The following is a 71,419-nucleotide window of genomic DNA, read 5'->3' as shown; positions in this document are numbered from 1 at the left end:
CCATTTCTATTCTAAGCATCTGGAGGTGTTCCAGGCTGAGAAACAGAGCTGAATTTGGCTACTTAACTGTTCCTGGATGTCACGGTCTGTTGTGTAATCATAGCACCTGTAGAAAACGACTTTGCCAAGATTCTTCATCTCCTTCAGGTAAGAAGGACGCTTTCTTATCAGACGCGGCCAGCACAGGTCTTAAATTTCCAGCTCCTGAATGCTACTCAGGGGTATTACTTTCAATGACTTCCTGAGATATTTAATCTGTGTTAGATGATTCACCAACTTACTACAGCAAAGCGGAATCTCAGGCATTCATCCTGGAGTAGTTCCTCGATACAGACGTCTATGACCACCTTCCAGGGCTGGTGCTCTGCCGTCCTTGGACAGTCCTGTCGTCGGCCTCTTACTCACGGCCTCTGGGGAGCAGGACAGGACGCTGGTCCAGAAATTCTCATCAACATCCTGCAAATCCAGCACTTGAAGTTTCCACCTCCTGTGGGTAAAATAAGGGTGGGGCTCGGCATTTAGAAGGACCCCTCCCCGCCCTTTGCTTCATTCGCAGCCCATAAATCAGCTGCTCCTGTCCTCGGTGCTCCCTGGTTTGTCTTTTCTGGATCCCTCTCTCCCTTTCCATTCTGACTGGTCCCCACTCCGAGTCCCTTTACTCTCCACTGGGAAAAGGCAGGTTTGTTCCTGTTCCCACAGGGGGCCCTGTGTGGCGAGCAGTCATTTCCCTGAGGATCTGGGCAATGGCCAAGGCCTCCCTGAGCTTCCTCACCTGCACCAGCAGGAGACTCTGGGCCATTCCTGGGCTACTTCTCCGCCTGATGCTGCTGTTCTTTCCCTGGACACCTGACCCCTGTCTACCAGCCCTCCTGGGTCACCTCACCTGGGATGAACCTTCTGTGTCAGCAGCATATGGAGCCCCTCCAGCAATGCTTTTAAGGTCTCCAGATGAAGGCTCTTCATCAGCGATCCCAGTGGGAGGCGGGTGAAGGGCCAGGCCTGCACCATCAGCGGCAGAGTCTGGAAGTGTCTCCTGCTGACGGCCTCCATGAACAGTGCGGGGAAGAGCTCCCTGGGCAGCTCCTCCACGGCAGAGATGGCCAAGGCCTGGTCTCTCAGCAGGCTCTGCCCTGCCAGGTCCAGGAGTCCGGGTGGGGCCTGGATGCTCATCCTGATGAATCTGCGAGGAAAGCCCTAGAGGACACATCCGGGGAGAAGGTGTCAGTCTCAGAGCAAACACAGTTACCTCGTCTTCTCCTAGGGCATCATTGCAGAAAAGTCATGAGTTTACCCCAATTTCACTCTGTACTTGGTGGCCACAAATCTTTCTGCTTCTGCTGCTACCAGGAAGAATGTCCTCAAAACACCAAGGAGGAGTCAAGGAGACACTGGCCCCTTAATTTTCATCCATTGCTCCTCTGAACCCCAGTACCACCCGAAAGTGTCACTGAGGATCCTGAAAGCTAAGCTCCACCTCTTTGAGGAAACATTTCTTGTCCCTTACCACCCTAAAGCCATGAGGATGAGAGTGTCACACATCCCCAGACAGTCTACATTCTCAGTTTACACCATCAATATGCTTGCGGAGGACTAAAGGGGCTCCCTTAAATAGATGCCATGATTTATTATGAAAAATTTCAAGTAGAAACTGACCAGGTGATGTGGCTCATGTCTGTAATCCCAGTACTGAGGGAGGCCAAGGCAGGCAGATCACTTGAGGTCAGGAGTTAGAGAAGAGCCTGGCCTACGCAATGAAACCCTGTCTCTAATGAATATTTTAAAAATTAAGAATCGTTTGACTCCAGAATGCAGAGCTTGCAGTCAGCTGAGATTGCATCACTATACTGCAGTCTGGGCAATGGAGTTAGACTATGTCACAGAAAAACAATGAATGAATTAAAATATTAGCCAGGCATCATGATGGTGCATGCCTGGAATCCTAGCTACTCTGGAGGCAGAGAAAGGAGAATCACTTGAACTGCAGAGGCAGAGTTTTCAGTGAGCTGAGCTCAGGGCCCTGCACTCCAGCCTGGGTGACAGACTGAGAAGAGAAAAAAAAATTAACCGGAAACTGTACAAGTGGTCAGATGGTTTCCTAGAGCATTTGGAAGATAGGAATAGAAATACTAACTCTAGCCAGGGCATAGTGATTCACACCTGTAATCCCAGCACTTTGAAAGTTTGAGGCAGGTGGATCATCTGAGGTCAGGAGTTTGAGGCCAGCATGGCCAACATGGTAAAACCCCATGTCTACTAGAAATACAAAAATTGGTTGGGCGGGGTAGTGGGCGCCTGCAATCCCAGCTGCTCAGGAGGCTGAGGCAGGAACTGAACCATGTTGGTGAACATGACAAGGCACAAAGCAGGAAGCCCCGCAGCTGCTGCTCTGGACCTAAAGATGCACCTGGGACTTCTGGGTGGTGACGCCGCCCGGCTGGCAGAGAGAGATCTGACTCCTGTGGTTCTCCCAAGGGTGCCAGGATGATGGCAGAGCCTGGGACAGGACCCGGTGCAGGAGCCATCCCTTCCCAGGCTCTTCTGGCCCAACCTTAAAACTGACAAGGCTGCACCTGGAATGCAGTCCGTCTGTTTCTGCCGGAGTCAGGTCTCTTCTTAGCCTGAGGTGTCTCCCTCTGCAGGTTTCTAAGTCAAGGTCTGTTTTCTGGCCCTGCTGGCCTCCTCGAGTCCTCGACACAGTCTGATTTCAGGTCAGATTCATAAACATCTTGGTCTAAACCAGGGGCTGCCCTTCTTTCTTCCTCCAACAAACAACTGAGCACAAAGTCACCCTGAGAGCAGTTGATGCTGAGGGAAGTGTTTGGAGCATCCCAGGGGTTGGGGAGCTCTGGGGACTCATCCAGGCTGGATAAAGCAATTGTGGTGAAGAAAAAGAACAAAGCCCAGAGAGGGAGTGGCCAGGAGGAGCTGCTAGGGCCCAAATAAAGAGGGAGGAGGGAGGTGGCGTCGGGGCCGCGGACCAGGTTCTCTGGCTCTCACAGAGCTCTTTCCCTCAAAGGTTCTGTGTCTGAGATCCCAGGGAAAGCAGGGCTTGGGCATAGGGCTGTTAAGTTCATAAGGCCCTCGGTTTGCCCTGGTCTGCATGAGGTCCCAGGGGCTGCCCCACCTCACCACAGGGGCAGAGATCAGGCCAGTGAGAAGTGCTGAGGAGGAAGAGTGGGTGGCAAGTGTCCATCCCTAATGCCAAGACGAGGGACAGGAAAGAGAAAAGCAGCCTTGGCATGAGGCCAGGGGAAGGGACGCTCTTTGGAAAGTATGAAGCTCTGTGTCTTCTCCTTACCTGTCAGAGCCTTATGGGACCATAATGATTGGGCTTTACAGGAGAGGATAAAGCAGAATGGGTTCCGGCTCAGAGTCCCTGTGTTCAACTGACCCCGAATCTCTTCCTACAAGCCAAGGAAATGCCATGAGGGATGAAAGTCTAGCCAGCGCCCATCGGGCTGTTCCTCCACTTTCCAGTGAATCCAGAAGAGGCACCATGATCCTCAGAAAAATTCTGCAATTTTCAGTTCTGAGGCTCAACAGGAGGCCCCAGAGGGAAGACTCCAGGAAAAGTCCAAACTGAAGATTCTGGAACATGTAACCCGGCCCCAAAATACACAGCTTCCCCATTTCTCCTTTCCGCTTAATTCATTCAAAATTTTTTACTGTGTCTAGAATATTCCACCCGCTATTCCGGGTGCAACTGAGGGAGACAAAGTAAAAGTGAGGAAGCTGCAGAATGGACTCAACAGAGCAGACCCGGCTTGGCGCTGATGCACAGGTCAGAACAAATGGCTGGTGACGGTGAAGTGTGCAGAGCGATCCTAATAATCCATGGAAAAAATGAGTTTTCCCGTGTCCACAGTTTAGCAGAGCCAAGAAGAGAAACAATAGGATCTTTTCAATCGATGCTGAAAAAGCACTCAATCAAACTCAACATCTATTTCTTTTTTTTTTTTTTTTTGAGGCAGATATTTGCTCTTGTTATCCAGGCTGGTGTGCAATGGTGAGATCTCACCTCACTGCAACTTCCACCTCCTGGGATCAAGTAATTCTCCTGCCTCAGCCTCCCAAGTAGCTGGAATTAAAGGTGCTCGTCACCACGCCCAGCTAATTTTTGTATTTTTAGTAGAGACTGGCTATCACCATGTTGGTCAGGCTGGTCTCGAACTCCTGACCTCAAGTGATCCACCCACCTCAGCCTCCAAAAGTGCTGGGATTACAGGCATGAGCCATTGTGCCTGGCCAACATCTCTCTACGTTAAAACTCCCCACAAGCTGGGTAGAGAAAAACATGCCTCAAAATAATCGAGGCTATTTTTGACAAACCCACAACCAACATCATACTGAATAGGGGAAAACGGAAAGCCTTTTTTTTTTTTTTTTTTTTTTTTTTTGAGATCTGGAACAAGACTAAGATGTCCACTTTAACCACTTTTAAAAAATATAATATTGAAAGTCCTGAGCAGAGCAATAAGGCAAGAGAAAGAAAGAAAGGACATCCAAGTTGGAAAGGAAGAAGTCAAATTAGCCTTGTATGGAGATGACATATTTATTTAGAAAAGCCTAAAGACTTCAACAAAAAGTTTTAGTAAAATCATAGGATGCAAAGTCAACATACAAAATCAGTAGCATTTATGTATGCCAACAGCAAACAGTCTTAAAAACTGTTACATGAAGAAATCAATTCCATTTTCAATAGCTACAGAGAATATAAAATACCTTTTCTGGTGTGTTTGACATTCCATCCGTTATCAAAAGCTTGTTCTACCTGCAGCCCAGGGGCCACATGCTGCCCAGGAGCTCCTTGAAGGTGTGTAAATAGTTCCAGGGGGGAGCCCTACCTGTTCTGGGGGTCTACATTTGCAACGCGCTAGTCTAACTGCCCCATGAAAATGTAGTTGAGCAAAGGGAGCTGCAATCTTAGGGTAAGAGGATGGCTGAACACATCAGTTAATAGATTTGGATTAATTAGGTGAGGAGGATGATGGGAAAAAATGGTTGATGTCAAATCAGTCACCATAATTCTTTTTACTTTCCTCAATTATTTCAATTATTTCTTCAGCAATTTATTCCTTCTTTGTCTTTAGTATTTTACAGAAGCTCCTTTGGAATGAGTGAGTCTTTTAGAATCCTCCAAAAATCAATTCCTAAAAATGCATTTGTTTCAGAATTTCTTCTTTTTCAATGAGTCCTATTATTCTCTTGGTAAACACTTTTTTTTTTTTTTTTAGTTTGTGGCTGTTACCAAAAAGTGCTTTATATGTCTAACCTTTGCCTTTCTACCCAAATAGGTGGACATTACCAGAGACACTAAGTTTGTAGTGACCAAAAAGAGGAAAGTTTAATCTGGAAAAGTTGCTCATTTACAGGACAGTGATTATGGACAGACCAAAGTGTGGTCTGTCCATACAGTAGAACACCGCACAGTAATAAAGAAGGAAGAAACTACCTATGCACACGACAATGTAGACAATTCTCAAAATCACCAGTCAGAACAAAAGAAACCAGACACAAAGACAGCATCCTGTATGCTGCCATTTCTATGACATTCCAGAAAATGGTTTAAACAGACCAATCCAACTGGGCTCAGTGGCTGATGCTTATAATCCCAACACTCTGCGAGTACAAGGCAGGTAGATGACTTGAGGTCAGGAGTTTGAGACCAACCTGACCAACAGTAAAACCCCGTCTCTACCAAAAATACAAATTAGCCGTGTGTGGTACTACACGCCTGTAACAGCAGCTACTTGGGAGGCAGAGGCAAGAGAATCACTTGAACCCAGAAGGCAGAGGTTGCAGCGAGTCAAGATCGTGCCATTGCACTTCAGCCTGAGCAACAGAGCTAAAATACGTCTCAAAACAGCACCACCACCACCAGCAATTGCTCTCACAAACTAAACATGGGTGATGAAACGCAAAGGATACAATATCTCCTGGGAGTGATGAAAACAGACTGTGTCAGAAGGCTGGCGACTCCAAGTGAAAACACGTCACAACTCATCAAACTGCACTCTTGAAATGCGCATTATTTTGTCAATAGATTATAATGATTTTTAAGATCTAAATGAATCTACATCTATCTGAAAACTAACATCTTGTTCATTAATAAACACTGAAGATAGATATCTGAAGGATGGCACTTACCTAATTTTTTTTTTTTTGAGACGGAGTTTTGCTCTTGTCCAGGCTGGAGTTCAGTGGCATGATCTTGGCTCACTGCAACCTCTGCCTCCCAGGTAGCTGTGATCACAGGTATGCACTACCACATCCGCCTAATTTTTGTAGTTTTAGTAGAGATAGGGTGTCTCCATGTTGGTCAGGCTGGTCTTGAACTCCCGATCTCAGGTCACCGGCCTGCCTTGCACAGTGCTGGGATTACAGGCATGAGCCATGGTGCCCGGCCACTTAACATAAATTCTATCAGCATCAAATGTAATATCTTTTAGAGACAAACGTATGAAGAATATCTTTAAAACATGCATGGCAACAACGTCCTAAACTCAAGAAAGTGGTTACCTCTGTGCAGGAAGGAAGAGACAGGGCTTCCGCAATAGGGGAGTGTTACCCACGAAGAGTCATCTGTATCTGTCAAGTTATAATAGATTTAAAAATATCCAGAACAAGAGGAAAATGTTAATATTGTAAATACAATAATGAGTGTGAGTATCTGTTTTTGATATTAGTCAGTATACTTTAATGTGGCTTTGCATTCGTTTTGAAGATAAGCTCTCATTTTACTCAGTCGCCCGGGCTGGAGTGCAGGGATGCAATCATGGTTCATTGCATGCTCAACCTCTTAGACTCAAGCCATTCTCCCATCTCAGCTTCCTGAGTAGCTAAGAGTACAGGCGTGCCACGTCAAGCCTGGCTATTTTTTGTAGAGATTGGTCTTGCTTTTTGGCCAGGCGGGTCTTGAAATCCTAGGCTCAAGCAGTCTTCCTGCCTCAGTCTCTAAAAGTGCTGGGATGACAGGCGTGAGCCTCAACACCTGGCTTCTGCATTTTTGTGTTTCATTTTGTGTCAAAAATGAGAGAGACATTATACGAGAGATAAGGACAGCGTGATAGGGAATGACGAGAGCTCTTTAGAGAAGTTCGCTATGAAGAAAACAATAAATGACAGCTAGAGAATGATACGGAGGCAAGCAAACTTTCTCTTTCCTTTTGTTTCATTCTCCAGCAAGACTGTGGAGCGCCTTTTTAAAAGTTGACCAAATGAATCCGAGAGGATGAAATGGACGATTCCAAAGAGATGGGACTGATGTGGGGAGACAACACTGAGAAGCTGAAGAGCGGCGCTGGTGTGTGCAACGACATTTATTACCTTACGGTTGGCCATTGCAACAAATCAGAACATAGGCATAGAAAAACCGACCAAGGGTTAAGCTGTGGACCATATACTGTATGGAATTCCACATGGAAGTCAGTAAGAATAAGGGCGAAACTTTAAGATCTACACCTAAATCAGTAACAGCAAAATGATCATCAATACCACAGGAAGACGCCTTTTCCACAAGGTAAGATAGAATCAGATGTTTCTGTGTGCCTATATAGTCAGGTAGGAAGTCTTCCAGAAACATCTGGAAGGTGCTCTGAACTGAGCCCTCTGGATAGGAGCCTGGGATAAGTCAGGGGAGATGTTTGCTCTATCATCTGTGCTATTAGAAGGTTTTTCACCGAGAATGCTGTACTGTATAACTTGAGGAAAAGAGGTGTTAACAGATGGGGTTTGAGAAATGAAAATAAAACCTTAAGCACCCTCGCCAACAGAAGAGACTCCCTCTTGGTCAAGGAAACCCCAGAGAAATTTAAATGAGGTCCTGGTCATGAGGGCACAGGAGGCCAGAAAGACTTGCCCCATGCCGATTTCAACCAACCACCTGATGCTACAGCCAGGCTCCCCTCCCTTTTGGGATCTAGCCACAACAGCTAAGCAGCATTCATGCTAACACAGAGGTCATAGGACCGACTGAACAGACTGTGTAGCAAAAAGGTACTCAACTACAAACAGGACTATGCCAGGTGAGAGTGAAATCACTCCCCCTTCATGGAAAGATTCAACTATGGTCTGACTGCCACAATGTTCTTTTTCTCCACTGAATAAATCAGCTCCAGCCTCTAGAAAGGCCAGATGGAAACGCCTGCAGTCACCAGCCACCAATTGCAGACCCCTACCCCAGCTCCACAAGCCAGGACTGCAGCTGTGATTCGACGGGGGACTCATTTTCGGCGACTTTCTCCTGATGAGAGATGCTGAACCATGGACTAGTTCTGGCCGATTGACAGAGGCTGGCCACTGAGTGGAAAGATAAAGGGAATTCTCAACAGAATACAGCTTTTTTCCCCAACAGAGACAACTGTGCAGTTCTAATGCAAGACATGGCAAATAAACGTATTTGCAGTTAGAAATCTTTTGATTCCTTATCTGTGATGTGATGCTATGCCAGAGTCAGCCTGGAAAACAAGCCACTTAATATAGGCTTAAACAAAACCTGAGGGGACTTTGATTTGTAGGTGACTCCCCAGGCCACTTAGATAGGAGTTGGGGACCTTTATGTCCCAATTTCACCTTTTGATGTAGAGAACCTAATTATAATGCATTTAAATGTAAATCCTCCACCACAAAGTGAACATGGGAAGTACGTCACATGCATGTTGGCTTACTATACATGCATGTATCCTGCATCCTGTGAATTTGCATAGCTGCTCCAATAACCTGGTGAATATGCCCACTTGGCCAACATGTTCAGCAGATTCCTGGGTCCCTTTCCCTCCCTCCAAGTGCTTGCCTCGGGACCTGACTGGGGGGCCCATTTCCCAGCATGCAGGTTGTAAACCTTTAGAAGACACTGCACTCCCTTTTTCTAAGTCTATAGACCCCATGATTTTTAGTGGACCCCATTGGTGTTAGAAGTGCGATTCCAAGGGGACCTCTGATCTCTTTCTGACGCCTCCTGAACCAACACATCCTGCATTGGCAAGAGCTACTACGACTGTATTTCTAGCTACTTTCTCCATTATTTATCTGGAAATAGGCTGAGGCTTGTGGCTCCCGCTTCGGCTATTACGGGGTCTTTTCACTACACACAGAAGGCACAGAGCTGGAGTCAGTGATGCACGTTGTCAAGGAGGAGGCTGACAGCTGTGACTACCTGCAGGGTTTCCAGCTGACCCACCTCCTGGGTGGGGAGAAGGTTATCATCCCAAACCCAGTCTAATGGATAAGATGTGGGAGGATGGGAGGAGCAGCCAGACAGGATTATAAACACATTCAACGTCCTGCCCTCAACTGAGGTGTGACACCATGGGGGAGCCCTACAATGCCACCTTCTCAGGCCGCCACCTCAGAAACTGCAAATGAGACCTTCTGCATCGATCATGAAGCTCTCCGTAACATCGGCTCCAGAACCTTCAAACCGCGCACAGCCAACTACAATGATCTGAATCACCTGGTGTCTACCATGAGTGGGGTTCACCACGTGCGTGCACTTCCCGGGCCAGCTGAATGCCAACCTGCAGAAGCTGGCTGTGAACATGGTCCCATTTCCCAGGCTGCACTTCATGCCTAGCTTTGCCCCACTGACCAGCCAGGGCAGCCAGCGGTACTGGGTCCTGACCGTGGCCGAGTTCGCCCTGCAGATACTTGATGTAAAAAACATGAGGGCAGCTTCTGAGCCCCACATCCCTCATGGCCGCTAACTAATGGTGGCTGCCATTTTCAGAGGATGCAGTCCATGAGAGAGGTGGATGAGCAAATACCGAACAAATGTTCAATATCCAAAACAAGAGCCGCCTCTACTTTATGAGTGGCTCCCGCACAACGTAAAAACGGCTATCTGTGACATCCCACCCTAGGGGAAAACGTCAGACATTCATCGGTAACAACACGGCCATCCAAGATCCAGGAAGCTCTTCGAGCGTATCTCAGAACGGTTTACAGCTATGGGGGGAAAAAAAAGTGGAAGAGACCATCAAGGAGTCCCTCGGGCTTCTCGCCACCTCTTGTGCCTTTCCACTTCCGCTGGGTCCCGACTGCCCTCTGGTGCCCCAGCCCTTTAAAGCCTCAGCCTGTTCTAGGCAGCAACACTGAGCAGCCCAAAGGCTCTCGCAGTATTGCATTTCCTGAGTGGGGGGTGGTTTTCTAAAAGCCAAGCAAACTCCTAAGAGGGCGCATTTCAGGAGCGCCAGCTTTCCAGTGGCCTGGGAGCTTGTCAAGGAAAAGGCAGAAGAGCCGACCGAGATCCCAGCAGTCCAGGGGTTTTTGCCCCAAGTAGTGGGGAAGTGGGAGAGAGGGTCTCTGGAAATGGAGGCTCCAGCGGGCAATGCTCCTTCGAAGCTCAGCTGCGCCTACTCATAGGTCATCCAGCCGCGCAAAGGACTGGCCTGCCCGTCCACTCTCCGAGGGTCACAGCGCAACCATATGGGTTATAAGACTGTCCCAAGGCCGTCGCCCTGGCCAGCCTGTGGAGCAGCCGCTGCGAGAAAGTCAGGCCACCCCCGAGACTGTGCTGTCGGCGAACCGAGGCTCCCCGAGGCGAAGGATTTCGAGGAGAGAAACACGTCACCGCCCTCAGCCGAGTCGGCTCCTCCAGGTGCCCTGACGTTCCAGGTGCCTGCACCGCGGTCACCGGCTGTTTGGGAGACACAGAAATGGCCCTCGCTGAAGGAAGCGGCCGCACCTCGGAGAGCCCGGAGCAGTCACAGGGCCAGGCCCCAGGAAGACACCCGCACCCCGGGGCTCCCCCGGGCTCTGGCCGCCCCAGGCCTTACCTGGAAGCGCAGCCGCTCCTTGCCCGGATCCGGGCTCCTTGGCGACAGCCTCCCGTCCAGCGCCGCCGTCTGGGTCCCTCCCCGCCTGCGGACTGTCCGGGGCTCCTCGGCGCGCACCCCGAGGCCGCTTCGCCCTCCTCGGCCTCCCGCGGCGGCAGCCCCGGGCCATCGGCCTCCCGTCCCCGGCTCCCCGGGCCTCAGCCTGGGCCTCGCGGTCGTCGTCCTCGGCCTGCGGCAGTCGGGGCACCTTCCTCGCCGACGCCTCTCCCTCCTCTGGGCCTGGAAGCCGCGCGGGCTGCGGCCCCGCTTTCCGTCCGACGCCCCGTCCTCTAGCTCTCCCGCCGCGGCCCCGGGACACTGCAGGAAGACGGTGACGCGGCGCGAAGCCACGGGGGAGTCCAGGGCGAGGGTGCGCGGGGAGCGCGGGGCCGTGGGCGCCGCTCTGGGGGCTGCCCTGCTCGGGTCCCCGACCGGCCGGCGCTGGAGGAAGAGCGGCCGCCGCTTGTGCCTTCCGCGCCGGGGCCTCGGGGTCGCGGGTGGCGCGCTGCAGCCTGGCCGCCCCGAGCTCTGCACCCGCGTGGATGCGCGGGCTCCCTGCACCGCCATGCCCAGCTATCCGCCCCACCTGCCCAGGAGGGCCACGAGCTGCGCCCGCGGGGAGCTGGGGAAGTCCTCGGCGGCCGCCAGCTGCCCGCAGCCCAGGGAGGACGAGGCCGCGCCCGCCGAGAGGGAGAAGGCGGACGAGGCGGCGGGAAGACAGTCCCCGCCGCGCCCCTGCCCTTGGTGGCCGCCAGGTCGGGGTACGGGCGTGAACAGGGAGAGCATTTCGTCCACCAGGCCCGCCATGGCGCACTGCTCTCGGCCGCCGCCGCTCCCTAAATAGGCGATTGGCCCGGACTTCGGAGCGGAGACGGGGCGGGGCCTCCACGACCCCGCGACCCCCACGCCCCTCCACGCCCTTCCAGCCACGGGCTCGGCGCGTCCTTGCCGTGGAGGGGACCCTCAGCGTCCTTCTCCCTGCAGAAACCCTCCACACCCCGATGTTGGCACAATGACCCTTAGATGATCTGGAAAGAGGGCTTTCTTTGCCTGAAAGGGCTGATTGATTTGTAAGGGAACTAAGGCGCCCCGAGGTGAGGAGGATCTCATGGAGAAAAACGCATCACCGCCCGCAGCTGAGTTGGCTCCTCCAGGTGCCCTGATTGTTCCAGGCGCCTGCGCCGCGGGAAGCCGAGGCCAGGCCGGGTGCCTCTGGCTGGTGAGCCAAAGGGCCAAGGTTTGGGAACTGTTCTGGGTCTATTACCTGTTAACTCAGACGACAGCTGATCTCAGAGCTTCTCTGCCAGTGCATGGAGAACCACCCACGGCATCTTCATCTAGGTTTTTTCTCCCCTGGAGGCCTCCCTTTCCCAGCCCCAGTGGTGACCAGGAGTCACCGTTTTGCTCTGCTCCAGAGTGGAAAATTTCCAAACCAAATCATTCCTCCATAAGATAAGATTGATTTCGGGTGTGTTTGCGCAAATGCAGAAGGCCCATTGAAAGGAACATGGCTCGTCCACTAGAATGATGTTCGTTCATTACTAATAAGTAGATACCAGATCCAGTAATCAAACATTAACGTAACTTTTCTCTGATACTGGTTTGACAAATACTGTATTTCCTTATTTAACTGACCTGTTTAGGAATTTTTCTGAATACAAGTCAAAGTTGAACGCTGTCAGGAATTTTAAGTCGAGCAAGCACACATTTTTGTTTTTACAACTACATTAAACTCAGTCATGCTTTACGAACATAGCTTGTTTTTACTCATGGATAGTGCGCCAAAATTCTACATTTCCGAGACTCTATTTTCTGATAGTTTCTGTATTTGCAACAGTCATAAAAACTGGTGATGGTAAAAAGTAAAAAGCACATTTAACTAGTTGAGGCTGCAGGTTAGCCATCCCAGGTGCAAATTATATTACAGCATTGATTTGTCATTTGTGACAACGCTTGGTTAATACACCAACCAACGAACCTTAAAAGATGAGAATTGCTACATGTATGACCGTGTGAACTGGTTGTTATCCTGTATGTTAACCAGGTGCACTACCACAGGCCACACATACGAAGCAATACTTCAGCAAGATAGAAGCGCCTGTGTATCTCCACATTTAGAGAGAGGTCTGAGCGGTTTCCGTCATTATTACATGGTCTGCTTTCACTGTGCCATAGGAAGTGTCTGCCCTTCCTCTTTTTAGTTTTTGATAAGAAATATCTGTATCTTCTTCATCTAGAGGATCTTGCTTGTGCTACATTTCACTTCCATAGATTTGGTAGATCCAAACAAAAATCCCTGCTTCTGCAGACTGGAAAAGAACAGAGAGCAAGGGAAAGGTATGTGCTTCCGAGGAACTGCGGCGGAAAGGCCAGCTTTGGAATGGCTGTGCAGAGCCGCACATTCTACCTGTTTCCAAACCCACAAGTCTCTTGCAGTTGGGTGGAAGATGGAAAAGAGTAGCTAAGCCGTAGGCTGAAGCGTAGCCTGCCAAAGGCATACAAATTGCTACCACGTACGCAGCTGCAGGGATACGTGCCAGCAGTTCAGGTCCTAACATAGTGCCGGTCATTATGAAAAGGAGCACCAGAGTCACTAGCAGAGACCACAGGGAAACCCAGCAATAGAAAATTACAATGGGACGGTTGAAGAGGAATTCAGGCGAGAGAATCCTAAGCTCATGGAAGAAAACACCCATCTAGTATGATCTCCAACACAAAATGGAGACCTTTAAAAATAATAATCCAAATGATCAAATTTGATCCAAGTGATCAAATTCGAAAGAAGGTACTGATTTGTTTGTGACTAATGAGGTTCAGCTCCCAGAAATCAAGGCATCAAAATGGAATTTGATCACTTGGATCAAATTTGATCCGGGAGCTGAACCTCATTAGTCACAAACAAATCAGTACTTTCCTTCTGCCATCAGTAACCGGAGCTTTTTAGATTTAAATTGTTAAGCCAGGTTAAGCAATCATGGAGGACACCAGTTTCCACTCAGTTTCCTTTGATTTCTGACTGTTTCTTTACAAGCATCTGTGCAGGGAAAACTCTCTAATGTGCCTCTCCTACTGATTCTCACTCTAGCAATTCAGTTTCCCATTTCTGATTCTCTGGGACACGGGTCTCTAAAGATCCCATCGACTCCAAGCCAACTTTTCCCCAGCCCCAGCCCTGCTGCATCCCTTTCCCTTTCCCGCTTACACTGAGCAGGCATCTGGAATGACGGGTCTGTGCTCCCTTTACCATGCACTCATGGCCTGGGTTTCAGTTCCCAAATCACCAGAATAAAGCTTGAAATCTATCCACCCTGATGGGCAGGCATTCAACAGAGGCAGTGACTGGGCTCCAGGTCACAAGAGGTCCTGACACCACAGTGAAGGCAGGGGACGGTGCTGAACACAGCGATTTTGGGCTGCCTTAAGTCCCTCAGTGTCTTCCTCAGCTCAGCCCCCGTTGAGCGAATCTCCCCCAGCAGAGAGCACCCCGGGTGTCATAACTCTCCAGAGGGGCAGGATACAGCTCCAGGCTTAGCTTTCTCAGCCCGACGATGTGGCGTAGCAGGTTCTCCAGGGCGGCCATGGACATGAGGTTCCCACAGAAGCTGAAGGTGCTGAGCAGGGAGCAGCGGCTCAGGGCAGGCAGGATGACGCTGAGTTATCCCACAGTCCTCTAAGTCCAGGGTCTGCAGGGTGGCTGCAACTTGGTCTAGCAGAACTGCAAGGGGCTCAGAGCTGAAATGGGTCAGTGTGATGCCCCTCAGGTCCAGCTCCTGTAGCTGACAGATGCTCGGGCACCAAGAGAGATGCTTCAAGTTCGAATCTGACAGCAGGCAGTCAGTCATTAACGACTGTCTCCAAGGGGACCTGGAGTCACCTGGGAGAGAACAAGGAGGAGTTAGAGGAGGTGTTGGGGATGACCTCAGGGTGGAAGACGATCGTGTTTCTAACCCAAGGTTGCTCTGTTCATTTGAGCATAGTCCCCATCCAGGTTTTGTTTGGATGGAGACGCCACTCATTCAGGGCAGTCCAAACTGACGCTCAGTACCTTCGCCCTCCCTGGGGTGACTGGGTCAAGTCCATGAAGTCCAAGGCTCCCTTTCCTCATCTGTCAAGAAGAAAACCACATCTCTGGGCCACAGGAGCACAGTGGAGACACAGGCGTAAAGGGCAAACCCAGGCAGGATCCTGCTATCTCAACTGGGGTGGGCAGGCCGCAGGGGTCCCTGAAATGCCCGTATCGTCGGCAAACCATCTATCGCTTTTACCATTCTTCACTCCTGCTCCTTCACCCTTTCTTTCAACATCATGCATTACCTGTGTATTAATTACCTGAACTGGAGCTCACAACATTTTTTTTTTTTTTTTTTGAGATGGAGTTTTTCTCTTGTTACCCAGGCTGGAGTGCAATGGCGCGACCTCGGCTCACTGCAACCTCCGCCTCCTGGGTTCAGGCAATTCTCCTGCCTCAGCCTCCTGAGTAGCTGGGATTACAGGCACATGCCACCATGCCCAGCTATTTTTTTGTATTTTTAGTAGAGATGGGGTTTCACCTTGTTGACCAGGATGGTCTCGATCTCTTGACCTCGTGATCCACCCACCTCGGCCTCCCAAAGTGCTGGGATTACAGGCTTGAGCCACCGCGCCCGGCCGGAGCTCAAAACATTTTGAGGACAGGGAGGTAGAGACAGGATCACGCGTGTTCACTAAGCTGATGAGGACAGAGCTCGTATTTTGAAATGTGCAGGTTTGATGGGCATTCTCTTTTTTGGGCCCTCTTCACTTCCTTATTTCCCATCATCTTAACTTAGACACATGACCTCAGGAAGAATTCACAATTGCATCCTCACGAGGTCTTAACTTTCTAGTAGCTCGCTTTCTAGAATGGCACCCTCTCTACAGCATGTACCCGAGGGGATTCCTCTGCCTGTATTCGGATGGTTGTGTGATACCCGTTTCAGGACAGAGCCTCCAACAGGACAATGCATGGACGTTCTAGTGTCTCTGTCACTGTTACCTCCCCACAGGCTGGGTCAAGGTAGATGCCGCCTGGCGTTTACTGTAACCTAGAAAGGCTCTGCTGTGACCTGCAGAGAAAGCTCACCATCCTTCCTCACCTGAGCAGCTGGTCCAGCTGGCCTTCGAGGAAGGAGACACAGTGCACATGAAGCTTCCGGAAGTAGTCCAGCTTGAGGCACTGAGAGGTGACCTGGGTGACGTACTGCTCCTTCTTGTCTGGGGGAAGGCAGGCAGAGACATAGATGTTAAAGAGAACAAGTTTACAGAGATTCCTTATCTGGCCCAGGTAAGGGGCAAACCTTACAAGAATGGAGAGTCCCCAGGGGCAGCACACTTCACCTCCTGGAGAAAGTCTAGCCCCACCCTGTTCAGGACCTCCATGACACTGTGGGTGGACCTTCCAAAAAGCTGCCGCTCCTTGCAGTGCACGTGTAGAAAGCCTTGTCTCGGCTTGCCCCACTCTGCAATGCCTCAAAGAGGTGGGTGAGGCATTCATCCAGCGTCCCGTTCTTGAAGCAAAGGTCTCGGAGCATCGTCAAGGGCTGCAGCCTGCCCAGCCTGGACAGTTCTCTGCTGTTTCTCTCTTCCTCAGGGCCTCTGGAGAGGCTGCAGGGGCTCCAGAAGTTCTCGTTTGCATTACATAAGTCTAGAACTTGTAGTTTCCACCAACTGTGGGTAAAAGAGAAGAGACGCTCCAATTTTAGACAGGGATTTGAGCTTTATCCACATCCTGGACATCAGCGACTCCCCTCCTTGCTGCTTCTCCCACTCTCTCTGTTTTCTCCATCCCTTTTTCTCCTGTTGGAAGCTGCCTGGCCCCCACTGCCAGTGTCTTTAATTGCCACTGGGAGGGGCCAGGTTCCTGATCCTTCACTAGAAACTGCATGGTGAGCAGTCCTTTCCCAGAGGAGCTGGGCAATGGCCAGGCCCTTTCTGAGCTTCCTCCCCAACACCATTCAGAAGCCTCTGGGCTACCCTTGGGCCTCCCACTCCTTCTGACCCAGCTAACCCTACCCTGGATGCCTGGGCCTTCCCCTCCTGGCCAGCTGGGTCACCTCACCTGGGCCAAACCTTCTGGGCAAGCAGTGCACCCAGGCCCCCCAGCACCACTCACAGGGTCTCTAAATGAGGCAACTTCATCAGGGACCCTAGAGGGAGGCGGGTGAAAGGCCAGGCCTGCACCAACCTTTTCGGGGTCTCATAGCATCTCCTGGTGAAGGCCTCCGTGAACAGTGGTGGAAAGAGCTCCCTAGGCAGCTCCTCCGGGGTGGGGATGGCCAAGGCCTGGTCCCTCAGCACACTCTGCTCAGCCAGCTCCAGGAGTCTGGATTGGGACTGGAGGCTCATCCTGATGGATATGCAAGGAAAAATTCTAGAGAAAAAGCATCATTCTTACAGCAGATCACATCACTTCATCATCATCTCCTAGTGCCGATGTCACTGCTCGGGCAGAGGCGGAAAAGTAACTAGTGCACCCCAATTCCACTCCGCACTTTCTGGACACAAAGCCCAATGTCCCTGCTGGTATCATGAAGAATATCTTCCAAAGAATGAGGAGGGGCGAGGTGACACGAGCCCATTCATTTCTGACCATTGCTGCAGTACGTCTCAGTAGTCCTGGGAAGCGTTGCTGGGGATCCTGAAAGCTAAGCTTCACCTTTTTGAGAAAATATGTCTTGTCACTTATCACCCTAAAACAATGGGAATGAGGATGTCATGTGGCCCCACAGAGCCTACATTCTCAGTTCCCACAACTAACAAGCCTGTGGAGACTAAAGGGACTCCCTGAAATCAGTGCCATTTTTTTTTATTTTGAAAAATTTTAGCGAGAAGTCGTAAAAGCTCTGTGACAGTATTCTAGAGCCTTTGGAAGTTAGGGATAGAAACACTGACTCTGAGATGGAGGTTCCAGTGCTGATCTCTTACACAGACTCACAAATACGGAGTCTAGGGGAAGAAAAAGAGATCCCATGATCAGAGCAACACTCCACTCCCGAGAAGGGTCGATGGAATCTCTTTAAGGCTTTAGGAAAAATGAAAGCCTAACATGTAAAATCACAGTGCCACCACGTGTATGAACTATAATTTCAGGGCACAAAAACCAACGATTTCAAATGTCACAAAATAAACATTCAACCAGTTGTAAGCTTTTAATAGGTTTTCATTTTAAAAAGCTTTTTTTTTTTTTAAGAATTTTTAAATGACCAAAACCAAGCACAAATCAAATTATGGGGGATGAAGATAAAACTACATTTAGAGGAACAATCAAAGCCTAAATGTGTTCATCTGAAAAACCAGACAACAAAATTCTCTCTGCCACCTTAAGCTGCATGTCACGGTCCCTGACAGGCTGGCTGCTGATCAGATGGGCAGGACCCTAGGGAGGTGGTGACTTCCCAGATGTGAACTCAGTTTGCAGGGCGCTGCCACCTCTCAGGGAACCAAGCAGGAGCTCCAGGCACGAGGTCTTCGGGTCTCTTCTGTGCACCTTCGGGAGCTTTTACTGATCTTTCTAACCACACCCTCCCCTTCTCAACAATCATTCAACGTTCAATGAGAAATGATGTCTGATTAGATTCTGAGGTTCCCCCAGTTAATCCTGATTGAGTTTGAGACTTTCTTCTGATGAACTGATTGAATCAGATATACATTTATGAAAGTGAAAGCATCACTAATAGGGCGAAAGTCCACAACTCATTCGTTTATTTATTCCACACGCAGACGGACTTTGACTGATGTGTGACCTTCATAGTGATTCAGGAAAGGGTTGAATCTGTTCTTGGCATTCGACAGAAAAAAACCAAAACCTAAGGGTATTGTTGTTGGTGATCTTTGGCTGCATCAACATTATGAAAGTGTTTCAGAGTTAAAACAGCTCTAATATGACAGTAATTTCATTCCTAAGAAAGCAGAATAAATATCTCTGTGTATCCAATGGTCACCTGGGATCTATGCTTTCTTTTTCTTTTTTTGAGACAGAGTCTCGCTCTGTCACCAGGCTGGAGTGCAGTGGGGTGATCTTGGCTCACTTCAACCTCTGCCTCCCAGGTTCAAGCGATTGTCCTGCCTCAGCTTCCCAAGTAGCTGAACTACAGGCATGTGCCACCATGCTGGACTAATTTTTGTATTTTTTGTAGAGACAGGGTTTCGCCATGTTGACCAGGGTAGTCTCAATCCTTTAACCTCATGATCCACCTGACTCAGCCTCCCAAAGTACTGGTATTACAGGCATGAGTTACCACGCATGTCCAGGATTTATGCTTTCGAACTGGGTAGATCCTATCCCTCTTCAGGTGGAATAGGGGAACCAGTGAGGGTGTGATTGATCTCAAGACGGAGGTCCAGGCTTCTTCGAAGGAAATTATTCCAAAATTGCAAAGTAAGGTGGGGGCTGGGCAGGATGGAACTGCATGTTCTAATGGGACCCTGAGAAGAACCAAGACGACATAAAACATGGTGGGTATTTTGTGGGGGAGGAGACAGAAGGATCGACAGACTCCATCTAGATTGAATTCAAAAATTACAAAGAAAATAATTACAAAAGAGGAACTGAGTCACTGGAGACTCACAGCACAACACTGTCTTTGAGGGCACGGGACGAGATAGAGTCTCGGTCCCCTCTAGAAGGTAAAGTATGTTTACTCACAAAAGTAATGGGCTCCCATTGGAAAACCAGCTTGGAGTTATTGAATCTGAGAATGTCAGCTGGGACAGAGGCCAGACAGCAGCACAGTGGCCAGCCTGGGAAGGGAGACTTCCCGAAGCTGGAAGCCACAGAGGGTGGAAGCTGTGGGCTCTGTGGGGGGAAAATGAACAAGGGTCCGTGTCTCTCCGTCGTGGCGCTATGGTCTGGAAAGGTTTCATTTAGACTCAGGGACCTTCTCACAGTGGGATATTTCCCAGGCAGCCCTCAGCCCCAGGCATTTCCCAGGGCCCTTTACCCTTATCAATCCCATCGGCCCCTTCCCCAGCGTATTATGATAATTAATGAACAGTAATTATCTCCCCTTTAAAGTCCTCTCGTGTCCCTAATATTAAACAGAGTTTGTGATCAGAGCAATAACATTAGGCGTGTGAAGAAAACTCAGGCCAGGGGCGGTGGCTCATGCCTGTAATCTTGGCACTTTGGGAAGCCAAAGCAGACAGGTCACTTGAGTCCAGGAGTTTGAGACCTGCCTGGGTAACGTGGTGAAACACTGTCTCTATAAATCAAAAAATACAAGAAGTTAGCTGGGCATGTCATGTGCACCTGTATGGCCAGTGACCCGATAAGCTGAGACGGGAGGATCCCCTGAACCCAGGAGGTCAGTACTGCAGTGAGCCATGATCATGCCACTGCACTCCAGCCTGGAGCGAGACCTTGTCTCAAAAGAGGGAAACCCAACAGAGTGAGACCTTGTCTCAAAAAAAAAAAAAAAAAAAAAAAAAAAAAAAAAAAAAAGAGAGAGAGAGCGAGAGAGAGAAACAAGGAAAAGAGAAAACTCTTTCTTTCCTTCTTTCTTTATCTCTCTCTCTTTCTTTCCCTCCCTCCCTTCTTTCCTTCCTTCCTTCCTTTAGTAGTTTGACTTTTGTTGCCCCGGCTGGAATGCAATGGTGCAATCTTGGCTCACTACAATCTCCGCTTCCCAAGGTCAAGCAATTCTCCTGCCTCAGCCTCCCAAGCAACTGGGATTCCAGGCATGCACCACCATGCCCAGTTAATTTTGTATTTTTAGTAGAGACGGGGTTTCACCATGTTGGCCAGGATGGTCTTGATCTTTTGACCTCATGATCTGCCCTCCTTGGCCTCCCAAAGTGCTGGGATCACAGGTGTGAGCCACAGTGTCCAGCCAGTTTTTCTCTCTTCAAGCACAGTGCACACATTCCAATACATTTCTCCCGCAAAACCCAGAGTTCTATATCATGCTGCAAGCTCTGCTAAACTTAGGGATGACCTCCATCCTGGGCGGAATCTCACAATGATTCTTCTGATGTTTTGGGTTACAAAGCATCAAGAACCTCCCCCACCCCAGAGAATACCCCAGGCCTTTCTCTCCCATTTTTTATGACACCCAAACAGCTCTGAGATGCCACTGGCCACCAAAACTGGGGTTATTCGAAGGATGTTCTCCAACTCGAAATCTCTCTGGAAGTGTTTTCTCTTCACGTTTCTGACCTCACTGTCAATGTGTTATGTGTGCAATCGAGTTCAACTGAAACATGCTCAGTGGGGCTTCTACATTGCAGGCCCTTGCTTCGTGAACCTGAGGCTGAGGGTCAGCTCAGCACCAAGGATGGTCATGGGCATCTCTGCTGATTGGGCATCCACGAGGCACAGCAGGGGGCTGGTACCATTCATCCAGGATCTCATCTCTCCCTCACGGAGAATCTAAGGCATGTTGCTATTCTCCGCATTTTAAACCTGGTGACCCTGAGACGTGCGTGGCCAGGGAGATGAACCTGCCCGTGTTCAGGCGCAGACGACTGGCAGATCCCTCAGGCCAGGGGCTCAGAGGATCCCCCAAACGGGTCAACAACCTAAATGTTGGAAAGATCTCATGGACAGGCTTCCCTTTCCTGCCCAATTCAGGGAGTCTTGCACCATCCCCAGGACCCCGGCGAGAATCCTGCCCTTGGGGGACCTTTCTACCATGTCCTAGTCACCTGTTCTTCTCACGGTGCTTGTCTGCTGCCCAGGTCAGAGCAGCCTTCGCAGCTCATCTCAAGGGATGCCCTGACCCCTTCTCCACTCATGGAATCCCCACTGGGATCTCTTGATCTTGTCTTGAACTCCTGACCTCAGGTGATCCACCCACCTCGGCCTCCCAAAGTGCTAGGATTACAGGCATGAGCCACCGTGCCCGGCCCACTGGGATCTCAAAGTTCTCTCCAGGCCCTTGCTCAGGGTCTCCAGAGTCTCTAGAATATTTCTGAGCCTCTGTTTTCTTCCCCAGGTGCGGCCTTGTCATCTCTAAGCCTGGGCCAGGGGAGCCTGGAAAGGGTCAGGCAGCCCACTCTCTCTGCAGCCCAGGAACCTCAGCCCGTCTCTCCGGGATCTTGGAACACGGCCACGATGCTTGGAGACCCTTTCCCTGGAATCAGCAGTGATTACGGAATTCTCCCCAAATTCTACTGAGCTAGTTTGGTGAACGTAGCAAGGCACAGAGCAGGCGGCTCCTCAGCGGCTACTCTGGACCCAAACAGGCACCCGGGACTGCTGCAGGGTGACCTTGCCTGGCTTGCAGAAAAACACCTGACTCCTCTGGGTCTCCTAGGGGTGTCAGGCTGATGGGAATCCTGGGAGAGGTTCTGGGGCAGGGGCCATCCCTTCCCAGGCTCCCCGGGCCCAGCCTGAGAGCTGACAAGGCTGCACGTGGAATGCAGTCAGTCTGTTGTCTGTCCTAGTCGGGTCACTTTTTGTCCTGCCAGGGGCTGCCCCTTTTTTTCCTCCAATAAAATCTGAGGACAGGGTCACCCTCAGAGCAGACAGTTGATGCTGAGGGAGGTGCTTGTAGCACCCTGGGAGTGGGGGGATTTCCTGACACTGGCTGCAGGGGGGACAGAGCCAGAGGAACTCAGGGAAAGAACACAGCCCAGCAGGGAGTGGCCCAGAGGAGCTGATGGGGGCTGGAATAAGGAAGGAGAAGGGAGATGGCAGCAGGCAGGGGCCAGGTTCTCTGGCTGTCACAGAGCTGTGTCCCTGAAAGGTAGGTCTGAGGCCCTGGGGGCACTGGGGCCTGAATGTGACACTGTGATTTCCCAAGGCCGTCTGTGTGGCCTGGTCTGCATGGGGTTCCGGTGGCTGCCCCACCTTTCCCCAGGGGCACAGAGTCAGGCCAGTGGGGAGTCCCAGGGGGTGAGTGCAGGTGGCGAGCGTCCATCCTGAAAGCAAAGACAAGGGACAGGTCAGAGGGAAGTGGCCTTGGCCTGAGGCCAGGGAAGAGATGCTCTCAGAAAATTGTGCGTTTCTGTCTCCTCACACATCACAGCCTCCTGGAACAGGGAGGATTGGGCTTTTCAGGAGGGAATGAGACAGGATGGAGTCTGGCCCAGAGTCCCTGTCACCCAAGTGACCCCAAATCCCCTCCTGCAAGCCAGGGGTGTGTCTTAGAGCATGGAAGTCAAACTAGGGCCCATCAGGCTGCCCCGCACCTTCCTGTGGATGGAGAAGATGAGCAGTGATTCTGCTTCAGAAAAATCCTGCCATGTCCAGCGCTGAGGGGCGTCACGAGGCCCTGGCTGGAGGGGAGGCTCTGGGTCAAGTTTCAGAGAAGATTCTGGCACATGGGACCCCCCCAACATGCAGTGCCTCCCTCTCCCTTCTCTCCCCTTTGATTCATTCAAAAACCTTCACTGACTGCCTGGGATACGCCATCTGCTGTCCTGGGTGCTACTGAGGAAGACAAACGGAGAGCAAAGAATCTGGAAGACGAACCCGACGGAGCACACCTGGCTCGGTGCTGCAGCGCAGCTCAGAAAAAAATGCGTGTGCGGGTGAAATGTGCAGAGTGATCTTAATCCACGGGAAAATGACAGCTGTCCCATGTCCTTTAACCACTTTTTGTTGGAATATTAAGAACTCGCTCTGCTGAATAGAAACGTACAGGTAAATGGAAAACAATAGTAAAACTCAAGTTTGTTAAGTGCAACGCCATTCAACACTGAGAATCCAAGGGCTTTCTTTGTTTGAAACAATTTCCCAAGGCAGTTTGAACAGTGACCTTCCTCCTGGGCACAGCATCGCAGAGGCAGCTGGTGTCTTCTCCACCGTGGAGAATTGTCCTCCTTCCTTTAAGTTGGGATGAGCCAGGGTGTCTGGGGGAGTTTGTTCATCTTGGGATGGGGGTGCAGGAGTTGGTGGGGTGCCTGTGGCCACACCTCCAGCTTCCGGGATCAGGTGCAGACTGTGGGGCCAGGACCCTCCCCCTGGTCTCTGCTTCAGGTGATCCCTCTTCCTCCTTCAGGTGTGGGGTTTGGGAGAAGGTTTGGGATCCTCACCCATCCCTATCGGCTCTTCTAGGGAAGATGCATCTGTGGGGCCTCTGCAGGAAGGGATCCCAGAACCACAGAGGTGCACGCAGATCAGCGCTTCTTCCAGCAGACCGCGGGAACCCCGAGCCTCCTCACAGCTCCCAGAGCCTGGGGTTGGGGACCCACATGGAGGCAAATGCACGGAGCTTTGGCAAAGGCAGGGCCAGGGGAAGGAGAGGATGCAGGGGTCTCTGGACGTTCCAGGGCCAAGGGGACTTGAGAGTAGGGGAGAGATCACGGGGAGAAACGTCCGGGGCTCCTTCCACGCCCTGAGGTCCCAGCGGGTTTTCCTCTCTCTCAACTCCCCCCGGGCTCTGGGGAGTCATGGCTGGCTCAGCAGGAGCCCTATGGGGCGTGGGAAGAACGTAGGGCCCTCAGGCTGTCAAGTTTAACTTTTCACATCAACCTCAAATGAGGGATTTTACCAAGTGTCCTCCTGTTCACAGATCCCACATCTTCTTGCTGAACTTTTGGGAGATTTGTCCTGCCAGGGATATGGGACGTTTTATTTTCTCTGCTACGGGGCCAGCTCCATCCTGGAGAGCTGTGATTTTCTAGGCGGTCACGCACGTATGCACACACACATGCCATGAGGTCGTTGCGGCCTGGGGTTCTCCCACAGCTCCCAGCTGATAAAAGCCTCCCTTCCACTCATCTGGAACCTGGGGTCATCCGCCTCCTTCTGCCTCATTCGCCCAGCGTTTGTCCTTGAGTGACGACAGACTCGGAGCCCAGCAAGATAGACACGACCTCTAACTCATGGGCTTAGGGGGAGCACAGAAAAATGAGAAGACCGGTGTTTAAAGGGGCAGGTTGTGAAATGGCTCAGGGGGATGAAGTGGGGAGGTGCAGCCAGGGGCGGGGGCGGCTCAGGGGTCATTGGCAATTTGGGATTAGGGTTGTGAGGCCACTTGAGGCCAATTTTCCGCATCCCCGTGGTGGCTGTGAAGACTGTGTTCCCTGGGGGACATGAACGGGGGCAGGGACACACATCAGAACACCCTTGCACTGTTTAGGCAGGAGATGCTGGTGTCCACTTGAGTGGCCGTGGTCAGCGCGGGGACCTCCCGGAGGCAGAGTCTGCAGGACTTGCTCTTACTTCTTCCTGGAGTGGATGTGGGGCTTGTGTCCTGGCAGAGGGAGTGGCCGGCACAGGACAGGACTCTGTCTCCGGTCTGGGACCTCCCCTGTGGCCTCAGCTGTTTTCCTGATGATGCCTGTTATCTTTGAATGTCAAGAAACACAGCCACCATTTATGGAGGATTTATTATGTCCCCTGCTTTGGGCTCCGCATTTTTACCTGAAGGTTGAGATTATTTTTGTACCCATTTAATAATGAGAAAGATTCAGAGAGAGAGAGAGAGAGAGAGAATTTTTCAAGGCCACCTAGCGCATAAGTGGTGGTACTGGAATTACGGAATGTCTGTCTGTCAACACCTCTCACAGTTCCATGATATTGTCCCAGTCTCTGGCAATGTGCTGCTCATTTCTATGCTTTGTAATAAAATTCCACAGTCAGAGCTTTGTGTGAGAGCTGGGGTCCAGACCGCCAGGTCTAATGTTTACTGTGTTTATTTTCACTGCAGAAGTGTAATTCCAAAAACATTTTACAAATCAAATAGAAATCCACAAGCTGCCAGCATTACAGTGATACCAAAGCCAGACAGACACCAACACAACAAAAAAAGAAAACTGCAGGCCAGTATCCCTGATCAATACACATGCAAACATCCTCTAAAAATATGAGCTATCTGAAATCAGTAACACATTAAAAAGATCATTTTCGCCAATCAAGTAAGATTCATCTCAGTGGTGCAAGGATGGTTCAACATACAAAAATAAATAAATGTGATTCATCATGTTAGCAGAACCAAGAACCATATGATCATTTTAATGGATGCTGAAAAATTATCCAATAAAATTCAACATCTCTTTATGATAAAAACGCTCCACAAAGTGGGGAAAGAGGAACACACCTCCAAATAATAAAGGCCGTTTTTGAGAAACCCGCAGCCAACATCATATTGAATGGGGAAAAACAGAAAGCCTTTCTGCAAGACGGCTGAATGGGAACAGCTCCAGTCTGCAGTTCCTACGGAGAGTGATCCAGAAAGAGAGTGATCTCTGCATTTCCAACCGAGGTACCAGGTTCATCACATTGGGACTGGTGAGACAGTGAGTACAGCCCAAGGAGGGCAAGCCAAAGCAGGGTGGGGTCTTGCCTCACCTGGGAAGCACATGGGGCCAGAGAACTCCCTCCCCTAGCCAAGGGAAGCCATTAGGGATGTTTCCCCATACTCTGGCACTATCTCAGATTCTTTTCCCACGGTGTTCTCAACCCACAGAACAGGAGATTCCCTCCAGTGCCTACAACACCAGCGCCCCGGGGTTTCCAGCACAAAATTGGGTGGTCGTTTTAGCCACAGCAGTTTTTTTTTGTTTTTGTTTTTGTTTTTGTTTTCTCATATCCCAGTGGTGCCTGGGATGCCAGTGAAACAGAACCACTTATTCCTCTGAAAAGCGGGGGCTGAAGCCAGGAAGCCAAGTGATCTGGCTCAGCAGGTCCCGCCACCATGAAGACCAGCAAGCTAAGATCCACTGGCTTGAAATTCTTGCAGCCAGCACAGCAGTCTGAGCTCAACCTGGGACATTTGAGCTCGGTGCAGGGAAGGGCATCCACCATTGCTGAGGCTCTGGTAGGCAGTTTTAATCTCACCTGTGTAAACAAAGTCACTGGGAAGTTTACACAACAGCTGGGCATAGCCCACGGCAGCTCAGCAAGGCCTCTGCAGGCAGACTGACACTGGACTCCCTTCTTGCTGAGCAGGGCATCTCTGAAAAAAGGCAACAGCCCATCAGGGACTTATAAATAATGCCCCCACCTTCCTGGGACAGAGCACCTGGGAAAAGGGGTGGTTGTGGGTTCCACATCAGTAGAGTTAAATGTCCCTGCCCACAGCTCTGAAGGGAGCAACAGAGCTCCAAGCACAGTGCTTGAGCTCTGATGAGGCACAGACTGCCTCCTCAAGTGGCTCCTTGACACCCATGTATCCTGACTGGAAGACACCTCATACAGGAGAGCTCTGACTGACAGCTGGTGGGTACCCTTCTGGGACGACTCTACCAGAGAAAGCAACAGGCAGCAATCTTTGCTGGTCTGCAACCCCTGCAGGTGATCTCCAGGCAAGCAGAGTCTGGAGTAGACCTCCAGCAAACTCCAGCAGACCTGCAGCAGAGGGGCCTGACTGTTAAGGAAAACTAAAAAAACAGAAAGAAATAGCTTCAACATCAATAGAAAGGACATTCACTCAGAGACCCCATCCAAAAGTCATCAACTTCAAAGACTAAAGGTAGATAAATCCACGAAGATGGGAAGAAACCAGTGCAAAAAGGCTGAAATTGCCAAAAACCAGAACGCCTCTTCTCCTCCAAGGGGTCGCAACTCCTCAACAGCAAAGGAACAAAACTGGATGGAGAATGAGTTTGATAAATTGACAGAAGCAGGCTTCAGAAGGTGGGTAGTAACAAACTTCTCCGAGCTAAAGGAGCGTGTTCTAACCCAATGCAAGGAAAACTAAGAACCTTGAAAAAAGGTTAGAAGAAATGCTAACTAGAATAACCAGCATAGAGAAAAACATAAACGTCTTGATGGAGCTGAAAAACAGCATGAGAACTTCATGAATCATGCACGGGTTTCAATAGCTAAATCAATCAAGCAGAAGAAAGGATATCACAGATTGAAGATCGACTCAATAAAATAAAGTGAAAAGGCAAGATTAGAGAAAAAAGAGTGAAAAGAAATGAACAAAGCTTCCAAGAAATAGATTATGTGAAAAGACCAAATCTACATTTGATCAGTGTACCTGAAAGTGAGAGGGAGAATGATGCAAACTTGGAAAACACTCTTCAGGGTATTATCCAGGAGAACTTCCCCAACATAGCAAGTCAGGTCGACATTCAAATTCAGGAAACACAGAGAACATCACAAAGATATTTCTTGAGAAGAGCAACTCCAAGGCACTTAATTGTCAGATTCACCATGGTTGAAATGAAGGAGAAAATGCTAAGGGCAGCCAGAGAGAAAGGTCAGGTTACCCACAAAGGGAAGCCCATCAGACTCACGGCAGATCTCTCTGCAGAAATCCTACAAGCCGGCCGGGGGCGGTGGCTCACGCCTGTAATCCCAGCACTTTGGGAGGCTGAGGCGGGTGGATCACGAGGTCAAGAGATTGAGACCATACTGGTCAACATGGTGAAAGCCTGTCTCTACTAAAAATACAAAAACTTAGCTGGGCGTGGTGGTGCGTGCCTGTAATCCCAGCTACTCAGGAGGCTGAGGCAGGAGAATTGCCTGAACCCAGGAGGCGGAGGTTGCGGTGAGCCGAGATCGCGCCATTGCACTCCAGCCTGGGTAACAAGAGCGAAACTCTGTCTTTAAAAAAAAAAAAAAAAAAAAAAAAAAAAAAAAAAAAAAAAATCCTACAAGCCAGAAGACAGTGGGGTCCAATATTCAACATCCTTAAAGAAAAGAATTTTCAACCCAGAATTTCATATCCAGTCAAACTAAGCTTCATAAGAGAAGGAGAAATAAAACCCTTTATGGACAAGCAACTGCTGAGAGATTTCATCACCCCCAGGCCTGCCTTACAAGAGCTCCTGAAGGAAGCATTGAGCAAGGAAAGGAACAAGAAGCACCAGCCACTGCAAAAACATACCAAATTGTAAAGACCATCAACACTATAAAGAAATTGCATCGACTAACAGGCAAAACAACCAACTAGCATCAAAATGTCAGGATCAAATTCACACATCACAATATTAACCTTAAATTTAAATGGGCTAAATGCCCCAATTTAAAGACACAGACTGGAAAATTGGATAAAGAGTCAAGACCCATCAGTGTGCTGCATTCAGGAGACCCATCTCATGTGCAAAGACACACATAGGCTCAAAATAAAGGGATGGAGGAATATTTACCCAGCAAATTGAGACCATAAAAGAGCAGACATTGCAGTCTTAGTCTCTGACAAAACAGACTTTAAACCAACAAAGATCAATAGAAACAAAGAAGGGCATTACATAATGGTAAAAGGATCAATGCACAAGAAGAGCTAACAATCCTAAACATATACGCACCCAATACAGGAGCACCCAGATACATAAAGCAAGTTCTTAATGACCTGCAAAGAGACTTAGACTCCCACACAATAATAGTGGGATACTTTAACGCCCCACTGTCAATATTGGACAGATCAATGAGACAGAAAATTAACTAGGATATCCAGGACTTGAACTCAGATCTGAACCAAGTGGACCTAATAGACATCTATAGAACTCTGCACCCCAAATCCACAGAATATACCTTCTTCTCAGCACCACATTGCATTTATTCTAAAATTGACCACATAATTGGAAGTAAATCACTCCTCAGCAAATACAAAAGAATGAAAATCGTAACAAAGAGTCTCTCAGACCACAGTGCAATTGAATTAGAGCTCAGGATTAAGAAACTCACTCAAAACTGAACATCTACATGGAAACTGAACAACCTGCTCCTGAATGACTGCTGGGTAAATAATGAAGGCAGAAACAAAGATGTTATTCGAAACCAATGAGAACAAAGACACTACATACCAGAATCTCTGGCACACATTTAAAGCAGTGGCTCTAGAGGGAAATTTATAGCACTAAATGCCCACAAGAGAAGCAAGGAAAGATCCAAAATTGACACCCTAACATCAGCATTAAAAGAATTAGAGGAGCAAGATCAAACAAATTTAAAAGCTAGCAGAAGACAAGAAATAACTAACATCAGAGCAGAACTAAAGGAGATAAAGACACAAAAGACCCTTCAAAAAAAATCAATAAATCCAGGAGCTGGTTTTTTGAAAAGATCAACAAAATAGATAGACCACTAACCAGACTAGTAAAAAAGAAAAGAGAGAAGAATTGAATAGATGCAATAAAAAATGATACAGGGGATATCACCACCAATCCCACAGAAATGCAAACTACCATCAGAGATTACTACAAACACTTCTATGCAAATAAACCAGTAAATCTAGAAGAAATGGATAAATTCTTAGACACTTACACCTCTTAAGACTAAAACAGGAAGAAGTTGAATCTCTGAATAGACCAATAACAAGTTCTGAAATTGAGGCAGCAATTAATAGCCTACCAACAAAAAAAATTCCGGGACCAGATGGTTCATAGCCGAATTCTACCAGAGGTACAAAGAGGAGCTGGTACCATTCCTTCTGAAACTATTCCTAACAATACAAAAAGAGGGAATCCTCCCTAACTCATTATATGAGACCAACATCATTCTGATACCAAAATCTGGCAGAGACACAACTAAAAAAGACAGTTTCAGGCCAATATCCATGATGAACATTGATGCAAAAATCCGTAATAAAATACTAGCAAGCTGAATCCAACAACACATCAAAAAGCGTATGCATCACTACCAAGTCAGCTTCATCCCTGGGATGCAAGACTGGTTCAACATACACAAATCTATAAACGTAATCCATTACATAAACAGAACCAAAAACAAAAACTGAATTATTATCTCAGTAGATGCAGAGAAGGCCTTCGACAAAATTCAACAGCCCTTTATGCTAAAAACTCTCAACAAACTAGCTATTGATAGGACATATCTCAAAATAATAAGAGCTATTATGACAGACCCACAGCCAGTATCATACTAAATGGGCAAAAACTGGAAGCATTCCCTTTGAAAACTGGCACAACATACTCCAGGAATGTTATGGAAAAAAAAAAAAGAAAACTGGCACAAGACAAGGATGCCCTCTCTCACTACTCCTATTCAGCATAGTATTTATTGGAAGTTCTGGAAAGGGCAATCAGGCAAGAAAAAGAAATAAAGCGTGTTCAATTAGGAAAAAAGGAAGTTAAATTGTCTCTATTTGCCGAGGACATGATTGTATATTTAGAAGACTCCATTGTCTTGGCACAAAATCTCCTTAAACTGATAAGCAACTACAGCAGTCTCAGGATACAAAATCAATGTGCAAAAATCACAAGCATTTCTATACGCCAATAATAGACAAACAGAGAGCCAAATCATGAATAAACTCCCATTCACAATTGCTAAAAAGAGAATAAAATACCTAGGAGTACAACTAACAAGGGATGTGAAGGACCTCTTTTTTTTTTCTTTTCTTTTCTTGGCCTTTTGGCTAATTTTATTTTATTTTATTTTTATTGATTTATTTTCTCAGCCTTTTGGCTAAGTGAAGGACCTCTTCAAGGAGAACTACAAACCACTGCTCAAGGAAATAAGAGAAGACACAAACAGATGGAAAAAATATTCTGTGTTCATGGTTAGGAAGAATCAATATTGTGAAAATTGCCATACTGCCCAAAGTAATTTATAGATTCAGTGCTATCCCCATCAAGCTACCACTGACTTTCTTCACAGAATTGGAGAAAACCACCTTAAACTTCATACTTCATCATACTTCTTCCAAGAAAATCCTAAGCAAACAAACAAACAAACAAACAAGCCGGAGGTATCACACATCACACTATCTGACTTCAAACTATACTACAAGACTACAGTAATCAAAACAGCATGGTACTGCTACCAAAACAGAGATATAGACCAATGGAACAGAACAGAGGCTTCCTTCCTTCAGCTCTCTCTTTCTTTTCTCTTTCTCTTCTTCCTTCCTTCCTTTTTTCTTTCTTTCTTTCTCTCTCTTTCTTCCTTCCTCTCCTTCTTCCTTCCTTCCCTCCCTCCCTCCCTCCCTCTCTCCCTTCCTTCCTTTTGACTGAGTTTCACTCTTGTGGCCCAGGCTGGAGTGCAATGGCATGATTTCCACTCACCACAGCCTCTGCCTCACACACGCTGCTCCCACGGCCCAAGCTGCCTTCTCTTCCCTCCCGATCTGTCCCTTCATCGGGGCAATCTCCCTCAGCTTTCTGGCCTTGACCTACCTGATTCTCGTTGGCCCTACCTAGATAGGTCAGCTCTTCATTCATCACCCGTCAACCCCTGCCCGTTCCTCTCATGACATCCTTTACTTTCAAACAAGCTTGTCCAACCCTCTGCCTGCAGGCTGAATGTGGCCCAACATAAATTTGTAAACTTAACTTAAAACATGATGGCATTTTTTTTTTTTGCAATTTTTTAAATTTATTTATTTTTTTAGCTCATCAGCTGATGTGTTAGCTTGTTGTTGCTTTTGGGACGGAGTCTCTCTTTGTCACCCAGCTGGAGTTCAGTGGCACAATCTCTGTTCACTGCAACCTCTGCCTCCCGAGTTTGAGCAATTCTCCTGCCTCAGCCTCCCGAGTAGCTGCGATTACAGGCATGCACCACCATGCCCAGCTAATTTTTGTATTTTTAGTAGAGACGGGGTTCCACTGTGTTGGCCAGGCTAGTTATAAATTCCTGACCTCAGGTGATCCGCCCATATCAGCCTCCCAAAGTGCTGGGATTACAGGTGTGAGCCACGTGCCCGGCCAGCTTTATTATTATTATTATTTTTTAATGTGTGGCCCAAGACAGTTCTTCTCCCAATGTAGCCCAGGGAAACCAAAAGACTGAACAGCCCTGCGTAGCACATCCTGGATCTCTCCGCGATCCCTCGCTGTTCCCCCAGGGCCTCCAGCTGCAGCGTCTCTCTGTCCTGCAGGCATTTACCTTGTGCTCCTCCCTGACTTCTGGACTGAGGCTCTGTGAGGTCAGGGTCTGGTCCCGTCATGGCTCAGTGGATGCTCAAGAGAATGGACGGATGTTGGAGGTGTGCAGACAGTCAGCTCCACTCTACCCGGCAGCTGTCTCCACCCTGCAGCTGTCTCCTGGAGCAACCCTTCTGCATCCCCTGGCTCCTCCTCCTGTCATTCATTCATTCAACTCATTCATTCAATTCATGTCATTCACTCATCCAGCGAGCATTTACAGATAACCTAGCCTGTGCCAGGCTCTGACGTTCAGTTGGGATGGAAGACAACGTCCTTACATGGACACTTGAATGACTAAGGAAGGAATTGGGTAGGTGCCAAAATGACCTTAAGGTAGGTGGCCTGAGGCCGGCAGCTGTCCTGTGAAAACAATGGCAAAGACTCAGGCTCCCAAACTGGGAGTCATATTATCAGTCCGCGGTATAAAATCACTGGCAAGACACACCTGTGCTTGTGAGCCAAGCACGCAGAGGCCCAAAGGTGTCTCCTGGCATTTCTTTGAAGAGGCGGTTTTGTGCGAGCACTGAGCATCCACACTTGGGGACCCTTATCCTGGGCGAGGACCATGCCTGAGTTCTCTGCTAGGAGATCCACTCTCACTCCCAAATCACTCACCAGAGCTTCTCCCCTCTACCCAGGCTCATAAAGATTTGAGAGCTCAGAGACAGAGGAAATGCCACGTGTCTTTCCCTACTTCTGAGCCCCGCGGGGCCACAGCATGCCTTCCCCTGCCCTGGCAATGACAGACAAGCTGGGGCCCTTCCCCATCGCCAGCTCTGCAGCACTGCCCGCCTGGGAACCACATTCGACCATTCTGTGGAGTTTTCATGATGGGTTTCATCCCATCATCATGGGACTAGGCTCTTCAGGGAGTCACATTATCTCTCCGGGCCTCAGTTTCCCCTCCTGTGAAACAACCGTGTGGAACTTAAGGACCCCTCCGGTTTCCTCTGACAATCTGAATGTGTCTTGTGCGTGTACATAGCCCTGCAATAGCGTCAAAGAGCTTTAATTGTGGGATGGAAAAGAAAGGAGCCTGTGGATTTTGAGGAGGGGACGGGTTCCGCCAAATGCAGACCATGATTCCGAGGGCCTCTCTGGTGGGCTGGATCCTGTATTCTGAGTTTATCTGCAGTGCTTGCTGTCTGGCAAGTCCAGTGGGTCTCCAGTTGATTCTATTTGAGCTGCTACTGGGGTGGCAGCTCTCAGAAGTGTGGGATGGGATGTAGGCGACGGGGAGGGACCGGGATCGCATGCTCCCTCGAGGACAGAGCGCACAGCGGTGGTCTGGGGTAGGATGAGGTATAAGTACTCTGCTTCAGGCCAGCCTTGGGTGCGAGCCATCTCTGCTTGAGCTGCTCAAAGAGTCCATAGTTTGTAGGGGGAGCTGCAAGAGAAACCAGGGTTCCAGCTGAACGGGGCTTAAAGAAGGAGTCTTACCCTAAATGGCCATGAGACTGGGCAGCAGGGGCACTGGAGGTTTACCCAGGCTGTTCTATCAGGGACTGAGGCTGGCAGAGCCCCAGAGGGAAAGGGCCTTGCAGAGAGCATTGGTTCCGGCAGGCTCTGGCAGTCTCGAGGTGGGCCTGCCTCCCAACTGCTCAGGGGAGTTCAGGCTCTGCCACAGGCGCCTTAGAGATGTCAGCCCCATGGTGTGGTTGTGCGTGGCCTCGCTGGTCCCAAGTAATTGTCCCACCCCATCAGGAAAGAAGCTGTGCGCGTTGAGAGTGATGTTGAGGAGAATCCCACGCAAAAGTAATGCAGAGTGACCGGCAGCTCATTCTTCAACCTATGGCCCTTTGCATCAAAAGGTAGGATCACAGAGACGGCCCTGCTCTGTGTCCTCATTAGGGGAGACGTGACTTAAACTGTAAATCAGATCAAGGCACTCTCCTACAAAAATCCACTCCAAGTCTTGGGATTGTGGGTAGGACACATTCCATTCCCTTCACCACGCCCTATGAAGCCCTACAGGGTCCTCCTCCACTCCTGCCTTAGAACTTTTTCACTTACTATTTCTTCCTCTGGAATGCCCTTCCTCCCAATCCCTGTATGGCTCCCTCCTTCCCAGCTTAACTATCTCCTCAACAAAGACCATCCCTCACTTTTCCAAGGAGGTATTTGTGAACCAAAGGGAGAGTCACAAGCACACCACCTCACTCTCTATCCATTACCTGTTTCTTTTCCTGGGGCACCTTCCTGTCTGTCATTGTCTACGCGATCTTAATGTTTCCCCACTGGAAGGTCAACTCCCAGAAACTCCTCAGTGTTTGTTACCACTGCAGCAGGGGGCACTCCCTGGGAACTGCTGTCATTATTCATGGAATAAATAGGACTGGGAGGGGGGATGTTTGGATGTCCCTCCCTGCCACCTGTGCTCTAAGCACGCCACCATGGGGCACAGGTGATGGCTTCATTACATAGCCAAGATTGCCCCGTGTCAAGGGAGAGGACGGGCAGCAGCCCTGAGGGGACAGTAGGACTCAGCCCCTGCTACGTCATCCCGCTGCTCTCCTAGAGCCAGGGTCACCCGTGTGGTTCCTTCTGCATGCAGCTGGTACAGCTGCGTTGTTCCAGGCACCTTTACGGGCCGACACAGAGAAAAATCCTGAATTATAAAAGTACCAAGAAGGGGATAGTCAGACTTCTCTGGCAGCCACAGTAGCTTCTGTCCGTTCCAGGTGCGGAGTGGAGGCAGCCCGGGGTTGTAACCGTGCCGGTTGTAATGGTCGTCATAGGTGCTGATCAGGTAGCGATGCGGGGGCTCCTGGTGGTGGGTGATCAGGTGTTTGCAAGGGAGCCCCTGGAAGGACAGACACGGTGGGCTCGTCACTGATAGGAGCAAGCCATCTGCCTGGCCATGGTAGAGACAGGAGCTGCCACAAGTAGGGGTCTGTGGTGCGGATGGAGAGAGTGGGCATCCGTGGGCTGGCAAAGGGCCTTCAGGGCCACCCCTGGGGGACACGCTTGTTGATCCCACTCTGGGGCAGCCCACTTTCAAGCACATCCCAGCCAGCGGCAGTCAGTTCTTTATATGACCGGTCCCATGCCAAGTCAATTCATTCCTAGAATGAGCTATGGTGACACATTAAAATTAAAGCCACAAGAATGGAAAACCAAACAGCGTTCTCACTCATAAGTGGGTGTTGAACAATGAGAACACATGGACACAGAGAGGGGAACATCACACACCGGGGGCCTGTCAGGGGGTTGGGGGCTAGGGGAGGGATAGCTGGGGGTGGAGGGATAGAGGAGGGATAGCATTAGGAGAAATACGTAATGTAGCTGACGGGGGAATGGATGCAGCAAACCACCATGCACGTGTATACCTATGTATCAAACCTGCATGATCTGCTCATGTACCCCAGAACTTAAAGTAAAAAAAAAAAATTAAAGCTAGGACATCCCGCTAAATGAGAAGAGTCAGCACTACCTCACTTGTGATCTGAAATTGCACCCTGATTTGTCTGAAGTCTTATGCGTCCAAGCCTGTTCCTAGTGGCAAGGAAAAGATGGCGACTGCCAGTCTGACATGTGTGCTTTATATTTCCGTCTGTTACTGTGGGAAGAACCCGAGAACACCCCATAAATTGCCTTCTCTTGCACAGGATTTATGGCTCACTCAGCTGGAAACCAGGCGAGTGATTTCTTTGGTGAGGAGTAATTTACAGGGAAAAGAAAGTCACCTTCTCCTTACTCTGGGATGTTTGCCTGAAGCGATGCTTTTCCTAAGAAAATCCTCTGGGCCCGGAAGGGAATCCTGGGGCACTGCCCTGATTTACAAGCGGGGATAATGTTGATTTCCACACTTGTCCTATTGTCTGGAGCAGACAGGGAGGCCTGTGTCTGCTGTGGTCTGGAAATGCCAGCTGCACCCAGTATTTCAAGTGGTGGTTCCATAAATAAGTCAGATCACAATGCCAGAGGAGGACAAGGGGGGTGGGCACAGACATGAAGCAGGATTCCCAAGACCCACATCACCAGGTACCCCACAGTGTGTTTCCAATGCCGGAGTGACTCGGAGGGTTTCCCAACGACAGAGGGACCTGCCCAAGCAGCGTCGTGGCCCGAGAGGGAGAGAGGCCCGCAGGAATTTTCTTGCAGTTTCTCTTGCAGGCGTCCCCAAACTTTTTACACAGGTGCCCAGTTCACTGTCACTCAGACCGTTGGAGGGCCGCCACATACTGTGCTCCTCTCACTGACCACCAATGAAAGGGGTGCCCCTTCCTGAAGTGCGGCGGGGGGCCGGATAAAGGCCTCAGGGGGCCGCATGCAGCCCGTGGGCCGTAGTTTGGGGACGCCTGGTAGGGTGTGGTCCTGCCGTCTTTATTGTGTGCCTGGGGGATTTTCTTCATTCGGGTGTGGGAAAGTGACAGACCCAGAGACAACTGCCTTTGATCTGAGTGGTCTTGGGTCCACAGATGTGCACCCAGTGGGTGAGCACCTACAAGCTTGTTCTCCCCAGGGCGTACCTGCTGGGAGCTACCCACAGGGGTTGATGGAGGAAGCTTTCCCTGCTGTTCCTGGAAGCGCCGGGATCTGTGAGCCTCTGGCACACCAAGTTAATAACTGTCTCCTATATACTCACTAGTGGGCTTGCTAAAGTTAATAATAGTCTCAAACACCCCTTCTTGGGTATGGGGAGCATGTCCTGAGGTTGCAATGCCCTGCTCTCTGCTTCCGACCTGTAACACCATGATGCCCACAGGCAAGTGCCCAGTCAATAAAGAGAGTATGTGAATAGTGCTTGACATTTCATACGAAAGAACAGGAAGCTGGAGCACAGATGATACAAGACACTGTTTGTCCAAACACATCACGGCTAGCTGCTTTTGCAGTGCCTTATGGGATTCCTGACTAGATGCCCCATTCCCGTTTTGCTGTTTCTCCCATTCTTTGCTTACATTCTGTTGGAAGAGTGATCCACGTGCTGGGATGTAGGTTGGAGGGAATGCTACCGGTTTGAGATTAAACAGGTCATCTGCTCACACAGGTCACTATGGGTTAGTGCTATCTGCAGCCCCTGGGCTGGGAGGGTGTTAATGGGACTACTCCTGTTTTCTCCAGAGGGTCCTGAACCTATAAGACGCTGAGCTTTGGGTGGGGTCCAGGCCTGAGTGTCCCAGATGCCACTCCCTCTTACCTCAACTTTCCTTTTCCCGTACCACCTGGAGATCTGGTCGGGTCTGTGGTCTGGGAAGGGGACGTATTCTTTTCTGTGAATGGACTGGGGTGTCTTGTCAGTGTCTCTGGTGAACTGGAAAAGACCAAATATTCAGGCAAACCTCTGAGATGCCACTTCTCAAACTCCTGCTGGGTCCACTTACCTCCTGGGCCATCTGAAGGTGGGTATTGAAATGGTAAAAAACTCCAGCACGTCCCGCCCAACACATGAAAAGAGCTGGCCCGGGACTGGAGCCTTCCATCTGGCACCCCGGGTAAAAGCTGTCACTGGCTCCCCTGGCCACCTTCTCCTGGTCCTCACCTGAGTCCTTTCTCATCTCTCCCCCTGCTTTGGTCTCTCCTTGGCCTCCTCCATTTCCTTTTCTTCTTTGTTCCTCACTCTTTCCAACTCTCTCACTTTTTTTTTTTTCTTTTTTTTTGAGACGGAGTCTAGCTCTGTCACCAGACTGGAGTGCAGTGGCCTGATCTCGGCTCACTGCAACCTCTGCCTCCCAGGTTCAAGCAATTCTCCTGCCTCAGCCTCCCAAGTAGCTGGGACTACAGGCGCGCACCACCACACCCAGCTAAATTCTTGTATTTTTAGTAGAGACAGAGTTTCACCATGTTGGGCAGGATGGTCTCAATCTCTTGACCTCATGATCTGCCTGCCTCGGCCTCCCAAGGTGCTGGGATGACAGGTGTGAGCCACTGTTTTCTTAAAGTTTAATACGGTAAGATGCGTTCAACGTAAAATTTACCATTTTAGCCATTTTCAACTCTACAGTTCAGTGGCGCTCAGGCTGTTCTGCGATCATCATCACCATCCTTCTGAGAAGTCTGCTTACCTTGCAAAACTCAAACTCTGTGACCGCTGGACACTAACTCTCCATGCTCCTGTCCCTGCAGCTGCTGCCAATCATTATTCTACTTTCCGTTTCTATGATCTTGCCTGTAATAGGCACTCTACGTAAGTAGAATCAGACAGTTTTTGTCCTTTTGTGTCGGTCTTATCTCACTTAGTATAATGTCTTCAGAATCCGTCCATTTGATAGCATGTGTCAAAGCTTTCCTTTTAAGGTTGATTCTCTTCCATTGTATACTTACACATTTTGTTTATCCATCCATCCATCAGTGGGCATTCGGGTTACATGCACTTTTGACCACTGTAAATAGTCACTTTGAACGTGAGTGTACAAATACCTTTTGGAATTCCTGCTTTCCATTCTTTTGGGCATACAACCAGAAGTGTAATTGCCGGATCACATGGTGATTCTATGTCTAATTCTTTGGGGAACTGCCATATGGTTTCCCACCGCGGCGGTACCATTTTACCTTCCCACCGGCGGTGTGCAAGGGTTCCCATTTCTTCACATCCTCACCAACACTTGGTATTTTCTGTTTTTTGATACTAGTCATACTAAAGGGTGAAGTGGTATCTCATTGTGGTTTTGATTTGCATTTCCCTAATAATCAGTGAGGCTGACTACGCTTATGTGTTTACTGGCCATTCCTACATCTTCTTTGGAGATGGATCTATTCAGGCCCTTTGCCATTTCTTTTTTCTTTTTTTTTTTTTTTTTTTTTTTTTTTTTGAGATGGAGTTTCGCTCTTGTTACCCAGGCTGGAGTGCAATGGCGAGATCTTGGCTCACCGCAACCTCCGCCTCCCGGGTTCAGGCAATTCTCCTGCCTCAGCCTCCTGAGTAGCTGGGATTACAGGCACGTGCCACCATGCCCAGCTAATTTTTTGTATTTTTAGTAGAGACGGAGTTTCACCATGTTGACCAGGATGATCTCGATCTCTTGACCTCGTGATCCACCCGCCTTGGCCTCCCAAAGTGCTGGGATTACAAGCGTGAGCCACCACGCCCGGCCTGGTCCTTTGCCATTTTTGAATCAGGTTTTTTGTCTTTTGTTGTTGTTGAGTTACAGAAGTCCTTTACATAGTCTGGATATTAGTCCGTTATCAGATACGTCATTTGCAAATATTCTCTCCTGCTCCACTGCTTGTCATTTACTCTGTCGATAGCGTCCTTTGAGGCACAAAGGTTTTTGTTTTGATGAAGTCCACTTTATTATTTTTTCCTTGCGTTGCCTGTGCTTTTGGTGTCACATCAAGAAATTCTTGCTAAAGTCAGTGTCATGAGACTTTTTCCCTATGATTTCTTCTTTTTTAATTTAATTAAGAAAAATAGAGATGGGATCTTGCTGTGTTGCCCAGGCTGGTCTTGAACTCCTTGCCTCAAGCAATCCTCCCACCTCAGCCTCTCAAAGTGCTGGGATTACAGGCATGAGCCACCACACCCAGCCCCTCACGTTTTCTTTTAAGAGTTTTGTAGTTTTAGGTCTCATCTAGGTCTTTGATTCACTTCGAGCTGTTTTGTATAGGGAGTTAGGGAAGGTTCTAACTTTATTTTTTTTGCATGTAGATATTCACTTTACTCAATGCCATTTCTTTAAGAGCTTGCACTTTTTCGCCATAGAATGGTTTTAGCCTCCTTGTCAAGGGTCATTTGACCAAACATACGAGTGTCTCTTTCTAGGCTGTCTCTTTTTTTCTGTAGGTCTGTGTATCTGTCTGTATGCCAGTATCACACGGTCTTGATTACTGTAGATTTTAGTAAATGTTGAAACCAAGAAATGAGAGTCTTCCAACTTTGTTCTTTTTCAAGATTGTTTTGACCATTTGGAGTCTTAAGATTTTATATGAATTTTAGGATGTTATGTCTGGAAAAAACAACAACAACTTTACTGGGGTTTTGATAGTGATTGCATTGAATTTGTAGATAGCTTTGTGTAGTATTGATATCTTAACAATATTAAGCCTTCCATCCATGAACACAGGGTGTCATTCCACTTATTTACGTCCTCTCTCTTTTTTTAGCAGTGTTTTGTAGTGTTCAATGTATGTAAGTCTTTAACCTCCTTGGTTAAACCGACTCTTTGGGCCGGGCGCGGTGGCTCAAGCCTGTAATCCCAGCACTTTGGGAGGCCGAAGCGGGTGGATCACGAGGTCAAGAGATCAAGACCATCCTGGTCAACATGGTGAAACCCCGTCTCTACTAAAAATACAAAAAATTAGCTGGGCATGGTGGCGTGTGCCTGTAATCCCAGCTACTCAGGAGGCTGAGGCAGGAGAATTGCCTGAACCCAGGAGGCGGAGGTTGTGGTGAGCCGAGATCGCGCCATTGCACTCCAGCCTGGGTAACAAGAGCGAAACTTCATCTCAAAAATAAATAAATAAATAAATAAATAAATAAATAAATAAATAAATAAAATAAACCTACTCTTTTTTTTTTTTTTTTGAGACAGAGTCTCACTCTGTTGCCACGTGCCAGGCTGGAGTGCAGTGGCGCAATCTCGACTCACTGCAACCTCCATCTCCCTGGTTCAAGCAATTCTCCTGCCTCAGCCTCCCGAGAAGCTGGGACTACAGGTGAACGCCACAACACCCAGCTAAGTTTTTTTTTTTTTTTTTTTTTCTGTATTTTTAGTAGAGACGGGGTTTCACCATGTTGGCCAGGATGGTCTTGATCTCTTGACCTCGTGATCCACCCGCCTCGGCCTCCCAAAGTGTTGGGATTACAGGCGTGAGCCACCGCACCTAGCAAACCTACTCTTAAATACTTTTTTTTGATGTTACTGTAAATGGAATTGTTTTCTTAGTTTTCTTTTCAGAGCTCATTGTTAGTGTTTACAAACACAACTGAGTTTTATCTAAACTCTATTAGTTCTAACAGTTTGTGTGTGTGCACGCACGCATGTGTGTGCGTGCGTGTGTGTGATCTTTAGTGTTTCCTATGTATAAAATCATGCCATCTGCAAAAAGAGGTAATTTTACTTTTTCCTTTCCAATTTGGAAGCATTTCTTTCCTAATCGTTCTGGCTAGACCTTCCAGTACTATGTTGAATAAAAGCAGCAAAAGCTGGCATCTTTGTCTTATTCCTAATCTTAAAGGAGAAGCTTTCAATCCTTCACCATCAAGTATTATGTCAGCTGTGGGCTTTTGTCATTATGTTGACGCAGTTTCCTTCTGTGTCTAGTTTGTCAAATACTTTTTTTTATCTAAAGAAGTTTAATTTTGTCGAATGCTTTTTCTACATTGTGATGATCACGCAGTTTTTTTCCTTCATTCTAGAATATTGGCTAATTTTTATATATTGAACTTTATTTTTATTTTGAGACAATCAGCCAGGCTGAAGTGCAGTGGTGAGATCTCAGCTCACTGCAACCTCCACCTCAGGGTTCAAGCCATTTTCACACCTCAGTCTCTTGATTAGCTGGGACTACAGGCACATGCCACCATGTTCAGCTAATGTTTGTATTTTTTGTAGAGATGAGGTTTCATTATGTGAGTCAGGCTGGTCTCGAACTCATGACCTCAAGTGATCTGCCTACCTTGGCCTCCCAAAGTGCTGGGACTACAAGCATGAGCCACTATGCCCAGCCCTTCACCATTCATGCATTCCAGAAATAAATCTCACTTGGTCATGGTGTATAACCCTTTTAATATACATTAAAATGTATATTAAAATGGTACAACCCTTTTAATATAATATTGAATTGGGTTTTCTATTATTTACTTGGGAATTTTTGCATCAATATTCATTAGGAATATTGGTTTGTAGTTTTCTTTTCTTGTAATGTCTTTGTCTTTAGTATCAGTGCAATACTGCCTCATAAAATGAGTTAGAATGTATTCCCTCCTCTGATATTTTGGAAGCATTTGAGAAGGACTGATTTTCATTCTTTCTAAAATATTTGTTAGAATTCACCATTGGCATTCCTTTGTTGGGAGATTTTTGATTACTAATTCAGTCTCTTCACTAATTATCGATCTATTCAGACTTTCTATTTCTTTATAATTCAGTGTGGATAAATTGTATATTTCTTGGAATTTCTCCACTTTATGGAGAATTATACAAGTTATCCAAATTTTTGGCATAAATTGTTCACAGTACTCTCCTATTATCTTTTTGAGTCAGAAAAAAGTTGGCAGTTCTTTTTTATTTTTATTTCTTTTTATTTTTTTAAAAATGGGGTTTCACCATGTTGGTTAGGCTGGTCTTGAACTCCCGACCTCAGGTGATCCACCTGCCTTGGCGTCCAAAGTGCTTGGATTACAGGCATGAGCCACCACACCTGGCCAAAAGTTGGTAGTTCTTTTACACTTTTCATTTCTAATTTTAGTTACTTGCATTTATTCTCTTTTTTTTTTCCTTTTGTCAATATAGATAAAGATTTGTAAATTTTACTGATCTTTTCAAAAAACCAACTCAGATTCTGTTTGCTTGTTTCTTTGTTTTGAGATGGAGTCTTGCTACCCAGGCTAGAGTGCAGTGGTATAATCTTGGCTCACTGAAACCTCCATCTCCCAGGTTCAAGCAATTCTCCTGCCTCAGCCTCCCGAGTAGCTGGGATTATAGGCATGCACCATGATGCCCGGCTAATTTTTGTATTTTTAGTAGAGACTGAGTTTCACTATGCGGCCAGGCTGGTCTTGAACTCCTGACCTCAGATAATCCACCTGCCTCGGCCTCCTAAAGTGCTAGGATTATAGGCATGAGCCACCATGCTTGGCCCCAACTCAGTTTTGTTGATTTTTTTTCTGTTGTTCTTCTATTTTCTATTTTACTTATCTCTTCTCTAAATCTTTAATTTCCTTCCTTCTGCTAGCTTTGCATTTAGTTTGTTCTTTTTTTTCTATTTCCTTAAAGTGTAAAGTTAGGTTGTTAATTTGAGATATTTCTTCTTTTTTAATGTGCTTATGGCTGTAAATTTCCCTCTTAACAGCATTTTCACTGCATCCCGTAAGTTTTGGTATATTGTATTTTCATTATCATTTGTCTCAAGATATTTTCTAAATTTTGTGTGATTTTTTTTATTTACTGATTTTTTTTTAACTTCCACTTATTTGTGGATTTTTCAGTATTTCTTCTGCTATTGATTTTTAGGTTCATTTCACTTGTGATCAGAAAAGATACTTTGTATGATTTTCATCTTTATAATTTACTAAAACTTGTTTTGTAGTCTGACATATGGTGTATCCTGGAGAATATTCCATATGCACTTGAGAGCAAACAAAAAACAACAACAAAACCCACGTGTATTCTGTCTTTGTTGGGTGGAGTATCTGTCAGATCCAATTGGTCCATAGTCCTCAATTTCCTTCTTGATCTTCTGCCTGTATCTTTTTATCCAGTATTAAAAGTGGGCTATTGAAGTACCCTACTATTATGGTAGAGTCATCTATTTCTCCCTTCAATTCTGTCCATTTTTGCTTCATATATTTCAGAGCTCTAATATTTGGTGTATATACCTGTGTAATTACACCTTCTTCTTGGTGACTTGGCCCTTTTATCAATATACAATGTCTCTCTTTGTCTCATAATAGTTTTTAACTAAAAGCCTACTTTGTCTGATATAAGCCACACCTGCTCCCTTCTGGCACTAATTGCACCAACTATCTCTGCTTCCTTTCACTTTCAACTTACATCTGTACTTCCATCTACAGTCAGTCTCTTGCAGGCAGCATATGGTTGGATCTTGTTTTATAAATCTCTCTGCTAATGTTTTTGCCTTTTATTGGGAAGTTTAATTCATTTACATTTAAAAGTGATTACTGATAGGGAAGGACTTACTTTTGCCATTTTAGTATTTGTTTTCTGTATGTCTTGTAGATTTTTCTTCTTTATTTGCTTTTACTGTCTCCTTTGTGTTTAATTTTTGAGGGCACATTTTGATTCCCTTATTATTTCTTTTGTGAATATTTGATAGGCATTATCTTTTTTTTTTTTTTTTTTTTTTTTTTTTTTTGAGACGGAGTTTCTTGTTACTCAGGCTGGAGTGCAATGGCGCGATCTCGGCTCACCGCAACCTCCACCTCCTGGGTTCAGGCAATTCTCCCGCCTCAGCCTCCTGAGTAGCTGGGATTACAGGTGCACACCACCATGCCCAGCTGATTTTTTGTATTTTTAGTAGAGACAGGGTTTCACCATGTTGACCAGGATGGTCTCGATCTCTTGACCTCATGATCCACCCGCCTCGGCCTCCCAAAGTGCTGGGATTACGAGCATGAGCCACTGCGCCCGGCTGATAGGCATTATCTTTGTGGTTACCATGGGGATAGTATACAATGCTCTACCGTTATAACAACATATTTTAAATTGTGACCAACTTGGCCGGGTGCGGTGGCTCACGCCTGTAATCCCAGCACTTTGGGAGGCTGAGGTGGGTGGATCACCTGAGGTCAGGAGTTCAAGACCAGCCTGGCCATCGAGGTGAAACCCCATCTTTAAAAAAAAAAAATTGTGACCAACTTAAATTGCATACCAAAACTTTCCTCTTTTTATAGCTCTGCCTCCCTCTGCTTTATGCTATTGAAGTCACAAATTACATATTTATATAATGCATACTCATTTACATAGATTTATAATTTTATGCACTTGTCTTCTAAATTCTGTCAAAAATAAAGAGTGGAGTTATATTCCAAAATTATAGTAATCCTGGCTTTTATGCTTGTCTACATATTTACCTTTCCTAGAGAACTTTATATTTTTATATGACTTCAAGTTACTGTCTAATGTCCTTTCATTTCAACTTCAAGGACTCTCTTTAGCCTTCCTTGCAAGATAGGTCTACTGTCAATAAACTCCCTCAGCTTTGTTTATCTGGGAATGGCTTAACTTCTCCCTCATTTTTAAAAGACAGTTTTGTGGGATACAGAATAATCAGATAACAGTATTTTTTTTTATCAGCACTTTAAATATATGATCCCATGGCCTTCCAGGCTCCAGGGTTTCTGCTGAGAAAATTCCCTCATTATCTTTTTTATTTTTTATTAATTTATTTTTTTGAGACAGGGCTTTACTCGCACTCTGTTACCCAGGCTGGAGCACAGCGGCATGATTTCGGCTCACTGCAACCTCCGCCTCTCAGGTCCACCTCTCAGGCTCAGGTGATCCTCCCACCTAAGTCTCCTTAGTAGCTGGAACTACAGGAATATACCACTGTGCCCAGCTAATTCTTATCTTTTTTAGAGATGAGGTTTTACCATGTTACCCAGCTGATCTTGAACTCCTGGGCTCAAGCAATCCACCTGCCTTATCTGCCCAAAGTGCTGAGATTCAAGCATGAGCCACCACATCTGGCCAGTTCCCTAATAATCTTGCTGAGGATCCATTGTTCTTGATGAGTTAGTTTTCTCATGGTGCTCTCAAGATTCTCTCTTGGTTTTTGGGTTTCAGTATTTTAATTATAAAGTGTTTCAATGAGGGTCTCCTTAGATTTTTCCTACTTGGAGTTCATTGAATTTCTTGGATATGTAGATCTATGTATTCACTGAAATTTGGGAAGATTTCATTCATTATTTTTTCAAATACTCTCTTGACCCCTTTCTCTCTTCTCCTTATGGAATCCCCTTAATGCATATATTAATATGCTCCACAGTGTCCCATAAGTCCCACAGGCTCTGTTCACTGCCTTTAAATTTGCTGATTCTTTCTCCTGCCTATTCAAATCTGCTGTCAAATCCCTCTATTGAATTTTTCAATTTAGTTATTGCATTTTTCAGCTCTAAAACTGGTTTGACTCCTTTTTAAAATTTCAGTCTCCTTTTTGATAGTCTCATTTTGCTCATGTATTGTTTTCCTTATTTCCTTTAGTTCTTTGTGTCCTTTAGCTACTTGTCCATATTTAAGGCAGCTGTTTTAAAGTCTTCTCTCACTCTATTTTCTTCCTTTGGATGAGCCTTTTTTTCCCCCTATTTCTTTGTAAGTCTGGGGATTTTTTTTACTGGAAATTGGGCATTTGAAAAACAGCCAACTCTTCCAGTCTCTGCAGACTGGCTCTGTGCAAAGGAAGACCTTTTCTAACCAGCAGGTAATGTTCTGAGTCTTGGGGTCAGCCCGATATGAAGGCTTAAGGCATTCTCAAGCCTTTTCTGGTGTACATCTCGCCTGGACCTGTGTGTGCTTTTTAAAATTCCCCCATATACACAGCTGCCTTTAAATGTTTTAATTTCCAAGAAAAAGTCTCATCCCTGCTTCTTCTTGGACTTCAGATGTTCTGTTGTATTCCTCTACCCATAATCTCTTGCCCCAGGTATTGATAGGTCTGTAATCCCCTGGCAGCTTTCACTAGCTATGCCTGTCATTGCTTTCCATGGCTCTTCCCAGCCTGAGATCTGAACCATGCCACCTTTTCCCATCTCAGCTCCAAGTTAGATGAAATAGCAATCCCTCAGGCAGCCCCAGACAGGTTCAAATGTTGCTCCACCCACTCTGATTTGAAAGAGGGAACTTGGAGCTGAGCTGCCACTTCCCATAAAAGGCAGACTATGCTGTGCTGTGCTGGGGAGATAGTGGGAAAAGAATAAGTAAAAACATCATGGAATTTCCTATCATTTTGAATGTGCCTTTTTCTTGATTGGGCATTTGACTGGCTGCTGTGTATCTCTGACTGTTTTCCAGAGCTCCTATAACATTTTCATGTTTTTTTCTTTAATGTTTCCATGGGGAATGAGAACCTGGAGCTTCTCAGTGGCTTAGTCTCACTTCTGAGGTGTGAGACCAGCCCATAATGTCCCTGAGGACTGCATCACCCATGGCACCTGAAGGTATTTTCAACCAGTCCTTTTTGCTTTTGGAATTCTTCTTGCACATACCCGCTCCCTGAACAAGGCCAGGTACAGTTGTAGCTGATGATGAACGAAGGTTGTATCTGGCCAGAGAGGTGGTGATTACTAATGTTCTCCATGAAAACAGACTTTAAACTTTCTCCATACCAAAGCGACAATTCTATTTCACCTTCTTTTCCTTGCTCACTTTCCAAGAAGACACGGAGAAATCTAGGTACCTTTGAAAAATTTAAATGGCTCAGTCTTGCCAAACATGAATGAAGATATTCAATTTCAAGTACGTCAACTTGCAACTTTGCCAACTCAGGCAAAGTATTTTCCAAAGACCTTTATAACACAGAGGAAAACCAAGAGCCTAATTGTTCTGTTCGAAAGCAAAAATTGGCCGGGCCTGGTGGCTCACATCTATAATCCCCACACTTTGGGGGACCGAGGCAGGCAAATCATTTGAGGTCAGGAGTTTGAGACCAGCCTGGCCACATGGTGAAATCCCATCTCTACTATAAATACAAACAATTAGCCTGGTGTGGTGGCATGCACCTATAGTCCCAGCTACTTGAGAGGTTGAGGCAGGAGAATTGCTTGAGCCCAGGAGACATAGGTTGCAGTGAGCCAAGATTATGCCACTGCACTTCAGCCTGGGCAACAGAGCAAGACTCTGTCTCAAAACAAAAAAAAAGAAAGAAGGTAAAAATTGAAATGCATTGGTAGGGCAAGATTGTGGAAAGGTGCCAGAGAGCAGCAAGCATATCCCTGGACATGAGTGCAGAGAATACCAAACTGCCCTGAGGAGGTACCACACTCTGGGAAGGGCCAGGATAAGGAGAGCAAATGTTCTTCACATCAAGGTACAAAAGAATTAGAGACAGCAGGCCGGGCGCGGTGGCTCAAGCCTGTAATCCCAGCACTTTGGGAGGCCGAGGCGGGTGGATCACGAGGTCGAGAGATCGAGACCAACCTGGTCAACATAGTGAAACCCCATCTCTACTAAAAATACAAAAAATTAGCTGGGCATGGTGGTGCGTGCCTATAATCCCAGCTACTCAGGAGGCTGAGGCAGGAGAATTGCCTGAACCCAGGAGGCGGAGGTTGCGGTGAGCCGAGATCGCGCCATTGCACTCCAGCCTGGGTAACAAGAGTGAAACTCCACCTCAAAAAAAAAAAAAAAAAAAAAAAAAAAAAGAATTAGAGACAGCAAATATCTAGATGCCTAGAAACACTTCACTGAGAATAGTGCTGAGAGGCACAACTATATTGACACCCTGTTACAGTATTTTAAAGATATAGTAGGGAACTTGGTGGTTGCTTGAATATAACTATCCTTTGTACAGCACAAAGACCCCAATGCCACATTTTTAAGATGCAATCATTTGCTGCCCTCCATCTGAAAATAGTGATGAACTTCACTCCTGCCTCCCCCCATCAGTCCTTCCTCTGAGCCCTCTGCCCAACCTCTCTCATTTCCTTACCTTTCTCCTCTCTTCCACCCAATTTCCAGTGAGCACTCTTGTTGAATATTTGGTCTCGATCTGCCAGCTTGGAGTAGAGAATGGCTGTGGATTTACTGCAGTCAAAAACATGATAAGGATTTGCCCCAGGTTTCTTTGACTTGACACAGTTTAAGGTTTCAGGGAGAGAGGAAGGAGTTATGAAGTTGCTGAGTTTGGGGTGCCGTTTTTTGTCTTCCCAGCTGGTCTCCTGAATGGGTAGTAGATGGCTCCCTAGTAATCTCAGAGAATAAAAAGGCCCCAAGGATTCACTTTCAGCCTCTAGGGAGAGGTCATCTGTCTTGGATTCTCTACTGTTGACTATCTCCATGGTGACAGACTCTGGGTAAAAATAATCTCTGTAAGAGAACAGTTGATTCTGCAGAAGCAAAATTGACCTCACAAAAATAAATCAAACCAACCACCACCACAAAGGCAGCCACCAGAAGAACCTGGTTTCTTTGTTATCACCACAATACTAGTATCACCTTTGCTACACTTTTACGATTGGGATGAGTTAGATTCTGCTACTATTTAATGAATGTTGATGTGCTTGCTCCAAAGACATTTATGTACATTCATTCACTTGTTTAATCCTCACAGCAGCCCTCTGAGACAGATGCCATTATTATACCCATCTTACTAATGAGTACGCTGAAGCAAAGAGATTAAGTAACTGCCTAACGTCATGCAGTTGTGGTGAGATTTAAATCCCACAAAGAGATTTAAATCCACTCTGGTTCAGACCTAGACCGCTGGGACCCTTCATTTCCTGTCTGCTACTTTTCAGGGGCTTGCATAAAGAATTCTGCCTTTGTGTCCGCACTGGTATGACATGGTTCATTCGGTCATTCTTCATTCATTCATTCCACAATCATTTCACATTATATGTCAGGTGCTTAGCTGCAGCTGCAATGCATTAGCAACCAGACCCGGGCGTCATCCCCACAGAGCTCAGTCCAATGAGATAAGGGTCTGTCTTGCTCATTCATTAGGCAAAAAAAAAAAAAAAAAAAAAAAAAAAAGTCAAAAAATACTAAGATACCCATCAACAAAGGGCTGGTTCAATAAATTGTAGTATATCCATATAATGAAATACTCAGCAAGTGTTTTAAAGGCTGACTTAGGAAGATGCCTATAATATATGGTTAAGTTAAATAACCAAAACCCTGTGTGCTATAGCATTGCCTGCTAAAAATGAAGAGGCTGGATTTACTGCAGTAGAGAAATTCAGAGAAAGTTTCCAACGGCCTTTAAACAATAAATGTGCAGGCCAGCCATGTGGCTCATGCCTGTAACCCCAGCACTTTGGGAGACCAAGGAGGGTGGATCACGAGGTCAGGAGTTTGAGACCAGCCTGGCCAATATGGTGAAACCCCTACTCTACTAAAAATACAAAAAATTAGCTGGGTGTGGTGGTGTGCACCTGTCATCCCAGCTACTCGGGAGGCTGATGCAGGAGAATTGCCTGAACCCAGGAGGCCGAGGTTGCAGTGAGCTGAGATCACACCACTGCGCTCCAACCTGGGCAACAGAGCAAGACTCCGTCTCAAAAAATAAATGAAAATAAATAAATGTACAGATAATCGAATTATGGAATAGCAAAAATCCCACAAAAACCACTGCATTGGTCAAGAAAGAGAACATTGCCAGTACACCCAAAGTACTCCACATGCCCCTCCCACTCACAACCCTTTCTTCCCCTAAAGGAAACCACTGTCTTGACTTTCATAGCAATCACTTCCTTGCTTTTCTTCATACGCTTTATGACAAAGTTTGCTCCTAAACCATAACGTTCAGTTTTGCCTATTTGTGGACTTTCATATAAGTGCAATCCTATAGTATGTATTGAGTCTGATTTCCCCAGGCGAGTTAATGTTTTTAAGATTCAAGCATTTTGCATGTTGTCATGGTTACTATGCTTTATTCATGATGGCCATCGAAAAGACCACCAGCATGGCTAAGTAGTAAAAAGAAGAGCTTTAATGGTGATAGAAGTTTGCAAACTGCACAGAGGGACAGTCTCCAGCATGGATCAGAGGTATTCTCTCTTCCAAGAGAGGAAGGACAGGTTGGGTTTCATGCTTCACAAGGCCTGTATTTATACATATTCAGCAGGTTTGGGGGGAAGCTATACATATTTATGAGTGGAACTGAGCACATACGCAATGGAAAAACATGTACGTAACATCTTTCGTAAACAATAATGTTTAGCTTTGCATGTTTGTGGATTGCATATAAATGGAATCCTATAGTATTTATTCAAGTCTGGCTTCTTTTCCCCAATATTGTGAACGTTTTAAAGATTCACCCATGTTGCATGTAGCCGTGGCTGCTGTGACTGTTTCGTACATGATTGCCATCCAAAAGACCGCCAGGGTGGCTAAATAGTAGGAGAGCTTTCTTGGTGATACCAGCTTGCAAACTGTGGGCCAGGTTTTGATGTTAAACGAGGTGGAATTCGGCTCTTTATGTCAAAGGTGAACTATAGGACACAAAGACAATTTGTTCAGGACCTCTATAGGCTGGCTGAAACTGGCTTTAGGTCTGCAAGACCAGCCTGGGCAACATGGTAAAACCCCCATTTCTTAAAAATATATATATACACAAAAAATAGCCAGGCGTGGTGGTGCTTGTCTGTAGTCCTAGCTACTAGGGAGGCTGAGATGGAAGGGTCCCTCGAGCCCAGGAGTTTGAAGCTACAGAGAGCTATGATCGTGCCACTGCACTCCAGCCTGGGTGACAGAGAAAGACCCTGTCTCAAAAAAAAAAGGAATGAAAACAGAAATTTAAAATATATTTATTAATTCCAAAATAACAAAAATTCAAGTTAACATAATTAATTTTGTAATAAAGATTAACTCATTTTCCAAAACAAAAAATTTGAATACATTTTTTACCCATTGGTGATTTTGGTGGTCATCTGGAAAATATTGCTCTACTAGGCTATGCAGATCTTCCAAACTATACCATATTTTTAAAAATACACTTGCTGCTAGATATGGTGGCTCACACCTTACAATGCCACCACTTTGGGAGGCTGAGGTGAGCAGATCACTTGAGCCCAGGAGTTCAAGATCAGCCTGGGCAACATGACAAATCCCCATCTCTACAAACAAATACAAAAATTAGCCAGGCATGGTGATGCACACCTGTAGTCCCAGCTACTAGGGAGGGTGAGGTAGGTAGAGGCTGCAGTAAGCAGTGATTGCACCACTGTACCCTAGCCTGGGCAACACAGTGAGACCCTGTCTCAAAAAAAATCACATTTGCTAACATCTTTACTGACATCATCAGAAAAACGTTGAACTGTTAGGAAGCTGTGAAGCTCACAGCGGTGGATGCAAGTTGTCCACAGTTCCAGTTCTAGTTTTGTTATTGGCAACACAATTTCGTTATTGGCAACAACTAAACTCAGTTGTTGTCCTTGAAGTGACAGACTTACTTCATTCATTTTCAAAAAAACATTTCATTGGGAGGCTGAGGCAGAAGAATCGCTTGAACCTGGGAGGCGGACGTTGCAGTGAGCCAAGATCCCACTCCAGCACTCCAACCTGGGTGACAGAGCAGGACTCTGTCTCAAAAACAAACAAACAAACAAACAAACAACAAAATAAAATATTTCAAATGTAAATAATCATGGTTTGTCTGCAGGTAATCACGGTCTGTCAGGTAAGTATGGTATTTCATTTAAAAAAAAAAAGCCTGGCTAATTAATTCAGTTCACGCCTCCATCACCCACACAAATGCTCTTGCTCAAGGCAGCCCTCAGCCTTGGGTGTGTAACAACAGTGACTTTTCTGTAGCTCCTTCCCATTTCATCACCCAGAATGGTAAAAAGGCATTTGATCGGGGTCTAGATTTGATCAAAGTAGTAACTGTTATTTCTTCATCAAAGGACATACTTAAGTGAACTGGCTTTTTTTTGTTTAAACTGTGAGTATGTGGCAGTGAAGAATAAATGATACTAACACAGTTAAGGGCACTACCTTGATTTATGCATAGGTGCCAGCAATTTTACCCACAAATGCTTTTGCACCATCGAAGTCCGTACTGTGGGCCAGGCGCAGTGGCTCACACCTGTAATCCCAGCACTTTGGGAGGCCGAGGCACGTGGATCACATGAGATCAGGAGTTCGAGAACAGTCTGCCCAACATGGTGAAACCCTGTCTCTACTCATAATACAAAAATTAGCTGGGAGTGGTGGTGCACTCCCAGCAAAGATCGTGTCATTGTACTCCAACCTGGGTGACAAGAGCGAAACTCTGTCTCAAAAAAAAAAAAAAAAATAGCACTGTGGAAAAGGGCAAATAACATCTTCATATTATTATGAAAATTGTTTTGACCTCACAGGCCCCTTGAAAGGGACTTGGGGCCTCCAAGCCTCTGTGGATCTCACTTTGAAGCCCACTGCTCTAAGGATAAATACTTAGGAGGGAAATTGCTACATCAGAGAGTGCCTATGTGTCTCCAACTGGACTATGTAATGCCAACTATTTTCCAGAGCGTTGTATCAATTTACATTCCCACCATGAGTGTATGGGTGTTTCCATTGCTCCACACCTTCGCCAACATTTTCGGCATCCCAAACAGAAACTCTGTACCCATTAAGCTATAACTCCCCATGCTCCCTTCTCCTAAACCCCTGGTAGTCTCTATTCTACTTTGTCTCTGTGAATCTGCCTAGTCTAGGTATCTCATATAAGTGGAATCACATAATCCTTGTCCTTCTGGGTCAGTTGTCTTTCACTGAGATAATGTTGTTACTATGTTGCAGCGTGTATCAGCACTGCACTCCTCTTTATGGCTGAATGGTATTTCTGTTGTATGTATTTCACACACTGTTTATCCATTCATCTGGAGATGGACGTTTGATTTGTTTTCACATTTTGGCTTTTGTAAATAATGCTGGTATGAACATTGGTATACAAGTAGATGTTTGAATCCCTGCTTTCAGTTCTTCGAGTTGATTCCTAGGTATGAAATCGGCACCACAAAACTGTTTTCTTCTCTCTCGTTTTTTTTCTTTTCAGGTCAGATGGGTTATGTGCTGACCTCATAACAAGGTTTGAGGGTGGCACGTCTCACACATGTACGTGAACACCCAATCATCACGCTCATGAGTCATAAAAGGATCTGTTTCCCACAGCGTCTGCATCATTTCTCATTCCCATTTCCCTACATTCTCACCAACACTTGTTATTTTCCATTTTCTAAATAATAACCATCCTCACTGGGGTGAAGAGGTATCTCATTGTGAATTCAATTTCCTCTAATGGCTAATGGCACTGAGCATCTTGTCATGTGCTCATTGGCCATTCATATGTCTACTTTAGAGAAATGTCTATTCAAGTCCTTTGCCCAGATTTTTGTTTTGTTTCATTTTTTTATTTTAGGTTCCAGGGGTGTTTACATGCAAATATTGCAAGATCCTAGAGTTTGAGCTTCTAATGATCCTGCCACCCAGACAGGGAACGTGGTACCCAATAGGTGGTTTTCAACACTTGTCCTCCCTCCCCCTCACCACTTTGGGAATCCCTGGTGTCCATTGTTCTCATGTGTGTGTCCGTATGTCCCTAGTGTCGAGCTCCCACTTATGAGTGAGAACATGTGGTTTTTGGTTTTCTGTTTCTGCATCAATTCACTTAGGATAATGGCCCCCAGCCACATCTGTGTTGCCACAAAGAACATTATTTCATTCCTTTTTATGGCTGTGTAGTATTCCATGATGTATATGTACCACATTTTCTTTTATTTTATTTTCTTTCTTTTCCTTTTCTTTTCTTTGAGACAAGGTCTCACTTTGTCACCCATGCTGGAGTGCCATAACGTGATCACAGCTCCCTGCAGCCTCAACCTCCCAGGCTCAAGCAATCCTCCTGTCTCGGCCTCCTGAGTAGCTGGGACTGCAGGTGTGCACCATCACACCTGGCTAATTTTTGTATTTTTGGTAGAGACGAGGTTTCACCATGTTGCCCAGGCTGGTCTCAAACTCCTAGGCACAAGTGATCCACCGACCTCAGCCTCCCAAAGTGCTGGGATTACAGGCATGAGCCACTGAACCCAGCTTGTAGCACATTTTCTTTATCCAATCCACACCATCGAGGGGCACCTGGGTTGATTCTGTGTCTTTGCTGTTGTAAATAGTGCTGTGATAAACATGGAAATATAGGTGTCTCTTTGGTAGAAGGCTTTATTTTCCTTTGGGTAAATTCCTAGTACTGGGATTGTTGGATCTACCTGTGATTCTAGTCTTAGTTCTTTGCCTATACTCATTTTTAAATCAGGTTTCGTGTGTGTGTGTGTGTGTGTGTGTGTGTGTGTGTGTGTGTGTGGCTGAGTGTTAGTTCTTCCTTGAATATTAAGTAAATGAAGCCACCTGGGCCAGGAGGTTTCTGTCTTGTTTTTGTTGGAACGCTTTTTATTTTAGACTCACTATCTTTATTAGGTACAAAACTAAGTAGGTTTTCTGTTTCCTTTTCCAGCTTTGGTAAGTTGTATTTTTCTAGGAATTTACACATTGCATCTAAATTTTCAACATTTCTGACACATGTCATTCATAATGTCTTCTTAGTATCATTTTGTATCCCTAAGGCCTATATTAAAGTTTCTTTTATGCCCAGTATTTGCTATTTATGCCTTTTCTCTTTTATATTTATTGGTCTTACCAGATGTTTACCAATTTTATCAGTCTTTTCCAAGAGCTGAAACGTGTCATGGGTGATCATCCCTATGGTGTGATTGTTTAATTTTAGAAACTTTCCTTTAAAGATATAAAAAAGAATTTAAAAAATTTAGAAGTATAAAACTACCTTAAAAACTTAATTTTTTTCATTATCTTTCTTGTATTTTCTTTGGATTTATTTTGCTATCAGTTTTCTAGTTTTTGAGATGGACGTTTAGTTCATTAATTTTCAGCCTTTATTCCTTTCTTCTGTATGTTTTTAAGACTACAAATTCCTTTCATTGTTGTTTTGAAGATATAAATTCCCTTAACTATTATTTTTCTGCTTCCCATAGTGGACTAAACTATTTTCTGTTAGTTTAGTGTTTACCAAAGAAATTACCATGCACTCGTGACTTAGCAAAATTTAATGTTGGTTGATGCTTTTACCCTCCTCCCAGAAAACTCAAGGCCTTAGAACAATTTATTTGGTCCCTTCGAGACCTATATGTTATTATGTACTCTCATTCTCCCTCCTATATATTTTACATTACATGAGTTATTATTATTATCATTTTATCGTGTTTACTTAGATTTGCCCACATATTTGCCATTTGCATTATTTTTTATTCCATTCTGCATCTCCGATCTCCCATCTGTGATCATTTTTCTTTTCCCTGAACAACCCTTTAGAATTTCCTTTAAAGGAGTGCTGATGGCAGCAAACAATTTCTATATATCTGAAAGCATCTTTATTTCACTTTGGTTCTGAAGGATATTTTCGGTGAGTGTACCATTTCAGTATGGCAGTTGCTATTCTTCACACATGGAAGATATCATTCGGCTGGTAGCCTCGAGGAGAGTTCGAACACGCCCATGTCCCTCCCTGCTTGAAACTTATGTTTTCAGAATATGCCCATCATCTAGCTCCGCCTTGGAAATCCCCTCCGCACTCGGCACCTGACCCCGCCCTTGGAAATCCCCTCCGCACTCGGTACCTAGCCCAACCCTTGGAAATCCCCTCCGCACTCGGCACCTAGCCCCGCCCTTGGAAATACCCTCCGCAGTCGGCCCCTAGCCCCGCCCTTGGAAATCCCCTCCGCACTCTGCACCTAGCCCCGCCCTTGGAAATCCCTCTGCACTCGGCACCTAGCCCCGCCCTTGGAAATCCCCTCTGCACTCGGCACCTAGCCCCGCCCTTGGAAATCCCCTCTGCACTCAGCACCTAGCCCTGCCCTTGGAAATCCCCTCTGCACTCGGCACCTAGCCCCGCCCTTGGAAATCCCCTCTGCACTCGGCACCTAGCCCTTGGAAATCCCCTCTGCACTCGGCACCTAACCCCGCCCTTGGAAATCCCTTCTGCACTGGGCACCTAGCCCCGCCCTTGGAAATCCCCTCTGCACTCGGCACTTAGCCCCGCCCTTGGAAATCCCCTCTGCACTCGGCACCTAGCCCCGCCCTTGGAAATCCCCTCTGCACTCGGCACCTAGCCCCGCCCTTGGAAATCCCCTCTGCACTCGGCACCTAGCCCCGCCCTTGGAAATCCCCTCTGCACTCGGCACCTAGCCGCGCCCTTGGAAATCCCCTCTGCACTCGGCACCTAGCCCCGCCCTTGGAAATCCCCTCTGCACTCGGCACTTAGCCCCGCCCTTGGAAATCCCCTCTGCACTCGGCACCTAGCCCCGCCCTTGGAAATCCCCTCTGCACTCGGCACCTAGCCCCGCCCTTGGAAATCCCCTCTGCACTCGGCACCTAGCCCCGCCCTTGGAAATCCCCTCTGCACTCGGCACCTAACCCCACCCTTGGAAATCCCCTCTACACTCGGCACCTAACCACACCCTTGGAAATCCCCTCTGCGCTGGGCACTTAGCCCGCTCACCGGAAGTCCCACCTACCTACCTACAGCAGCTCACCCCCTCCACATCCTGTTTTTCCAAATCCAATCAAACGCCTTCACTCCCTATAAAACCCAACTCCTGAGCGGAATCAGCGTGACTTCCCCAGCCCCTCTTCCTGGGACCACAGAGCCTCGCCCAGGGGCTGAATAAATTGGCATCTAATTTTCTTGTGCTGGCTTCAGTTTCCTCCTTTTTAACTCGGCAATAAATCTGCAGAGAATAAAATTACACCACTGTTTCTTGACTGTCATTCCTTCTGAGAAAACAAGTGTCTGTCTAACTAGTAATTCTTTTAAGGTATTTGGGCCATTCTTTTGTTTTGTTTTTAACATTTTCTCTTTCTGTTTGGTTTCCTGCAGCTTTATCCTGCTATGTCTAGGAGCGGATTGCTTTATGCAGCTTGCAATATGCTTCTTGGACTTATGGATAAATGTCTTTCAATCATTTTAGAAGTCTCAGCTATTATATGTTCAAATATGGCTGCTGCCTGCTTTCTTTCCCCTCTCCTTCTGGAACACCAATTACATATTTGTCCTTTCATATCACTCAATCCTCAATGCCTCTGGCCCCCTCTTCTGTGTTTTCTTTCCTTTTGTCTCTTCATACTTGATTTCTTATCGTTTCTTCTGACCTGGATTGCACTTTACATAAATAACTTTTTTCGGGTGTGTCTAAGGTGAAATCAAACCTGTTAACGTGAACTAAATATGACCTGAGAAGGACTCTGTACTTCTCTATGTGAGCGCTTGTGGACAAATCGCAACCTGGCTTAATAGGTAGACAAGACTGAAAACGTTAACTTAGGAGTCTGTGCCTTTAACAGCAGCTGAGCCTCGGCCCATCCCAGAAGCCATGCTTCAGCCACGCACAGGCAGCTGAGGTTCAAACTGTGTTTAAATAAGGCGAACACCAACCTGTAGCCAGTCCAGCTGTTTCTGTACCTCACCTCCAATTTCTGTATATCACCTCCCCTTTTTGTCTATAAATTTGTTCTCACCACGAGGCACATCTGGAGTCTCTTCGAATCTGCTGTGATTCTGAGGGCTGCCCAATTTGCAAATCATTCATTGTTCAATTAAACGCCTTTAAATTTAATTTGGCTGAAGCTTTTCTTTTGACAAGTCTATCGGTCGAATTTTTTTTTTTGTTTACCGCATTCGTGAGTTCTGGAATTTCTATTTGTTTCATATGTGTGCGTGTGTGTGTGCGTGTGTGTGTGTGTGTGTATAAATGCTATGTTATTTAAATTTTTTTTTAATATTCTAACCAGAGTCATGTGATACTACGTTTTCTTTTTTTTTTTTTTTTTGCATCCTGAACTTTTAAATTACCACTTTCAACCTCCCCAAATTTCAAATTTAGATTTTATGTTCTTGAGCATAGTAAGCAGACCTCTTTTACAGAATGTGGATTTTTCTTTTCTTTTTTTTTTACTGTTGTTTCTGTGCAATCTTATTTCTAGCTCTTTTCTTCTCATGTAGCTGGTATTTTTAAAATTCTTTGCAAAAATAATCTAAAGCCTAGAATATTAACTTCCTCCAGAGATGATTGTCATTTGCTTTTCCAAGCACCTGTGAACATTATAAATAGGGGACCACTTTAATCCAATGTATGGATTGGATTAGGTAACAGTTTAATCCAAGCCCGTAGCAGAAGAACCTAACCTTGACTGGAATAGGAAGGCTTACCAGGGAAGGCAAAGTCTAAAATGGGACCCAAGGAGTGAATAATGAATTGACTTCTCCACTCTCGATCCACTATGATCTAGAAATATTTCTTAAAGATGGCAAATCAGTTTCAGGATATTACAAAGGGAGCTGAATGGTTGTAGGGTGGTGGATTTGGAACTCACACCTACTTGGCTTCAAATTCCAGTTCTACCACTTACAAAGAAACTACCAAGTTCCCTGGCCACATCAACCTTGGTTTTCTGATCTATAAATTGGGAGGAAATACTATGTGCTTCATAACATGATAAGGATTCAATAAGATGTCATCTAAAAGCACCCAGTAAAATGTCTGTCACATATAAAAGGCCAAAAAATAGTCAATTCTTTCTCCTCTTTGTGCCTAAACCAAGTTTATTCCAGTAACAAAATTTATTCCTTTTCTTTCATTAGAAGAATGTATTTGAAAATTTGGGGCAGAAGAATCCCAAGAGAAATAAGTCTAGATGCTCTTGGAATAAAGAATTCCTGCATACAAGAGTAACTTGTTGACCCCATCAGGGGCTTTGCTGAGAGTCTGATCAACAGCACTCCCCACCACCTACAACTGAGTCTGCCAAGCAGCATATACCTAATCACAACTTGCATTGAGTCAGCATAAACAACCCATGCCCTAAATAGGATGATCCCCATTTCAAGGCAAGAAAACCAAGGACCTGGGAGGTTAAATATTGAGTCTCTGATTGGCTGGGGATCATGTATTCTTCATTATTCTACTTCCTGGAGGGGCCTTGGGAATGCAGCAGCAACAAGCCCAAATTTTATCTCTTCAACATAAAATTAAAGCTCCTCTGTCCTTTAGTGACTACAGCCAGGGAATTGTTTCATGGTAATGGAGACAGAGCCTTGAGGGTTTTTTATACGACTAGAAGTGCTTTGGAACCAAACCCCAGGCATTGCCTTATCTGATTCAACCTTGTACAGCAATTTGCAAGACAGCCAGCTGCAATGCTGGGGCAGCGGTGTTCATGTCAGGGAAGCAAACAAGCCTTGGCAACCTGCATATCTAGGAGCCAGTTCCGACAACCTTTGCTTTGTTACATGGAGGCAAGGATATTTGAGGCAAAAACCCACTATGGCTTAAATCAAGGAACTTTCCTTTTTTTTAATTTTAATTTTTATTTTTTTGAGACAGAGTTTTGCTCTTGTTGCCCAGTCTGGAGTGCAGTGGCATGATCTCAGCTCACTGCAACCTCCCGCCTCCCAGGTTCAAGCGATTCTCCTGCCTCAGCCTCCCGAGTAGCTGGGATTACAGCCATGTGCCACCATGCCTGGCTAATTTTGTATTTTTAGTAGACATGGGGTTTCTTCATGTTGGTCAGGCTGATCTTGAACTCCTGACCTCAGGAGATCTGCCCACCTCGGTCTCCCAAAGTCTTGGGATGGAACTCTCCTTTTAAAATACAGATGTGCCATACCAACTCCTTCCCATCCTGCCAACTGTCAAACTCATCAGTTTTCTCTTTGCTTTAGGGATTGGTTGTTACAATGTGACTACTGCCCTTCTAACTGAGATCTGCTGATAAAAGAAAATGAAACAAGAATTTTGTTAGTATCCATCAACATTTAAGATGTGCCCTACTAATCTATCACAGAGAATCACACGTGCAGAAGCAGGTGTGTGCAGAAATACTCACTATAAATTTGTTTGTCACTTTGAGAAACTGGAAACAGATCAAATGTGCCCATCAGTAGGGAATGGCTAAAAGGTGTAATATTGCCAAACCACAGAATACTATGCGTAGCTAAAAATAGTAAGATAAATCTATTTTTATCAGGTTGAATTTCTTAAATATATTATTGAGTGAAAACTCAAATTTCACAGCAACACATACAGAATAACATAATTTATGTAACAATATATGCAAAATTTATACCATAACATAATGCTCTTTATTTTCTGTGGATAAATGCACAGAAAACAGGCTTTAAAGGATTAGACCACACCCCCTTTGCTGAAAAAGGTAACAGTGAATACATCAAGATAAAAAGGAAATGAGTTAGGGCAGGCACAGTGGCTCACACCTGTAATCCCAGCACTTCGGGAGGCTGAGGCAGACGGATCACCTGAGGTCTTGAGTTTGAGACCAGCCTGACCAACATGGTGAAACCCTGACGCTATAAAAACTTTTTTTATAAAAAAATTAAAAAATAAAGGAAAAGAGTTGAGGGGAAGGTGCCCAAAAGGACTGGAGCCTTATCTCTAATACTTTAAGGTTTTATTTGAAAGGAGAGTATAGGCCAGGCATGATGGCTCATGCCTGTAATCCCAGCACTTTGGGAAGCACTGTGGGAGGATCACTTGAGCCCAGGAGTTCATGACCCATTTAGAGAAGAACATAAATGACCTGGTATAGGTGAAAAACACAGCACAAGAACTTCATGAAGTGCACACAAGTATCAACAGCCAAAATGATCAACTGGAAGAAAGGATATCAGAGATGAAAGATCAGTTCAATAAAATAAAGCATAAAGAAAAGATTAGAGAAAAAAGAATGAAATAAAGAAACAAAGTCTCCAGGAATATGGGACTATGTAAAAAGACCAAACATGTGATTGATTGGTGTACCTGAAAGTCACGGCGAGAATGGAACCCAGTTGGAAAACACACTTCAGGATATTACCCAGGAGAACTTCCCCAACCCAGCAAGACAGGCCAACATTCAAATTCAGGAAATATAGATAACACCACTAAGACACTCCTTGAGAAGAGCAACCCCAAGACACATCATTGTCAGATTCACCAAGGTTGAAATAAAGGAAAAAATGTTAAGAGCAGCCAGAGAGAAAGGTCAGGTTACCTACAAAGGGAGGCTCATGAGACTAACAGTGGATCTCTGCAGAAACCCTGCAAGCCAGAACAGAGTGGGGGCCAATATTCAACGTCCTTTTTTTTTTTTTTTTTTTTTTGAGATGGAGTTTCGCTCTTGTTACCCCGGCTGGAATGCAATGGTGCGGTCTCTGCTCACCGCAACCTCTGCCTCCTGGGTTCAGGCAATTCTCCTGCCTCAGCCTCCTGAGTAACTGGGATTACAGGCACGTGCCACCATGCCCAGCTAATTTTTGTATTTTTAGCAGAGACGTGGTTTCACCATGTTGACCAGGATGGTCTCGATCTCTTGACCTCGTGATCCACCTGCCTCGGCCTCCCAAAGTGCTGGGATTACAGGCTTGAGCCACCACGCCCGGCCTCAACGTCCTTAAAGAAAAGAATTTTCAACCCAGAATTTCATATCCAGCTAAACTAAGCTTCATAAGTGAAGGAGAAATAAAATTCTTTACAGACAAGCAAATGCTGAGGGATTTTGTCACCACCAGGCCTGCCTTACAAGAGCTCCTGAAGGAAACACTAAATATGGAAAGGAAAAACTGGTACCAGCCACTGCAAAAACATACCAAAATATAAAGATGAATGACACTATGAAGAAACTACATCAACTAATATGCAAAATAACCACCTAGCATTATGATGACAAGATCAAATTCACATATAACAATATTAACCTTAAATGTAAATGGGCTAAATGCCCCAATCAAAAGGCACAGACTGGCAAATTGGATAAAGAATCAAGACCCATCAGTGTGCTGTATTCAGGAAACCCATCTCACATGCAAAGATACACACATGGACTCAAAATAAAAGGGCGGAGGAATATTTATCAATCAAATGGAAAGCAAAAAAAGCAGTGGGTGCAATCCTTGTTTCTGATAAAACACACTTTAAACCAACAAAGATCAAAAAAGACAAGGGCATTACATAATGTAAAGGGATCAATACAACAAGAAGAGCTATCCTAAATATGTATGCACCCAATACAGGAGCACCCAGATTCATAAAGCAAGTTCTTAGAGACCTACAAAGAGACTTAGACTTCCACAAAATAGTGGGAGACTTTAACACCCCACTGTCAATATTAGATCAATGAGACAGAAAATTAACAATGATATTCAGGACTTGAACTCGGCTCTGAACTAAGCAGACCTAATAGACATCTACAGACCTCTCCATCCCAAATCAGCAGAATATACATTCTTCTCAGCACCACATCACACTTACTCTAAAATTGACCACATAATTGGAAAGAGAACACTACTCAGCAAATGCAAAAAACCAGAAATCATAAGCAGTCTCTCAGACCACAGTGCAGTCAAATTAGAATTCAGGATTAAGAAACTCACTCAAAACCACACAACTTCATGGAAACTGAGCAACCTGCTCCTGAATGATGGTTGGGTAAATAATGAAATTAAAACAGAAATAAATAAGTTCTTTGAAATCATTGAGAACAAAGACACAATGTATCAGAATCTCTGGGACACAGCTAGAGCAGTGTTTAGAGGGAAATTTATAGTACTAAATGCCCACATCAGAAAGTGGGAAAGATCTAAAACTGATACCCTAACGTCACAATTAAAAGAACTAGAGAAGCAAGAGCAAGCAAATTCAAAAGCTAGTGGAAGACAAGGAATAACTAAGATTGGAGCAAAGCTGAAGATAATAGAGACATGAAAAACCCTTCAAAAAATCGATGAATCTAAAAGCTGGTTTTTTGAAAAGACTAACAAAATAGACCACTAGCCAGACTAATAAAGAAGAAAAGAGAGAAGAAGCAAATAGATACAATAAAAAATGATAAAGGGGATATCACCACTGATCCCACAGAAATACAAACTACCATCTGAAGATTCTATAAACACCTCTATGAAAATAAACTAGAAAATCTAGAAGAAATGGATACATTCCTGGACATACACATCCTCCCAAGACTAAACCTGGAAGAAGTCAAATCTTTGAATAGACCAATAACAAATTCTGAAATTGAGGCAGTAATTAATAGCCTACCAACCAAAAAATGCCCAGGACCAGACGGATGCACAGTTAAATTCTACCAGAGGTACCAAGAGGAGCTGGTACCATTCCTCTGAAACTATTCCAAACAATAGAAAAAGAGAGACTTCTTCCTAACTCATTTCATGAGGCCAGCATCATCCTGATACCAAAACCTGTCAGAGACACAACAAAAAAATAAAATTTCAGACCAATATCCCTGATGAACATTGATGTGAAAATCCTCAATAAAATACCAGTAAACCAAATCCAGCAGCACATCAAAAACCTTATCCAACATAATCAAGTCAGCTTCATCCCTGGGATGGAAGGCTGATTCAACATATGCAAATAAATAAATATAATCCATCACATAAATAGAACCAATGACAAAAACCACATGATTATCTCAATAGCTGCAAAAAAGGCCTTTGATAAAATTCAACACCCCTTCATGCTAAAAACACTCAATAAACTAGGTATTGATGAATCATATCTCAAAATAATACAAGCTATTTATGCAAACCCATAGCCAATATCATACTAAATGGGCAAAAGCTGGAAGCATTTCCTTTGAAAACTGGCACAAGATAAGGATGCCCTCTCCCACCACTCCTATTCAACACAGGATTAGAAAACCCCACTGTCTCAGCCCAAAATCTCCTTAAGCTGATAAGCAGCTTCTGCAAAATCTCAGGATACAAAATAAATGTGCAAAAATCACTAGTATTCCTATACCCCATAACAGACAGAGAGCCAAACCATGAATGAACTCCTATTCACAATTCCTACAAAGAGAATAAAATACCTAAAAATACTACTTACAAGGACTGTGAAGGGCCTTTTCAAGGAGAACTGCAAGCCACTGCTCAAGGAAACAAGAGAGAACGCAAACAAATGGAAAAACATTCCATTGCACATGGATAGAAAGAATCAATATCGTGAAAATGGCCATACTGCCCAAAGTAATTTATAGATTCAATGCTATTCTCATCAAGCTACCATTAACTTTCTTCACAGAATTAGAAAAAACTACTTTAAATTTCATATGGAAACAAAAAAAGAGAGTGCATCATCAAGACAATCCTGAGCAAAAAGAACAAAGCTGGAGGCATCACACTACCTGACTTCAAACTATATTACAAGGCTACATTAACCAAAACAGCGTGGTCCTGGCACCAAAACAGATACAGAGACTAATGGAACAGAACAGAGGCCTCAGAAATAACACCACACATCTACAACCATCTGATCGCTGACAAACCTGACAAAAACAACCAAGGGGGAAAGGATACTCTATTTAATAAATGGTGTTAGGAAAACTGGCTAGTCATATGCAGAAAACTGAAATTGGATCCTTTCCTTACACCTTGTACAAAAATTAACTCAAGATGGATTAAAGACTAAATGTAAGACCTAAAACCATAAAAGCCCTAGCAGAAAACTAGGCAATATTATTCAGGACATAGGGATGGGCAAAGATGTCATGACTAAAACACCAAAAGTGATTGCAACAAAAGTCAAAGTTGACAGATGGGATCTAATTTAACTAAAGAGCTTCTGTACAGCAAAAGAAACTATCATCAGAGTGAACAGGCAACCTACAGAATAGGAGAAAATTTTTGCAATCTATCCATCTGACAAAGGGCTAATATCTACACTCTGCAAGGAACTTAAACAAATTTACAAGAAAAAAAACGACCCCATCAAAAAGTGGGGAAAGGATATGAACAGACGCTTCTCAAAGGAAAACATTTATGTGGCCAACAAATATATTTTAAAAACCTCATCATCCTTTATCATTAGAGAAGTGAAACAAAACCACAATGAGATACCATCTTATACCAGCTGAATGGTGATCATTAAAAAGTCAAGAAACAACAGATGCTGGAGAGGATGTGAACTAGGAACACTTTTACACTGTTGGTGGGACTGTAAATTAGTTCAACCATTGTGGAAACAGCGTGGGGATTCCTCAAGGATCTAGAACCAGAAATACCATGTGACTCAGCAATCCCATTACTGGGTATATACCCAAAGGATTATAAATCATTCTACTATAAAGACACATACACATGTATGTTTATTGCGGCACTACTTACAATAGCAAAGACTTGGAACCAACCCAAATGCCCATCGGGGATAGATTGGATAAAGAAAATGTGGCACGTATACACCATGGAATACTACGCAATCATAAAAAACAATGAGTTCATGTCCTTTGCAGGGACATGGATAAAGCTGGGAACCATCATTCTCAGCAAACTAATACAGGAACAGAAAACCAAACACCACGTTTTCACCCATAAGTGAGAGTTGAACAGTGAGAACTCATGGACACAGGGAGAGGAACATCACACACCAGGGCTTGTCAGGGAGTGGGAGGCAAGGGGAGGGACAGTGTTAGGAGAAATACCTAATGTATGTGGGGCTTAAAACCTAAATAATGGGTTGATGGGTGCAGCAAACCACCATGACACATGTATACCTATGTAACAAACGTGCACATTCTGCACGTGTATCCCAAGACTTAAAGTGTAATAAATAAATAAATGAAAACATATGCTGCCTCTCTCTGGGGAGGGTCACGCTTCTCTGTCCCGACAACACCACGCTTGGCCATGTGACTGCTTCAGCCAATGAAAGGTGAGCAGAAACGATGCGTGTTGCTTCTGAGCAGAAGCTTGGAGAGACAGCATGTGGTCTGCCATATTCTTTCTGTCTCTGCTGTGAGATTGGAGCCATTTCAAATAGAGGCTGCTCCATCGTCCTGGTTCTGGAGTGGACACATGTGGGGCAGGACTGCGGTTGATGTGTGAGGGCTGTGGGACATGTAACGTGAGCAAGAAGTAGACCTTTGCTGTTGTAAGTCCCAGAAACTGTGAGGCTATTTGTCATTGCAGCCCGCCATTGCACCTGACCTACACTAGCCCAGGGACAGAGGAGGGAGCAGGCAGCCGCTCTGCAGTGGAGAGTGTGGGGGACAAGGAGATGAGGTTTGGGGTCAGAAGGCAGGGAGGTCCAGGTGGTGGGTGTGTCTAAAGGAAGTGGGAGAAGATGGGCTGAGGCAAATTTTGCTAGTTTTTCAACTTCGCCCCAGACCTTGTCCTAAATCACCTACGGACTAAAGGAAGCAATTTGGGATGGAGCCCATTGTCCCTTTTATTCTTATTTAAGTTTGCTCAACTGTAATCCTATACCTAGTGTATATGTTTGTTTACCTTTTGTTTACTCATTTCTTTTTTTTTTTTTTTTTTTGAGTCGGAGTTTTGCTCTTGTTACCCAGGCTGGAGTGCAATGGCGCGACCTCGGCTCACCGCAACCTCCGCCTCCTGGGTTCAGGCAATTCTCCTGCCTCAGCCTCCTGAGCAGCTGGGATTACAGGCACGTGCCACCATGCCCAGCTAATTTTTTGCATTTTTAGTAGAGACGGGGTTTCACCATGTTCACCATTACAGGCTTGAGCCACCGCGCCCGGCCTCCTTTTTTTTTTTTTTTTTTTTTTTTTTTTTTCTTTTTTTGACACAGAGTCTCACTCTGTCACCACCCAGGCTGGTGTGCAATGGGGCCATCTCTGCTCACTGCAACCTCTGCCTCCCAGGTTCAAGCAATTCTCCTACCTCAGCCACCTGAGTAGCTTGGATTGCAGGTGTGTGCCACCACGGCCAGCTAATGCTTTCGTGTATTTTTAGTAGAGATGGAGTTTTACATGTTGGCCAGGCTGGTCTCGAACTCCTGACCTCAGGTGATCCACCCTTCTCTGCCTCCCAAAGTGCTGGGATTACAGGCACAAGCCACTACACCCGGCCCTTATTTTCTCATTTCTAAGACAACCGTCTCCCCAGTTAATTTTTCTCCCCACATCGAATGGTGCTTGCCCTGAGCTAACTGGTAGGTCTTTCTAGGGAAGCCCTGGGGATTTACTGAGAACATACTCCTGAGTATAGGGGCTCACAGGTGTGTGAGTGGCTACCTCCCCTGAGCGGTGTCAGCTGGGCACCTCAGCTGTGCCTTTCCGGAGGGGCCTATGGTTACCAACGCCACAGTCATTCAGAAAGTAAAGGAAACCAAAGAGCAAACACACTTGACTTTATCAACCTGACAAGGATCAGATGGTAGCTGAGAACTAGCAGGATGGGAAATGAAAATAAGATGACATGGCCCAACGGTGTCTTTTACTTTAATTCCGCATGATGGGAATGAAAAGAGCTGCAATCCCGGGCCAGTGGGCCGCGGGGCACGGCAGGGAAAGCCGTTGTCAGGCCATCGGGGTTTCAAGGAACAGCACAGGGGCTAACCGTGTGGACTTGGGCAATCCGCGTAGCTAGCTGGCCTCAAGCTTGACTGGAAAGGGACAGGAAGAGAGTCCTGTGAGTGAGGATTTCTGAGTCTCAGTTTTTTCATCCATAAAGTGGATTTAAGAATACAGGCATACTTTGCTTTCTTGTGCTTTGCAGACACTTTATTATTTTTGTTTATTTGTTAGTTGAGACAGTCTTACTCTGTCACCCAGGCTGGAGGGCAGTGGTGCCATCTCGGCTCTCTGCAACCTCTGCCTCCCAGGTTCAAGCGATTCTCACGCCGCAGCCTCCCGAGTAGCTGGGACTACAGACACATGCCACCATGTCCAGTTGATTTTTATATTTTTGGTAGAGATGGGATTTTGCCATGTTGGCCAGGCTGGTCTCAAACTCCTGGCTTCAAGTGATCCACCCACCTTGGCCTCCCAAAGTGCTGGGATTACAGGAGTGAGCCACAGCAAATGATACTGATAGACTTGCTTGACCAGGGTTGCCACAAACTTTTAATTTGTAAAAAACGAAGTATTTTCCAACAGCGTGAGCTCACTTTGTGTCTTTGTTTCACATTTTGGTAATTCATGCAATATTTCAAAGGCTCTCATTGTTGTTCTATCAGAGATCTGTAGTTAGTCATGTTTGTTTGTTTTGCAAGTCCTTTTCAGATTTTTTTTTCTTTCTTTTTGTTTCCTTTTTCTTTTTTTGAGATGGAGCTTCACTCTTGTTGCCCAGGCTGGAGTGCAATGGCGCGATCTCGGCTCACTGCAACCTCCGCCTCCTGGGTTCAAGCGATTCTCCTGCCTCAGCCTCTGGAGTAGCTAGCTGGAATTACAGGCATGTGCCACCACACCTGGCTGATTTTGCATTTTTTAGTAGAGACGGGGTTTCTCCATGTTGGTCAGGCTGATCTCAAATTCCCGACCTCAGGTGACCCGCCTGCCTCGGCCTCCCAAAGTGCTGAGATGACAAGCGTGAGCCACCGTGTCCAGCCTTGTTTCCTTTTTCAAATTAAAAAAAATTTTTTTAGAGACCGGGATCTCACTATGTTACACAGGCTGGATTCAAATCCCTAGGTTCAAGCAATCCTCCCACCTCAGCCTCCTGAGTAGCTGTGACCACAACATGCACCGTCATACCTGCTTATGATCAGTAATATTTGATGTTACTACTGTAATTGTTTTGGCCCCATGAACCACATCCATATAAGTCAGTACACTTAATAAATTCTGTGTGTTCTGACTGTTCCACTGACTGACACCCTCCCATCTCTCCCTCTCCTAGGGGCTCCCTATTCCCTGAGACACAGCAGTATTGAAATGAGGCTAATTAAAAACCCTGCAATGAACTCTCAATGTTCAGGTGAAAGGAAGAGTTGCACATCTCTCACTTGAAATCAAAAGCTAGACATGATTAAACTTAGTGAGGAAGGCATGTCAAAAGCTGAGACAGGCCAAAAGCTCTCTCTCTTTACCTCCGTTAACCAACTTGTGAATGCAAAGGAAACGTTCTTGAAGGAAATTAAAAGCACTACTCCAGCGAAACATGATAGATAAGAAAGCAAAACAGCCTTATGGCCGGCAAGCAGAAAAATGTAATGATCTGAATAGGAGATCAAGCCAGCCGCAGCATTCCTGTAAACCAAACCTAATCCAGAGCAAGAGCCTAACTCTTTCATTCCACGGAGGCTCAGAGAGAAGGGAGGAAGGGGAAGCGAGGGAGCTAGCAGGGGTTGGTTCACGAGGTTGAAGGGAAGAAGTCATCTCCGTAACATAATCATAAAAGTGCAAGGTGAAGCAGCAAGTGCTGATGGGGAAGCTGAATCCAGGAGATTCCGCTAAGATGACTGATGAAGGCGACTGCACTGAACAACAGGTTTTCAGCGTAGCTGAAACAGCCTTCTATTGGAAGAGATACCATCTAGGGCTTTCATAGCTAGACAGGAGAAGTTGATGCCTGCCTTCAGAGCTTCAAAGGACAGGCTGAATCCCGTGTTAGGAGCTTATGCAGCTGGCGACTTTAAGTTGAAGCCAATGTGCATTTCCATTCCAAGAGTCCTAGGGCCCTGAAAAATTATGCTAAATGTTTTTTATTTTTATTTTTTTGAGACTGAGTCTTGCTCTGTCACCCAGGCTGGAGTGCAGTGGCACAATCTCGGTTCACTGCAACTTTCACCTCCTGGGTTCAAGCAATTCTCCTGTCTCAGCCTCCCGAGTAGCTGGGATTACAGGCACCCACCACCATGCCCAGCTAATTTTTTGTATTTTTAGTAAAGACAAGGTTTTGCCATGTTGACCAGGCTGTCTCAAACTCCTGACCTCAGGTGATATACCTGCCTGGGCCTCCCAAAGTGCTGGGATTACAGGCATGAGCCACTGCATTAAGCAAATTATGAAAAATCTATCCTCCCTGTGCACTCTAAATGGAACAAAAAAGCCTGGATTCCAGCACATCTGTTTACAGCATGGTTTACTAGATACTTTAAGCCCGCTGTTGAGACCTACTGCTCAGAATAAAAGATTTCTTTGAAAATATTACTGCTTATTGACAAGGCACCTGGTGACCCAAGAACTCTGATGGAGACGTACAAGATTAATGTCGTCTTCACACCCGCTGACACAACATCCATCTGCAGCCTATGGATCAAGGAGTATTTTGACTTTCAAGTCTAATTATTTAAGAAATACAATTTGTAAGGCTATAGTTGTCATAGACAGTAAGTCCTCTGATGGATCTCTGTGAAGTAAATTGGAAAACTTCTAAAAAGAATTCACCGTTTCAGATGCCATGAGGAACATTCGTGATTTATGGGAAGTGGTCAAAATATCAGCATTAACAGGTTGGAAGACGTTGATTCCAACCCTCATGGGTGATTTTGAGGGGTTCATGACTTCCGTGGAAGATGTCACTGCAGACGTGGTGAAAACAGCCAGAGAACTAGGATTAGGAGTGGAGCCTGAAGATGACTGAATTGCTGCAATCTCATGAACAAAATTGGGCAGATGAGAAGTTGCTTCTTACAGATCAGCAAAAACAGTGATTTCTTGAGATGAAATCTACTCTTAATGAAGATGCTATGAACACTGTTGAAATGACAACAGAAGATTTAGAATATTACATAAACTTAGTTGATAAAGTAGCATGAGGGTTTGAGAGGATCAATTCCA

General features: G+C 45.9%; 3 protein-coding genes and 1 non-coding gene across 4 annotated transcripts in view; all 4 read right to left on the bottom strand.

Moving 5' to 3' along the window:
- Nucleotides 1-1,170, bottom strand: part of LOC101035504 (PRAME family member 1) — a 2,758-nt gene extending 1,588 nt beyond the window's left edge. The window contains 5 exon segments of the mRNA XM_010346499.3: nucleotides 1-54; nucleotides 57-293; nucleotides 296-387; nucleotides 389-487; nucleotides 884-1,170. The exon segment at nucleotides 1-54 is cut by the window's left edge and continues 37 nt beyond it. Of these exon segments, the coding sequence (XP_010344801.2) occupies nucleotides 1-54; nucleotides 57-293; nucleotides 296-387; nucleotides 389-487; nucleotides 884-1,170 (769 nt within the window).
- A 12,964-nt stretch (nucleotides 1,171-14,134) lies between these two features.
- Nucleotides 14,135-17,174, bottom strand: PRAMEF12 (PRAME family member 12). Its single transcript, XM_039474566.2, is given in 10 exon segments — nucleotides 14,135-14,265; nucleotides 14,268-14,467; nucleotides 14,469-14,653; nucleotides 14,655-14,685; nucleotides 15,926-16,166; nucleotides 16,169-16,298; nucleotides 16,301-16,383; nucleotides 16,386-16,447; nucleotides 16,449-16,496; nucleotides 16,888-17,174. Coding segments are annotated over 10 exon segments (1,398 nt in total).
- Nucleotides 17,175-31,951: 14,777 nt separating this feature from the next.
- CFAP107 (cilia and flagella associated protein 107) lies at nucleotides 31,952-49,139 on the bottom strand. Its single transcript, XM_003936008.4, has 4 exons — nucleotides 48,822-49,139; nucleotides 37,696-37,809; nucleotides 35,178-35,355; nucleotides 31,952-33,939 (listed from the first exon to the last, which is right to left on the bottom strand). The coding sequence occupies exons 1-4, from the start codon at nucleotides 48,930-48,932 to the stop codon at nucleotides 33,758-33,760; spliced, it is 585 nt and encodes a 194-aa protein (XP_003936057.2). The 5' UTR covers nucleotides 48,933-49,139; the 3' UTR covers nucleotides 31,952-33,757.
- A 4,733-nt stretch (nucleotides 49,140-53,872) lies between these two features.
- LOC120366250 (small nucleolar RNA U13) lies at nucleotides 53,873-53,976 on the bottom strand. Its single transcript, XR_005580981.2, has one exon. It is a non-coding gene; the product is annotated as a small nucleolar RNA U13 (small nucleolar RNA).
- Nucleotides 53,977-71,419: the final 17,443 nt, after the last annotated feature.

Source organism: Saimiri boliviensis, chromosome 11 (assembly GCF_048565385.1).
Source record: "Saimiri boliviensis isolate mSaiBol1 chromosome 11, mSaiBol1.pri, whole genome shotgun sequence".
NCBI classification, from domain to species: Eukaryota; Metazoa; Chordata; class Mammalia; order Primates; family Cebidae; genus Saimiri; species Saimiri boliviensis.
This window is presented reverse-complemented; position numbering and strand designations above follow the sequence as displayed.

Bases quoted from the DNA above. Each gene is read 5' to 3' on its own strand.
- CFAP107 (XM_003936008.4), bottom strand. From the start codon at position 48,932: ATGTTTTTGACTGCAGTAAATCCACAGCCATTCTCTACTCCAAGCTGG. The intron at 37,810-48,821 runs GTAAGGAAATGA...GGTCTTTTCCAG, and splicing joins GGGTGGAAGAGAGGAGAAAG to TTCACCAGAGACACTGACAA. The intron at 33,940-35,177 runs GTACTTTTATAA...TTTCTCTTGCAG, and splicing joins GTCTGACTATCCCCTTCTTG to CTCCCCCTACAAACTATGGA.